Consider the following 69,450-nt stretch of genomic DNA (forward strand, 5'->3'; position numbering starts at 1 on the left):
CTTTTGGTTTAGGGTATTCTGTTGCTGTGTGCTGTCTTACATTTGTGCACTTATAAATAAAAAAGTGGCAATGAAATGGGCTCTAGAAAATAAGAGGCTGCATGGTGCGAGCTTTGACGGTTCATTTTCTGGTATTCGGTGCTTGTGTTTTTTCCGATGAGACATGAGGTTTCTTTTTCCTTTTACCGATGCATTCAAGAGTTCCAGGAAACATTGCTCTGATACAATTTTTTTTTCGCTTGGTGAGGTTTTAGGCTGAAAAGTACAAATATACATGTTCCTTGAGTTGAGATGATCCATGATCTACATATTTTGAACAAAGTGCACAGGAGATGCACCATTACACTTGGATAAAACTCGAGAATGAAGCAGCTTTGTCAAAGGACCTCTTCCAGCCAATGGCATCGGTCGATTCTCATGACCCTGCTAGCGTGTCAATGAGGAGAGTGGCAGACGAAAGGGGATAGTTCCCTGCCTCCATAGTCGGGGATAGTCCCTTCCAGGATTGTCAGGGCGCTTTCTGCATTGTCACGCCAGCAGGGTCATGAGAGCCGGCCGACGCCATTGGCTGGAGGGGGGCCCTTTGATGGGGAAAACCGCTTCGTTCTTGGGGCCATCAGAATCAGCCAATGCCATGAGCCGGAAGGGGTCCTTTGATGGGGAAAAGCCGCTTCGTTCCAGGGGTCATGAGAAATGGCCGATGCCATTGGCTAGAACGGGTCCTTTGATGGGGAAAAGCTGCTTGTTTTTGGGGATCATGAGAATTGGCCGCTGATGCCATTGGCTGGAAAGGGGTCCTTTGATGAGGAAAAGCCCCTTCATTCTAGGGGTCATGAGAACTGGCCGATGCCATTGGCTAGAACGGGTCCTTTGATAGGGAAAAGCTGCTTCGTTTTTGAGGTCATGAGAATCAACAGATGCCATTGGCTGGTAGGGGTCTTTGATGAGAAAAATCCACCTGGTTCTAGCGGTCATGAGAATTGGCCGATGCCATTAGCTTGAAGGGGTATTTTGATGGGGAAAAGCCGCTTCGTTCTAGGGGTCATGAGAATTGGCCGATGCCATTTGCTGGAAGGGGTCTTTTGATGGGGAAAAGCCGCTTCGTTCTAGGGGTCATGAGAATTGGCCGATGCCAAAAAGCCGCTTCGTTCTAGGGGTCATGAGAATTGGCCGATGCCATTAGCTTGAAGGGGTCCTTTGATGGGGAAAAGCTGCTTCGTTTTTGGGGATCACGAGAATTGGCCGATGATGCCATTGGCTGGCAGGAGTCCTTTGATGGGGAAAAGCCGCTTCGTTCTTGAGGTCATGATAATCAACAGATGCCATTGGCTGGTAGGGGTCCTTTGATGGGAAAAAGCCGCTTTGTTCTAGGGGTCATGAGAATTGGCCGATGATGCCATTCGCTGGTAGGAGTCCTTTGATGGGGAAAAGCTGCTTCGTTCTTGAGGTCATGAGAACCAACAGATGCCATTGGCTGGTAGGGGTCCTTTGATGGGAAAAAGCCGCTTCGTTTTTGGGGATCACGAGAATTGGCCGATGATGCCATTGGCTGGTAGGAGTCCTTTGATGGGGAAAAGCCGCTTCGTTCTTGAGGTCATGAGAATCAACAGATGCCATTGGCTGGTAGGGGTCCTTTGATGGGAAAAAGCCGCTTCGTTCTAGGGGTCATGAGAATTGGCCGATGATGCCATTGGATGGTAGGAGTCCTTTGATGGGGAAAAGCCGCTTCGGTCTTGAGGTCATGAGAATCAACAGATGCCATTGGCTGGTAGGGGTCCTTTGATGGGAAAAAGCCGCTTCGTTCTAAGGGTCATGAGAATTGGCCGATGATGCCATTGGCTGGTAGGAGTCCTTTGATGGGGAAAAGCTGCTTCGTTCTTGAGGTCATGAGAATCAACAGATGCCATTGGCTGGTAGGGGTCCTTTGATTGGAAAAAGCCGCTTCGTTCTAGGGGTCATTAGAATTGGCCGATGATGCCATTGGCTGGTAGGAGTCCTTTGATGGGGAAAAGCTGCTTCGTTCTAGGGGTCATGAGAATTGGCCGATGATCCCATTGGCTGGTAGGAGTCCTTTGATGGGGAAAAGCCGCTTCGGTCTTGAGGTCATGAGAATCAACAGATGCCATTGGCTGGTAGGGGTCCTTTGATGGGAAAAAACCGCTTCGTTCTAAGGGTCATGACAATTGGCCGATGATGCCATTGGCTGGTAGGAGTCCTTTGATGGGGAAAAGCTGCTTCGTTCTTGAGGTCATGAGAATCAACAGATGCCATTGGCTGGTAGGGGTCCTTTGATGGGAAAAAGCCGCTTCGTTCTAGGCGTCATGAGAACTGGCCGATGCCGTTGGCTGGTAGGAGTCCTTTGATGGGGAAAAGCCACTTCATTATTCAGGTCATGAGAATCGGCCTACGCCATTGGCTGCAAAGGGGTCCTTTGATGAGGAAAAGCCGCTTCGTTCTAGGGGTCATGAGAACTGGCCGATGCCGTTGGCTGGAAGGGGTCCTTTGATAGGGAAAAGCTGCTTCGTTCTTGAGGTCATGAGAATCAACAGATGCCATTGGCTGGTAGGGGTCCTTTGATGGGAAAAAGCCGCTTCGTTCTAGGGGTCATGAGAATTGGCCGACGATGCCATTGGCTGGTAGGAGTCCTTTGATAGGGAAAAGCTGCTTCGTTCTTGAGGTCATGAGAACTGGCCGATGCCGTTGGCTGGAAGGGGTCCTTTTATAGGGAAAAGCTGCTTCGGTCTTGAGGTCATGAGAATCAACAGATGCCATTGGCTGGTAGGGGTCCTTTGATGGGAAAAAGCCGCTTCGTTCTAGGGTTCATGAGAATTGGCCGATGATGCCATTGGCTGGTAGGAGTCCTTTGATGGGGAAAAGCTGCTTCGTTCTTGAGGTCATGAGAATCAACAGATGCCATTGGCTGGTAGGGGTCCTTTGATGGGAAAAAGCCGCTTCGTTCTAGGCGTCATGAGAACTGGCCGATGCCGTTGGCTGGTAGGAGTCCTTTGATGGGGAAAAGCCACTTCATTATTCGGGTCATGAGAATCGGCCTACGCAATTGGCTGCAAAGGGGTCCTTTGATGAGGAAAAGCCGCTTCGTTCTAGGGGTCATGAGAACTGGCCGATGCCGTTGGCTGGAAGGGGTCCTTTGATAGGGAAAAGCTGCTTCGTTCTTGAGGTCATGAGAATCAATAGATGCCATTGGCTGGTAGGGGTCCTTTGATGGGAAAAAGCCGCTTCGTTCTAGGGGTCATGAGAACTGGCCGATGCCGTTGGCTGGAAGGGGTCCTTTGATAGGGAAAAGCTGCTTCGTTCTTGAGGTCATCAGAATCAACTGATGGCATTGGCTGGAAGGAGTCCTTTGATGGGGAAAAGCCGCTTCGTTCTAGGGGTCATGAGAATTGGCCGATGCCATTAGCTGGAAGGGGTCTTTTGATGGGGAAAAGACGCTTCCTTTTAGGCGTTATGAGAATTGGCCGATGCCATTAGCTGGAAGGGGTCTTTTGATGGGGAAAAGCCGCTTCCTTCTAGGGGTCATGAGAATTGCCGGATGCCATTAGCTCGAAGGGGTCCTTTGGTGGGGAAAAGCCACTTCGGTCTAGGGGTCATGAGAATGAGCCGATGCCATTGGCTGGAAGGGGTCCTTTGATGGGGAAAAGCCACCTGGTTCTAGTGGTCATGAGAATTGGCCGCCGATGCTATTGGCTGGAAGGGGTTCTTTGATGGGGAAAAGCCACCTGGTTCTAGCGGTCATGAGAATTGGCCGCCGATGCTATTGGCTGGAAGGGGTCCTTTGATGGGGAAAAGCCACCTGGTTCTAGCGGTCATGAGAATTGGCCGCCGATGCTATTGGCTGGAAGGGGTCCTTTGATGGGGAAAAGCCACCTGGTTCTAGCGGTCATGAGAATTGGCCGCCGATGCTATTGGCTGGAAGGGGTTCTTTGATGGGGAAAAGCCACCTGGTTCTAGCGGTCATGAGAATTGGCCGCCGATGCTATTGGCTGGAAGGGGTCCTTTGATGGGGAAAAGCCACCTGGTTCTAGCGGTCATGAGAATTGGCCGCCGATGCTATTGGCTGGAAGGGGTTCTTTGATGGGGAAAAGCCACCTGGTTCTAGCGGTCATGAGAATTGGCCGCCGATGCTATTGGCTGGAAGGGGTCCTTTGATGGGGAAAAGCCACCTGGTTCTAGCGGTCATGAGAATTGGCCGCCGATGCTATTGGCTGGAAGGGGTTCTTTGATGGGGAAAAGCCACCTGGTTCTAGCGGTCATGAGAATTGGCCGCCGATGCTATTGGCTGGAAGGGGTTCTTTGATGGGGAAAAGCCACCTGGTTCTAGCGGTCATGAGAATTGGCCGCCGATGCTATTGGCTGGAAGGGGTTCTTTGATGGGGAAAAGCCACCTGGTTCTAGCGGTCATGAGAATTGGCCGCCGATGCTATTGGCTGGAAGGGGTTCTTTGATGGGGAAAAGCCACCTGGTTCTAGCGGTCATGAGAATTGGCCGCCGATGCTATTGGCTGGAAGGGGTCCTTTGATGGGGAAAAGCCACCTGGTTCTAGCGGTCATGAGAATTGGCCGCCGATGCTATTGGCTGGAAGGGGTCCTTTGATGGGGAAAAGCCACCTGGTTCTAGCGGTCATGAGAATTGGCCGCCGATGCCATTGGCTGGAAGGGGTCCTTTGATGGGGAAAAGCCACCTGGTTCTAGTGGTCATGAGAATTGGCCGCCGATGCTATTGGCTGGAAGGGGTTCTTTGATGGGGAAAAGCCACCTGGTTCTAGTGGTCATGAGAATTGGCCGCCGATGCTATTGGCTGGAAGGGGTCCTTTGATGGGGAAAAGCCACCTGGTTCTAGCGGTCATGAGAATTGGCCGCCGATACCATTGGCTGGAAGGGGTTCTTTGATGGGGAAAAGCCGCTTCATTCTTCAGGTCATGAGAATCGGCCAATGGCATTGGCTGAAAGGGGGTCCTTTGATGGGGAAAAGCTGCTTCCTTCGAACCAAGCAGCTCTTCTCCATCAAAGGACCCCCTTCCAGCCCTGCTAGCATGACAACGCAGGGTTGTATCCTACTCATGGTGGGTGAACAGTGCAAAAAGACACCGTTTATAAAAACAAGGTAAGGCGCGAAAGCATGCAAGCGTATTACATCCATAGTCTTGGAGAAAAATGCATCAGCAGTTATTCCGTGACATTAAAGGGCAAGGAAATTGGATATTGTGCCTCGCACATTTCATAGGTTACCCAATGCACCCACAGACAAGGAAATTAAGTACCTAGGAAAGCATATTCCTCACCTTTATTCACAATTCTTGATGGAAGAAAATAAAAAATTGTAGCAATAGAGAAATAAAAGAAATGGTCCTTATTCATACTCCTCTGCTTAGCAATTGCAGTTGCCATATGTACTAAAGTTTTTGCGTCCCCTTTTTTGTTGCTGTCTCAACATGACCTCAGCATTCTTAATGTGCAGTACATCTAAACATGTAACACACTACAAGGTGCTAAACAATTCATTGCACAACTACCTCATGAAAACCACCTTACAAAAACTGTTCTGAAAGTTGGTTTGACATTTTTTACAATACGAAAAGGGGCAAATAGCAAAGCAGACAGATGCCCATAAGACACAGATATAGGTTGCTTCACATGTGCTGTTGGGTCAGTTGTACTTACATACTTTTACGAAAAGGCACATCAGGCAAAAAAGACGACGCGAGAGACACATTCCTGCATGCATTTCTCGTGTGGTCTGCTTTATCTTTACTTATGGTGCCTTTTCGTAAGAACTCCCAAAAATCAGTCATTTAAAACAGGCAGCAGAGAGAAAGTGTGCACTGAGTGGCCTCTGCAAACTGATACCCTGGCGGATATCCTAGAAGCACGAACATGACGCTCATGCAGCAGACGAGGAAGCGAATGTGGTTAGCGAGGATGGAGTCTGAAAAGTGACAATTCAGACAGGAGTGCCACACCTTGAATATGTTTCCGTCGAGTTTTGCTGTGCAAGTATTGCAAAATATCAGTGCATTTGCCACACAGCCTGGCAGAAAGTGTTTGGGACTTTGTGTGGTCACTCCTGAAGTTCACTGACCCAATGGCTTTTAGCTGGACACAGTAGCAGTCGTCCATTGAATGAAAAGGCCACTTCTACATTGTGCACGTTCGAGAGGTCAGCAGCCAACTTTAATAGACACACATTTTCAAGCCGTTGCTCCCAGCTGAGCAGTCATTCTCCCAGCTACATCACTCCAGATCAATTCCGGTTGTTCTTCCACTGTGCGAGTCCTGTTCTTCTGCCTGTCGAATATCCACAACAGTGTACGCCACATGAGACAGAAAGGTGACTGTGCTACAATGGGGATCCTGACTTTACTTTATTGTTCCAAAATAAATTAACACAAATGTAACTTCAAAGACTCTTGATGCTATGAAATCTTTATGATTGCACAACATTACTGTGTGCATTGTGAGAAAAGCCAACAACCAAGAGAACACGTCATCACTAAAACTGCGACTGCAAGATTTATTCTGAAATTTCTGCAAAAAGCTGCGCAACCACTTAGGTGCTGTAAATGTAGAATTTTGTCTGAATAAGACAAAATTCCCAATCAAACATAAGCGAACGAAAAAATACAAGATGAAATGGCAGAGAAAAACTCCTAAAAGAAGCATAAAAAAAAATGCGTCTGCAAGTGCTGCAGCTTTATTTCTGCCAGAAAAGTACAAGCAGCAGATGATAGGAAACATTGAAGCATGCCCACACTCCCGTGAGGGACAACTAAAAATGGCAAGGCACTGACCACCCTGAATTTCCACCAGGACGTCTACAAATAAACACAATGTATCATTTCAAAACAGAGATCATTTATCCAATTTATATAGCAGCAAAAAAAACAGTGCCAGAGCCATATTTCCTGGAAAACTTGCTGGATCCAACAGAAAATAAATAGGAACCTTTCTCCCGTCTGCTTTTAGAAATGGAAGCATTTTGAACCAGGTAAGCATTCCAAAAACATACTGTGCACAGTCTGCCAAACTTCTCGGAAATAGTTTGTTAACTATTATTTCTCTTACAAGCAAAAGAGGCAAAAAGCATGCGGCTTCAGAAATTTGCAACCGAAAGAAAACATTAATATTCTGCAAACACATCTAGTAGATTTGCTCTCATTTCAGGTCCAGAATAGCAGGATACTTTACAACCAGTCACCTTAAAATTTTGCTGCTGCTCATGTTACAAATATTACAACTTGCATCAGATAGTGTCAACATGATTAATGTTAAAATATCCTTCAAGATGATTTCAATCAAGACATCAAAACAAGATTAACAGATTCTTACAATGCAATGGCTGACAATAAATGGTCGCAGAACACCCCCTGTAACATAATTCAATAGCAAATGCCATTAGATGCATAAACTGCGCTCCAAGAGAACTTTAGACACAGCCTGTGCGAAAATCTACTTGTGCAAAAAAAAAAATCTACTACAGAGTTGCCTTCTTGTGACATCGCAGATGGTGACGCAGGCCCGCCCTCTGCGCGAAGACCTCGGGGCACAGATGGCACCGGAATGGCTTCTCGCCTGTGTGGATGCGAACATGCTCTGTCAGGTTGCCCTTCTCTGTGAAGCTCTTGCCACAGTGATCGCAGTGGTACGGCTTCTCGCCTGTGTGGATGCGAACATGCTGTGCCAGGTTGCCCCTCTCTGTGAAGCTCTTACCACAGTGATCGCAGTGGTACGGCTTCTCACCTGTGTGGATGCGAACATGCTGTGCCAAGTTGCCCCTGTCTGTGAAGCTCTTACCACAGTGATCGCAGTGGTACGGCTTCTCACCTGTGTGGATGCGAACATGCTGTGCCAGGTTGCCCCTCTCTGCGAAGCTCTTGCCACAGTGATCGCAGTGGTACGGCTTCTCGCCCGTATGGATACGGATGTGCCTCACAAGGTGGTCTGAAGTAGTGAACGCCTTCCTGCAATGGCTGCACTGGTAAGGACGCTCTCCAGTGTGGCTTCTCTGGTGTCTCTTGAAAGCATGGTTATGCACTGTAGCATAGCCACACTGGGGGCATAAAAAGCACTTTCCACATCCTTGCGAATTTTGTTGCGGAGACGAGGTGCAGCTACTCTTAGCCGTGACCAAACCTGCGCAAAAAAACAATGCATGGATTTTTTTAGATATGAAGGGTATGCCTCAATGCATTGATAACAGCTAGTGTATGTCTCTAGGATAGTTAATGAAAGGTGAGGATGCTCAAACTTAAGCAGGTCACATTTTGTCATGATCTAAGAACCGAGCCTTGCGATGCAGACTTAAATTAAAAGCTGTTCTCTTTTAGACTAGGCACATATTTCATATCACGAGGACAGCAAATCATAGCACATGACTCGAAAAACTCTGTTGCTTTTGTAGCTGAGCAGAGCAGAGCATAAATTACAAACATTACATGCCCTCGCAGGACTTTCACAGTGTAAAGCACGACTTCCTGCAAAACGAGAAGCATACATTTAGTACTTCCCTGTTCACAGGCACTGACTGACGCATAGCACCAGGTTGCATCACAGGCACACAATTTTTTAGCACCATTTCCCCTTCCCTTTTTTAGCACAACAAAGAAATTGCAAAACAAGACTGAAATTTCAGCTGCTGCTGTCATTCATGCACTCTGAAGCGCAGCCATTCCAGCCATGTCAACACCGTACATGGAAAACAACAAACAGAAAAGGTGTGAGGCATAAATTAAAGTGAGAACTATAACAAAGCAGAAATGTGAGACCTTGCAGATACGGAATAGTTTTAGCAGTCATAGCAACTAAAAAAAATGCATCGATGCCAACCATGTCAGCGACAAGGGTATTTCTATATCGTTACTCTTACATAAGGTTTCATACACAATAATATGGTATAACTGCGGGGGAAGCGAATGTGGTTAGTGAGGATGGAGTCTGAAAAGTGACAACTCAGTCAGGAGTGCCGCACCTTGAATATGCTTCCGTCGCGTTTTGCTAAGCAAGTTCTGCAAAATTTCAGTGCATTTGCCACACAGCCTGGCAGGAAGTATTTGGGCCTTCACGTGGTCACTCTTGCCATTCACTGACCCAATGGCTTCTAGTTGGACGCAGTAGGAGTCGTCGATTGAATGAAAAGGCCACTTCAGCACTGTGCATGCTGGAGAGGTCAGCAGCCAACTTTAATAGATATACATTTTCAAGGCGTTGGTCCCAGATGAGCAGTCACCGTCCCAACTCTATTCTTCCAGATCATTTCGGGTTCTTCTTCCACTGTGCGAATCCTGTTTTTCAGCTTCCGCAATATCCACAGCAGTGTGCTCCACATCACAAAGAAAGGTGGCAGCGCTAAACTTACGTTTCCAACCATACTTTATTTTTCCACAGTAAATAAACACAAACATTACTTCCAACACTCTTTATGGTATCTAATCTCTACGGTTGCACAATATTACTGCGTGCAATGTAGGAAAGCCGACAACCAAGAGAACCCGCCATCACTAAAAGCTGCGACTGTAAGACTTATTCTGAAATTTCCGCAAAAAAGCTGCACAACCACTCAGGTGCTGTAAATGTGGGATTTTGCATGAAACAAAGGCTCACAGATGCAAATAACACAAAACTGCCCATCAGTTATCACCAAGGAAGAAATAAAATGTAAAATGGTGAAGCAAAAACTCTTCAAAGACGCATAAAGAAAAATCTGTCAGCAAGTGCTGCAGCTTCATTTTCACCAGCAAAGTACAAGCAGCAGATGATAGGAAACATTGAAGCATTCCCTCATTCCCATGAGATGCAATGTATAGAGCGCAGTGTACAATTAATAATGACAAGGCAGCGACCATCATGAATTTCCACCAAAACACCTACAAATAAATACAATGTGTCATTTCAAGACAAGGATCCCCTATCCAATTTATAAAACAGCCAAAAGAAATGTGCCAGAGCCACATTTCCTGCAAAAATTGTTGTATGCTACATAAAACAAAGATGAACCTTCCTCCCATCTGATTTTAGAAAGGGAGCCATTTTAAATGAAGCAAGCATTCCAAGAACACACTGTGCACAGTCTGCCCAATTATTCAGAATTGGTTTGATAACTATTCTTTCTCTAACATGCAAACAAGAGGCAAAAAAACATGCTGCTTCAGAAATTTGAAACCAAAACAAAACATTAATACGCTGCAAACACATCTAATAGTGTTCTCATTTCAGGTGCAGAATAGCAAATTACTTTGGAGTCAGTTACGTTAAGATTTTGTAACCGCTCATACTTTCCTACAAATATTGCAACTCGTATCAGAGAGTGTCAACATGACTAATGTCAAAATATCCTTCGGAATCATTTCAGTCAAAACATCAGGACGAAATTGGCAGACTCCTACAACGCACAAAGGCTCACAATAACTTCTCCAATAAATGCTCGCAGAACACCCTGGAACATATTTCAATAGCAGATGCCTTTAGATGAATAAACTGCGCACCAAGAGAACTTCAGACACAGCCTCCGCAAAAACTTACTTGCTAAAAAAAAAAAACCTAAACATTTGCCCTTTTGTGAGATCGCACATGGTGATGTAGGCTCGCTTCACACGGAAAGACCAGGGGACATAGGTGGCATTGGAACGGCTTCTCGCCTGTGTGGATGCGGAGGTGTTTTTTCAGGGTGCCCCTCTGTGTGAAGCGCTTGCCACAGTGATTACACTGGTACGGCTTCTCGCCCATATGGATACGGATGTGCTGCAGAAGGTTGTCTGACGTCGTGAACGCCTTGCTGCAATGGCTGCACTGGAAAGGACGCTCTCCAGTGTGGGTTCTCTGGTGTCTCTTGAAAGCATGCTTATGCACTGTAGCATAGCCACACTCAGGGCATGAAAAGCGCTTTTTGCATCCTGGCGAATTTTGTTGCGGAGACGAGGTGCAGCTACTCTCAGCTGCGACCAAACCTGCGCAAAGAAACAATGCATGTATCTCCTTAGACATAAAGGGTACACCTCAATGCATTGATTACAGCTGGCCTATGTCTCCAGGTTAGTTAACAAATGGTGAGCATGCTCAAACTCAAGCTGATCAGATCTTGTCATGATCGAAGAACTGAGCCTTGATTAAGACCACGCAGACCTAAAATAAAAGCTGTTCTCTCTTAAACTAGGCCCCTATATCATATCACGAGGGCAGCCAATCACGAGCACATGACTGAAAAAACACTGTTGCTTTTGCAGCTGAGCTGAGCAGAGCAGAAATTACAAACATTACATCCCATTGCATGACTTTCACAGTGTAAAGCACGACTTCCTACAAAAAGAGAAGCACACATTTAGTACTTCCTAGTTCACAGGCACTGACAGGTTGCATCGGAGGCGTACAATTTTTTTAGCACCCTTTCCCCTTCCCTTTTTTAGCACAAAAAACAAGAACCTGCAGAAAACAATTGAACTCTCAGCTGCTGCTGTCATTCATGCACTCTGTGACGCAGTTTTTCTAGCCATGTCAACACCTTACATGAAAAAATAAAATAAAATAAAAAGGTGTAAGGCGTACATTAAAGTGAGAATTATTATAAACCATAGATGTGAGCCCTTGCAGATGTGGAATAGTTTTGAACAGTCATAGCAATTGAAAACATGCATAGATGCCAACCACGTCAGCAACAAGAGTATTTCTCTATAATTATTTTTATATAAGGTTTCATACACAATACTGTATAACAGCGGGAGTTTCAGTGGCAGAGTTTCATCTTCCGAACGAATGCCTAAAATAACGCAATGTCACGGCATACACCAAGATACTAAATAGTGCAAGCCACATGGAGATCGACAAGGGCCTTTACAGAGATCAGACACAGCGGTACCAACTATTAACTACAATGCCAAGACGCCAAGCGCAGTAAATAAAGAAAACACACATAAAGAGCACGAACTGAGCAATTACTGCCATGGGGGAGCCGTGAAATAAAACATCACTGCTTCACTGTGAAGAATTTAAAACCACTGCAATACTCGTTGTAATAAACACATCTTCCCCCACCTTTTCCAACAGATTTAAAGCCCAGAAATCTGGTTTATTTAGCCACTTGGGAAGAACGTAGTGCAAGCTTGGGAGGCACCGAGCACAATGGTGGGTATGCTGTGTAAACTCCATCAAGTACCAAACTATCCGCTGCCAGCATCATTTGGACAAAGCATCATTATGTAAGGCATGTTACCTTTTTGCGCAGATTTACACCTAAGAGGGCATACTTTCTGGCTGGAAAAAGTGGAACTTCGATCAGACCATCAAAGTCCTCATAAAAGTTTCATCAAAATAAATGACTTTTAATTTGGGATCGCCATTTCAATAACAAGAAATTGTGTTTATTATGGTTCCAACTACCATTGTGGATAGTCATTCTTGTGTGATATAATAAAAAGTGCTTGTCACTTTTTTCTTTGTGCATTCAGTACATTATGAAAAATGGCAACCACAAGTAAAACCATCATATAATGATTCAAAGTGGACCATGCATAACACAAGCCCGTAGATGCATTTACAGAATCTCCGTTATGGCCTCCAACTTGAGTTAGAATCATGAAGTAATGAATGCTGTCACTGTTTGAAACAATGCTATTTACTGTAACACCATACTCGCTAGTTCCAGGACCATGACTATCACGTGTTATCTAATCTATTCTGGACTTAAGCTAACTATGCACTGCCAACGCCAGGCCAACCATGCCTTGTCTGAGCATAAAAATTCATCTCGTGCATCTAGATAACTATGGCAAGCGGAAATATCTCAATGAGTCTAGATTATAAAACACTCAAGAAACAGCTGCATAAAAATCTTTTGCAGATATTCAATCAAAAAGAGTACAAACTATAATTAACAAAATTAACCTCATCTACAGGCACTATGCAGGATAAAAAAATGCAAAACTGCACTGCTGCTTTGCCCAACAGCCTGGCAGACAGCCACACAGTCTTGACTGAATTATGATCACCATGACTCGCACAAGACGAATAAAATCTAGAGTCAAAATGTTGCACTGTTGGACAAGTGCCCCTACAAAGATGAAATGGGCAGGCCAGCAGCCGTGTACGAATAGTGCATTGCTGGACCATGAGATGATGCAATGATGCAGTCAAACTTGCTCTCATGCATTCCACAGTTGTGATTCCCCTGATGTGTTACCTGTTAACCTGACCTCACTTGTCATCTCATTAGAGTACCCTTGGCATATACAAACACCTCCATGACAATGTGTGAAGCTGCACTTCAGCAAGGCTCAGGGACACTTTAAGGAGCAGTTCGAATGTTCCAAGGACAGAAGAACCAAGATATGCCTGCAGAGGGACCTCTGTGAACAAAAAAGTAAAAGTATGTATGCGCTTGTTCAAGAGAAAACAAGCACAATTTTGTGGCAACTGCCTGCAGACATGCAGAACATGTTACAGTGAATGCACGCACAGCCTTTGATACAATATGTTGCAGCACTGCCAGAAGGCAGGCAACAATGTGCTGGTAACTGTTGCAGAATTGATTTGCATCTCATCAGAAATGTCAGAAGGGGCGTTTCACCTGAAAAACAACCAGAATGATAAGAAAAAATGCGTCAACTCTAGGCAGAGCTCCTCAACATCTCTTTTCGAAATGGTGTTTGTTTAGGCTTTTTGCAACACATACACAAGAGTGTGTGAGAAGCCTAGGCTGCTTGGTACAATTAGCGAATACAGCTGCAAAAAAAAAAGGAAGGGACACCTAGAGTGTTCGCTGAAGAACTTAGATTCGCTTTGATTCAGGAAAGGCACTCGAAACACAGGCAAGAATAACAAATGTTATGCATGGCGCAAGAAAGCCAGAAAACCACTGAAAAAGAATGCACATCAACCACCTTCCCACAGCAAATTAATATAAATATACGTATCACAAAGAGAGGCACCTTTCATACTGCCTATCATTAAACACGATTAAGACTGCACACTGCTCGCATATGGAAAACAGCCTTTCACTTTGCTCTGTATACTATGAAGAGTTACAAAAGTATTGAAGAACGAGAAATCACTGGCTTCCCAAATTCAACGTAATCATTGATGAAGGTAATCATAAATGGTTACGTCATCTTGCTGCTGTTATCACCCAGTTGTAATAACAAGTCCTAACTCCTGCTCTCATTGCTTTGAGAAGAAATCAATGATTCCAAGCAAAGGAACTGTCTTCGTGTTCAAATATTAACGTAACTGAGTTCTGAAAACAATGACATTTACTGCAGAAGTGCTACCTGGAAAGTGTCCCAGCAGTTTCCAATCAGCTTTGTTTCAAGCTGGCTCAATAAAGTGGGCAATTTGAGGCGAGTCGCAGTACGAGTACACTGAGCGGCATCTCTCCAGCAAAGCAATACACTGCACATGAGTAAGTATGAGAATTGTGCTCTGAAGAGCTGACTACAACCTCATCTATAAACACAGCAATAAAACAGCTACTCCAAACTCTCTTTTAAATTAGAAATAACTGCAGATGCACAAAATTACAGCATGCAAGTGAGACAGCACGGAACCAAATGAGCTGGTCAACACAAAGTGCTGAGGCTGCAAGTATTTGGTGGAAGCTTGCGCAATAAAGTTGCCAACTCAATGTCACTGAGAGGCTAGTCAGAGGATAAATTGTGTGATGAAATGAAAATAACTGCCATTATGGTCATTAAGAGAGATTCAGTAAAACTACAGCTTCATTGTAATTAAAGATAAAGGCGAACACAACAACAGACATTGAAGTAATCATTCGCTGTACTGAAGGCATCAAGGATAGCAAGGCAACCAGGATAGGCACAGAAAAAGATAAATATTGCATTCCGTTAAACTATTCAACAAATACGATATGGGTGAGTAACAATAGCTTGGCTGGAAATTATTCAAAAACTGCTGGAGAGGAGACTTGAATTCTGTTGGAAATATGAGATCGGCTTTCAACCTGAAAAACAGACAAACAGAAAATAAATCACCTCTTCCCATGACTTCATTGCATGCCTTCTTGTCACGTTAAACCCCATAAACCAAACCAAACCATTTTTTTTTCACACTTCATCGCACAGATAGAGAAGAGAAAGACACTTTATTTCCTTCTTTTTGTTTCTAATTATGCAGCTCATTGTAAATCTGAGGAGTTACCAAAGTCTGCCATTTCTTCTATGCTTCTTGTGTTTGGTTGTGCAATACTTGGTTTGCAAATTTAAGCAAGTTTCAAGTGAACGTAGCCTTTGCAGAGAGCATAGATTTCTGAGGCTTTCATCAAGTGCTGGATTGATCCTCTATTTTCGTAAGTTTCGACTAGTGTCAGCACACTTTACAAGGCTATGGGGTTATCTCCTCACTTTTGTGCTGTGGCAATATACATTTGTACTGAGCAATCTCATCTTACTGGTAAATTGGTCAATTGGTTTTTGAGGGAAGGAAATGGCGCAGTATCTATCTCACATATCTCGGCGGACACCTGAACCGCGCCGTAAGGAAAGGGAGGAAGATGGGAGTGAAAGAAGAAGTAGAGAAAGAGGTGCCAGAATCACACAGCACATGGGTGCCTTTAGCATTTTGCCTTCATCGAAACGCAATGAAGTGTTCTTTATAAACTTATAAGGTGTTCCGACACTAGTTCAAACATACGAAAATAGAGGTTCAATCTAGCACTTGTTGAAAGTCTTAGAAACCTGTGCTCTCAGCAAAGACTGCATTCACTTGAAAATTGCCTAAATTTGCAAAAAAATTTCATAACCAAACACAAGGAGCACAGAAGAGCTTCGAAACCTTGGTAACTTTTCAGATTTACAATGAGCTGCATAATTAAAAAAAGAAAAGAAAATAAAGTGTCTCCTCCCACTCGCAAATGCAGTAGACAAGCTACTGCAAATGACTTGCTCTCATTAGTCGCGCTTATGAATGCTACACAAGATGAGTAACAAACAGAAGCATGGCATATGAAGAGATTAAACGTGTCAGAAAATACCAGGAAAGCTCTATGAGGAAATATATAGTTGCGGAATGCAAAAATCATGATGATAATTACAAGGAACCAGCAAGGCAGCCATATATGATAATGAGCCTTAGATGCTTATGCGCCACTAAACCAACATGACATAACACATTTATTAAAATGGACATGGCTACAAAACAAACAAGATCAAAAAGGACCACAAATGCAGGTCCATTCCAAGGAATCTCCTGCACTGTAAACTCTGAAGAGAAATCTACATCATTATCAAAAGTTAGAAAAAACTTAACTGTTCTGTATTCTGTGCCTGGAAAGGCAACCTTGTACATATGCTCGTACATACAGTCCAACAGAGATACGAGTCCGAAGCCTAGCTACCTGTCGCAGTCCAATGCACACCTGTATTATTATCCTTGTCATAAAAGGATGACGCTGGACTGCGCACTCTGACCCCACACCGGATGCTAAGATCACCAGACACACCCCTTTATTGATTCTGGCTTCCAACCTATAACTGGCTGGTGAAGATGCACCGGAGTTGGTGTAAAGCACTGCAACTTTTTATCCTTGGCATCTTCGTGTGAGCTCCATTGCCTGAAAAAGAAAAAAAATGAGCGCAAAGACAGGAGCAGCTGACCGTAATCGTTCTAAGGGTTATGTAAGTTTGTTAACTGAAGGAAGGAGATTCTAGCTATGACTATTAGAACTATTAGCTTGGTTAATATCTAGCATAACTGTATAGAACCTCTTTTAGATGCATGTTTTGACAGGGATGCTTTTTGTACAATAGCAAACATCAGGCCCCTGTTTGAACTGAGTCAGCATTAAGATGTAGCATGTGCTTAGTGGCATGAAGTGATACCAACACAGTTCTTTCTACCACCTCCCTCAAAGGGGCATTGTGAAAAAATTAAAGTTAGCCTCCATCATCAAATAACTGCACTGTAACGAGGAGAGCGCTACTTTCACAGGAAATGAAGCTTTCATAAGCTAGGAAAGGAGATGTCAGCATCACTGGCTCATTTTGGAAATAAACTATAATGCACCGCCAGAAATTTTTGGCCGCTGATTTGAAACCCTAAACTACACTGCCATGTACTTCAAAACAGCGGTAGAAGAGTGCTTTTCAATGCAGACTTCGCTTGTTTTAATTGGGTGGAGGGATAAATTTTTAGCACACTTAATTCAGCAATCAACGCATCTTTCGGTGCCAGAAAAACATTAGCACAGGCAGAAGAATCCGTACAATCAAGTTTTATATGGAACAGAAACCAAATGGAGTCACCTTCAGTGCCCATTCACAGGTCACGCTCTGCCAGAGCAAAGTTTGAATGCGCGAAGAAGCAGGTGACCACACTAAGAACCGCTTAGCCATTTTTTAAACCACTGAAAGCACCTTTTACTGGCCATTGCAAGCAACTTCTTTTATTTGCCTTTATATTTTATTTGTCTTCTATTTTGCCTGGTTCGTGTTTGGCACGCGGCCGACGTGAGTTCGCGACACCCAGGCGAGCGCATGATAGCTTTCCATGGCGTCAATGACGGCAGAGTTTGTATACGTCATCCACCTTTTCTTCGTTCATGCCACCTAGGATGACGTCATGGAAAATTCCACCGCCACTGCTTCCCCTTGCCACACACACACGATGTTCACCTCTATCCACCAGGTAACACGGCACTTGTCATGGCTGTGAGGTTTCACACTCGCTTCTCACAAAAAATTCCTGGGTTCGAATCCGACTCGTCTAACCTTTTTCTCTGATTTTTTATGTTGATGCGATGCAGAAGAACCACACACACATTGCTGAAATCGTTCACCACGGCCAGTAATGCTAGCATATTAATTGAAACACATCATTAAATCAGCTCGTGCTGATCAAAGCCACAGTTGCCTGCCTTGGCAGCATCAAGTGTGTATGATGCACACATGGTTTCTGAGATGACCTTAACGCACATGAAATTTCTGAACACAAAGCATACACAGAATCCTTAGTAATGCAGTGGTGATGTGTACAAGTAGATGAAAAAAAAAAAACTGGAGCGGACCCTTGAGCTCTGCCGTTAGAGTATGATGTCATAGCATTAGTGGGTTCATATCCAGACACGTGGTCATCTTCTTTTCAATTCACAGATCGCCGGGAGTCCTCACAGCACCTCTGACGCAGTGGTGCAGGTTACGTTTCCCGAGCAACCTCTTGCAGCCATTCGAACTGCCACCTGTCGCAGTGGGAAGTTCGCAAAAAATCCAGTAGTCAGGTTGTAGGCAGGTGTAGGCAGCAGTGAATGAGTGTACTCCACTCATTCACTGCTTTCTCGAGAGTCATAGAAGGCGCCCAATCTTCACTGTTCACCAGATGCAATTCGATATTCGTTAGGCCCCTACCAAAGTGCATGCAAAGAAAACTGTGGGAATACTGATGATAGCCTATACAGCAGATTATTTCAGTATAATGACCAAGAGTCTACTTTCACTGAAAATACACCTTCACGGGGTATTACAGCCCTGGCTATTCTCATGAGCAAACTGCGATAAGATCAATTATTTTTCATCCCGAACTTCTCAGGCTAGTCTACAATGCAGCTCACTTCGAGACAGCGATCACAGTGTCCTTTTCGATCTTGATGCTACGAGCCAGAATTGACCAACAGACAAAAATATGCCTCTTATCTTAATTCAATATTATAAGCAATAAATGCATCTTTGGCAGTCAAACAAGCATCAGCATATATCCACAAAGAGCCAGGCAACCGCTTTCTACTCAGAAAAAAAAAAAAAAAACTTATCTCAGTACCCCTTAAAACTCCACACAAAGCTCTGATTATGTTTGTATCATGCCATGGTACATAAGATTTATCGTTCCGGGGCGGCACGTGGGCTATAAGAAATGCAGCAGTGGAGGGCTCCGGATTGGGCTCTTCATGTCCATTTACGAAGCACACGACATGAATGTCTTTGCATTTCAAGCACAACACAATGTCGTTGCCATAGTCCGCATTTAAACCTTAAATAAATACCTCAGCAATCGACATCACTGCCAATACACCACATCGTTGGATTGCACTTGTGTAAGGAATTTTGCACTGAGCTAAATGCCTTGAGTCACATACCTCTCAAAACAGCCTCTAAACTGGCAGCCTAAACAGCACTGAACCTAACTTTCTTTGTATGACCCACCACCAGGACAGCCTTCAACTTTAGCTTTAGGTGGGAGAGTTTAAAAGACTGAAGATCTGTCAATGAGCACTGATGCTTTCGAATGGGAAGCGAACATAGTATCTGGAAGCTTTGCATCCGTTAGGGTGCTAGATTAGCTAAAATGTTCTTCTGAATGAGAACTGGCTTGAGCGAAACATTTAAACAAGTATGCTTTTCTTAAAATATACACAAAAAGAAAAAAAAACTATATATTTTTTTTATGGGTGAAACCAGTGAAAATGGACATAACACAGAAGAAAGTGTAGATGGGAGGGTGTTGAGCGTACAACTCGTGCACTTGTTGCAAAACCAGGTCCATCGTGCCTGCATTCCTCTTTTCTCTCTGTTTTCACTAGTTCCATTCGTTAAACGATATTTACCAGCTCACGCTTCTAAGAGTTCTGTTGCTTTTATCAGCTGACAAGAACCTCCGTGGATATAAATTAATATAAAAAATTAGTGAACTGAAAAAAAATTTAACATCTAGAGAAAAAATGTGAACAGAGCAGAATACAGGTAATGAGAGGCTCATAAGGATATATATGAATGACCTCCTCCATGTGATGTGTCACACTCTAGAAACTGAGCAAAGAAAACAGTAGGCGTCTCTTCTATTTTTATACATACCGATTCTGTCAAGTGTAGCCAAACGTTCAAGACATGGGTTCGGCTTTCAAGGGAGGCATATATAGTCTTTTTTTTTTCTACTGTGTTGTGTTCCCTCCTAGCTAACAACATTCTAAATTTATTTTGCTCTGACTCTAACCATTGCAACAACCAAATCAATGAAAGCAACATTGTTGAGTTCTATGAAGTACACATACAGTACATATAAAGCTTTCTGACTTCCTGCACAAGAGCAACACAAACAGCATTTTGATTTACCGGCAACTCTTGAAGTTGACCGCAGTACCGCTCCTGGCACAGTGGTGCAACGGTGCGCTACTGCCGTGCGATGGCAGAATCACACACAGAAGAAAACGTACCGTAAGTTGCACAGTCCGTGGCGTATACGTGCTTCGAAGTTCTTGCGCGTTTCTCTCCTTTACGGGGATTGGTCAAACTTGTGGCGCGCTCGTGACGTTGAATGTGCAAGCTTCGCAAAGCGCTACCAGCAGCGATACCGCCGACAGCCGACGAGAAAGAGCGGCACCAGGGGTGTGAGCGGAAAGAGCAGCTGACCATGCTTACTGGACATGCACCTTTGCCGCCGATCTCACCGCATATCGGCGACAGCAGACCGCGCAGTGCGGCGGCCACGCGCTCCTGTTTACATTGCGTGCCTGACATGTTATTTTTTAAAGGCATACCCTTGGCATACCTGCCGGCTCTTCGCTGCCTCGCTCTTCAGCGTGGTGTCAGCGCGTTCCTGAATCACAGAGCTGTTCGGCGGCTGCTGCGACTGACCGAACACCAAGAGGTAGCGTTCAAATGAGGAAAGGAAATGACGCACAAACTGTCTCACTTGTCTCGGTGGACACACGAACATGCCCGAGCCGCGCTGGAAAGGATAGAGAAGGATGTGAAAAAGAGCGATGAGATGACGGGAATCGGTCCGTGGATGATGGCAACGACGATGTGAAGTGTAGCCTCAGGGATTCGCATCTACAACTCCTATCTCAGGATCAAAGGCTGCAACTTGTAACTGCCACCACCCGTTTCAAAGGATATGCTCCTATCTTCCATCCATCCATCCATTATAAGGGAGAAAGGAGGAAAGTGCACTGAGGTATGCATGCAGGTATTGCCCAAGAAAACTCGGGCAAGTGCACAGAAAACGTCACGAGCGGCGCAAACTTCAAAGCGCGTACGCGGCGGACTCCGCAGCCTAAGGTGCGTTTTCGTGACATCCGACTAGGCGTGCAACTGTTGTCGTTTCCCGAGGGTGTTTGTGCGAATGAATCTGTGTTTCCAAAATGTTGCAGGATGGCAGAATAGCTGGCCGCATATCAATCTTTCTGGCTGACCTTATTGCCTTCGTTTCATTAAATTTATCATCAGTGTATCTTATCCCTGAAATGTTTGACGGCCTCACGCTTCAAAACGAGTCAGGTTACGAGAGGCCACTTGTCCCTGTTTCACCTCATTTTAGTGCATTCAATCGGCGTTCAAACCAAGAGCAAGTGCTGCATGCTCGCAGAAAGCTTTAACTCTGATGACGCGAACGACGTGCCAATATTTTTCATTGGAGGATGATAACTTGAACCAAGCGCGCAGCAAACCCGAAAATGGGTATGCGTTTCGGTCTTCTTTTGCCGAAGTGTAATTAGTGCATAAAGTCAGCTTTGATTTTAATCAATCGAAACGCGTTAATGAGCACTTATGGCGAACATATTTTAAATTATATGAATTTTAATATACGTTATAGCAAAGAATATTCACTACAGCTGAAATCTTTCTTCATGGCCATATTGTCATCTTTGCCTCAGTTGAAGTGTGGCTGTCGCGGCAAAATGTCAAACTTTCAAACTTAGAAAAACCACCTCAGCACAGCTGAGGTGGTTTTTCTAAGAATATGAATAGATGATGATGAAAAAAATTGTTCGTACAGTGCATAAAGTGGACTCCCGTCAGTTCAAACTAAAGCATTTGATCCTGTCAACATCATTTTTACCAAATTAAAAAGGCTCTCGTTGTTGTAACCCCACATAGTTTGCACCAATATTTTCTCTTTTGTGCACAGACATCAAGAGTTGACTGCAAATTAAAATGCTGTTTGTGTTGCTGTGCTGCAGGAACTCAAGAAGCTTTATATTTAGTGTGTACATATATATGCAAAGTCACTGAACAGCCCTCTTAGAACTGGACAGTATTGCTACTATTGAGTTCCTTGTTGGAATGGTTAGCCTCGGAGAGCAAAAGAAATATAGAATCTTTTTCGCCAGGACGCAACATAACACCATAGAAAAAAAAGAGCATATATGCCTTTCTTGAAAGCCAAACCCATGTCCTGAATGTTTGGCTGCACTTGATGGAATCGGTACATATTGTCACAGATGGGTCCTTAATCACACAGGCTAGGCACAGGCCGCAAACAGAGAAAACAGAGTCCCAGCTCCGAGAGCACGCGAGTTCCTCACTTCTTCGTCCTTTCGGCGCCGCACGGGGACACCTGGCGGCATTATTCCCCCTCCCCCAAAAAAGAAAGCAAAAACGTGGGCGCACATTGAGTGAACGGGAGGAAGTAACGAAGTGAACAAACGGTCACATGCCGCTCAACGGCTGCAGGTACAAATAAAAACACACGGAAGAGGCTACGTCCCTTACTGTGTACAGTAAGGCTTCATGCGCAGTACGTGCACGACCTCAGGCTGAGGTCGACGGCGCGAACTCGGTAGAGTGCCATCGGGAAGGACTTCATACGTCACATCCGTGATACGGCGCAACACAGTGTACGGTCCAAAGTAGCGGCTCAGGAGCTTCTCCGACAGTCCTGGGCGACGTACTGGGGTCCATACCCACACTTTGTCATCGGGGTGGTATTCTACGTGTCGATGTCGTTGGTTGTAGCGTTGTGCATCCGTGGCCTGCTGCCGTCGGATGTGCATACGGGCCAGTTGCCGGGCTTCCTCTGCGTGCCGGGTAAACTCCTCGGCGTCTGACGTGAGCTCCTGGTCGTCAGGGGCGCACGGAAGCATGGCGTCGAGCATTGTCTGTACGTCACGCCCGTAGACGAGGCGAAACGGCGTAAAGCGAGTCGTTTCCTGAAGCGCCGTGTTATAGGCAAACGTCACGTATGGGAGGATCTCGTCCCAGGTCTTGTGCTGTACATCGACGTACATGGCGAGCATGTCCTCTAAGGTTTTGTTGAGGCGCTCCGTGAGCCCGTTTGACTGCGGGTGGTATGCAGTAGTCTTGCGGTGGGTCGTGTGACTCAGCTGGAACACCTCGTGCATGAGCTGTGCAGTAATCGCAGTGCCTCTGTCGGTGATTACGGAAGACGGGGCCCCGTGTCGTAAAACGATGTGGTGTATGAAGAAATGCGCGATTTCCGAGGATGTACCGCACGGCACCGCCTTGGTTTCCGCATAGCGCGTCAAATAATCAGTCGCAACTATAATCCACTTATTGCCAGATGCTGATACAGGAAATGGGCCCAGAAGATCAATGCCGACTTGGTCAAAAGGTGTGCGGGGTGGTTCAATTGGATGGAGCAAACCTGCAGGCTTTAGCGGTGGCGACTTACGACGCTGGCACTCACGGCAACCTCTTACGTAGCGATGGATGGTCGCTGCAAGTTTAGGCCAATAATAGGCCTGACGCACTCGGGCGAGCGTGCGTGCAAATCCCAAGTGGCCAGATGTGGGCTCATCATGACACGCTGAAAGGATGTCGTCGCGGAGGTCTGATGGCACGACTAGGAGGTAGGTCCGGTCACCGTTACGTGAGTTTTTCTTGTAGAGTACGCCATTGCGAATACAAAAAGAGGACAGGTGGCGGGAAAAGGGTCGAGGTACGTTGGAAGCATGGCCCTCTAGGTGATCCATGACAGACCGCAGGTCAGCGTCAGCACGCTGCCTTGCCACCAAGTCCGAACTGCTGACCACACCTAGGAAACGATGGTCGTCCTCTGTGCTGTCATCAGCTTGCTCGACGGGTGTGCGCGAGAGCGTGTCTGCATCTTCGTGTTTACGTCCGGACTTATAGACAATTGTATAATCAAATTCCTGAAGGTGAAGGCTCCAGCGTGCCAGGCGGCCTGATGGGTCCCGGAGATTGGTCAGCCAGCACAAGGAATGGTGGTCTGTGACGACTTTGAAAGGGCGACCGTAGATATAAGGCCGAAATTTCATCGTGGCCCAGATGACGGCGAGGCACTCCTTTTCTGAGGTAGAATAGTTGATTTCGGTGCGCGAGAGTGTGCGACTCGCATATGCGATCACACGTTCCACGCCTTCTTGATGCTGAACGAGGACGGCACCAAGCCCAATATTGCTAGCGTCGGTGTGTATCTCGGTAGCAGCCTCCTCATCAAAGTGAGCAAGCACAGGGGTAGTGTGCAGCCGTCGTCGCAGCTCTGTGAAAGCAGCCTCTTGCGCGGCAGTCCAGACGAACGGTGTATCTTCACGCGTTAAGCGGGTCAAGGGTTCAGCGATGTTGGAGAAGTCTGCGATAAAACGGCGGTAGTAGGCGCACAAACCCAAGAAGCGCTTGAGCGCTTTCTTTGTAGTAGGACGGGGAAACTCGGCTACGGCGGCAGTTTTCTCGGGGTCGGGTTTTACACCGTCGGCGCTCACAACATGGCCAAGAAACTTAAGCTCTTTGTAGCCAAAGTGGCACTTCTCGGGTTTAAGTGTCAAGTCGGCCAACCGCAGAGCATCCAGCACGGTCCGCAGTCGTTCAAGGTGTTGGTCGAAGGTTTCTGAAAACACCACCACGTCATCTAGATAAACTAAACAGGTTTGCCATTTGAGGCCAGCCAGGACAGTGTCCATCATGCGCTGAAATGTCGCAGGCGCTGAACAAAGGCCGAAGGGCAACACCTTAAATTCATATAGGCCGTCGGGTGTGATGAAGGCAGTTTTTTCACGGTCACGTTCATCAACCTCAATCTGCCAATATCCGCTCTTTAGGTCGATCGATGAAAAATACTTGGCGCGGCGAAGTCTGTCGAGTGAGTCGTCGATGCGAGGCAGCGGGTAGACGTCCTTTTTCGTTATGGCGTTCAGCTTACGGTAATCAACGCAAAAGCGCAAAGTCCCATCCTTCTTCTTTACCAGAACAACAGGCGACGACCACGGGCTCTTAGAAGGCTGAATTATGCCGTCTGTAAGCATCTCCTTCACCTGCGTTTGGATGGCGTCGCGTTCCTTCAGGGAAATGCGGTACGGCTGCTGTCGTATGGGGCGAGCATCATCGGAAGTGATGATTCGATGCTTTGTGACCGCCGTTTGCCGCACTTTGGAGGAGGATGCGAAGCAGGTTTGGTATTGAAGCAGTAGGGCGCGTAGGTCGCGCTGTTGAGTCGCTGATAGCCCGGAGCTAATATCGATGCGATCCAGGGACGTGTCCGGTTGTACCATGCCCTCGGACGCAAAACACTCAGTAACATCTGCCAATTGGTCGGCCCACGTGATGGCAGTAGCTCGGAAAAGGCGACGAGGTTCGTTGGTAAAATTAGTAATCAGGAGCTCCGACCGACCGTTATGGAGGTGGACAAGGCTTCGGGCCGAGCAAATGCCGTGTGTCAGTAGCAAGGAAAGGTTGCCCTCGGCGACTGCAGGTCCATCACGTAGCCTATCATCGCATTCAACTCTTGCAAAAACACTGGCGCGCGGTGGGATCAAAACACTCTCAGTGGAAATACGAAGGGCGGAGCTGCGTTGACGAACATCGGAGGTGTCGTCGGCTTTCGCTCTAGAAAACGTAACGGTTCTGTTCCGCAGGTCGATAACGGCACCATTCTCACGGAGAAAATCTACGCCCAAAATCAGGTCACGAGAACAGTCGCGGAGCACCAGGCAGCTCACTACGAACGTCGAATCGATGATCTGGACCCTAGCCGTGCACTGCCCAAGCGGAGTAATGATATGGCCCCCCGCCGTCCGGATCTGCATGCCAGAGCAGGGAGTCGTGACTTTCTTCAGAAGCGCTGCCAATTTGCCACTAATAATTGAAAACTCTGCTCCTGTGTCCACCAACGCGCTAATGCTGTGACCGTCGAGAAGCACGGGTATGTCGAGTGAGAATCGCTCCTTTAGATCACCTGCTGTCGTCGACGTCGACAAAGCTCTATCATCGGATGTCGGCGTCGTCAGGGGGTCCTTACAGCATCGATATCCAGCGACCACGCCCCCGGAGGTCGCTGTCTTCAGTTTTCCCGGCGAGGACTGGGCGAGCGGTCCGCTGTCGCTTGCGAAAAGTTCTGCGGATTCGGTGAAAATGATGACCGGCGAGGGGACGGTGATCGGGACTGACGGCGCGCCATGGACCACATAGGTTGCTGCGTCATGTACTCTTCAATCGCAGGGGGCCGTTGACCAAATCGGGGTCTTGGCGCATCGGGGGAAAAACCCTGCAGGCCAAGTTCACGATATGGGCACCGCCGGAACAGGTGACCGGGCTCCCCACAATGGAAACACAAACGTCGTCGGTCTGGGCCACGCCAGACGTCCGCTCTGCGCAGGGATCGTCGGTCACTCTGGATGTGCTGCACTGGCTGCACGGAGGGTAGCGGGACGTCGTGATGGGCTTGAACAAACGCTGTTTCATTTGGGGCAGGGCGTCGTAAAGCGTCAGCATACGTCGGGCGGCAGTAGTCCGTCTGGATAGTCTGTGTAAATGCCGCTGGATTCGGGGCAGGGCGTCGCAGAGCTTCAGCGTACGTCGGGCGGTAGTAATCTGGCTGTACTGGCTGTGGTTCGCCGCGTAGTAACTGTGGCCTGACAGCCTGCTGCACCTCGTCGCGGATAACGCCCATAAAGGAGCTGGCCGTGGTCTGCGACGTACCACAGATCTTCTGCAGTTCCTCACGGACGACAGTGCGGATCATGTCACGGAGGAAGTCGGTATTGGTGTTGAACGCCGGGAGAGGCTCCGTGACAGCCTCTGCTATAAACTCGGCAACAGTGCTTGGGGGGCTGCGCACGAGGCCGGCGAAAAGCTGTTCTTTCACACCACGCATTAGGTGGCGCAGCTTTTTGGCTTCCGACATGGCTGGGTCAGCCCGCCGGAAGAGACGCGTCATGTCTTCGACGTACATGGTAACTGTTTCATTGGGCATCTGCATGCGGGACTGCAGGGCGCGTTCAGCTCGCTCCCGACGATCAGCGCTGACATACGCGGCGAGCAATTGACGTCGGAACTCATGCCATGACAAAAGAGCGTCCTCACGGTTTTCGTACCACGTCCGAGCACCGTCCTCCAAGCTGAAGAAAACGTTCCTCAGTTTGGCGGCGTCATCCCACTGGTTAAATGCGGCGACACGTTCAAACTGGAGGAGCCAATCTTCCACGTCCTCCAGCTGAGTCCCGTGAAAGGATTTTGGTAGCCGTGGGTTTTGGAGGGTGTAGTACGCGGCGCCTTGCATGACTGGTTGAGGGGCAGGCGCCGAGGTAGTGTCAAATGGCCTGAGCTCAGGAGGCAGCCGGCCAGGTGCCGAGGTAGTCTCCAACAGCCCATGCTCAGGGGACAGTCCTAGATTGCCGCGACTGACCCGATGCACTGGCGTGTCGATAGGTAGAGGTCTGGGGTCCTCGGTGTTAGGAGGGGTGTGCGACATATTCCAGGGCGATGTGCCCAGCGCACTCCACCACAAATGTCACAGATGGGTCCTTAATCACACAGGCTAGGCACAGGCCGCAAACAGAGAAAACAGAGTCCCAGCTCCGAGAGCACGCGAGTTCCTCACTTCTTCGTCCTTTCGGCGCCGCACGGGGACACCTGGCGGCAATATGTACATATAAAAATAGAAGGGGAGGCAACTGCTGCTTCAGCCCACTTTGTAGAGTACTACACATCACATGGAGGCTGTGAATTTGGCTTCCACCATCAGCACGTTGTCTGTCACATTATCTTGAATATAAAATGATTGCTTGACAGCTTTCCTTCTCTCAATGCAACAGTAACATTAAGCAATAAAAATAATACCTTGCTATGGTTTCCTTGGTTTGACTGACTTGGCTTCATTCATATATAACATTGAGCCTCTTATACCTGTATTCTGCTGTGTTAATTTTCTCTCTAGATGTTTCATTTTTTTTTTCAGTTGGCTAATTTTTTACATGAAATAATGTATACCCGCAGACGTTCTTGTCAGCTGATAAAATCTACAGAACTCTTAGAAGTGTGGCCGGTGAATTGTGTTTAGTGAATGAAACCAGCGAAAATAGACACAAAACAGGAGAAGATGCAGGCACAACAGGGCTGGTTTTACAACTACTGTAAGCGCTTAACACCTTCCTGTCTACCCATCGTGTGCTGCGTCAATTTTCACTGGTTTCACCTGTCAGAAAACCTTCAGGTGGTTTTTTTTCTTCTTTTGTATATCTTAAGAAAAGCTTTGTTTGTTTAAATGTTTCGCTTAAGCCAGTTGTCATTCAGAAGAACATTTTAGCTAATTTAGCACCCTAATGCATGCAAAGCTTCCAGATGCTATGTTCGCTTCCCATTCGATATCAGTGATCATTGACAGATGTCTTTTAAACACCCCCCCACCCCCCAATGCTAAGGTTCAGGTCTGTGCTGGAGGTTGGCCATAAAAAAGAAAGTTAGATTCAGCGCTGTTTAGGCAGCCAGTTTAGAGGCTGCTTTGAGAGGTATTGTGACTCGAGGCATTTAGCTGAGTGCAAAATTCCTTACACAAGTGCAAGCCAACAGTGTGGTGCATTGGCGATGATGTCGATTGCTGAGGTATAGATTTAAGGTTTAAATGCGACCTATGGCAAAGTCACTATGTTGTGGTTGAAATGCAAAGACGTCCATGTCATGTGTATTGTAAATGGACATGAAGAGCCCAATCCGGAGCCCTCCACTGCTGTGTTTTTTATAGCTCATGTGAGGCTCCGAGATATTAAATTTTATGTACCATGCCATGAGAAAATCATAACAGTAGCTTTTCGTGGAGTTTTAAGAGGTACTGAGGGAATTTTTTTTTTTCTGAGTCGAAACCGGTTGCCTGGCTCTTTGTCCATATGTGCTGATGCTTGTCTGACAGCCAAAGATGCATTTATTACTTACAAAGTCGAATTAAGATATGAGGCATATTTTTGTCTGTTGCTCTTGGTCATTATACTGTAATAATCTGCTGTATAGGTTATCATCAGTTTCTCCACATTTGTCTTTATATGTACTTTCGTGGGGGCCTTCGAATATTTTATTCCATCTGGTGGACAGTGAACAGTGCATGCCTTCTCTAGAAAGCAGTGAATGAGTGGCGTGCACTCCTTGTGCATTCTAACAAAGGTGTACAGCAGTTGACAGTGCTGATTTGATATTTCCTTATCTGCACTGCATTCATATGACCTGGCAACTACTGACCCCTCAACACCACGGGTTTGAGCAGCAGTATTAACACAATAGATTTAGGGTCCCCGCGTTGCAGAAAATCCGGAGTCAGCTTTGTTGGCTGCGAGGGGGAAATCCGTGAAAAGATCCCCACAGAAGCAGCCTAGGTGAGTCACCTCGGTCACATGACATTGTGACATCATCACAACCTGCCTACTGGATTGTTTGTAAACTGCCCACTGCGACAGGTGGCAGTTAAATTAATGATTGGCTGCAAGCGGTTGCTCGGGAAATGCAACCTGCATCACTGCGGCAGAGGTGCCGTGAGGACTCCCGGCGATCTGTGAATTGAAAGAAGATGACCACGTCTCCGGTTATGAACCCACTAATGCTATGATGTCATACCCTTAAGGCAGAGCTCAAGTGTCCGCTCCAGTTTTTTTTTTCATCTACTTGTACACATCACCACTGCATTACTAAGGATTCAGTGTATGCTTTGTGTTCAGAAATTTCATGTGCTGTAAGGTCATCTCAGAAACGCTGTGCGCATCATACACACTTGATGCTGCCAAGGCAGGCAGTTGTGGCTTTGATCAGCACGAGCTGACGTGTCATGCCCTTAATGATGTGTTTCAATTAATGTGCTAGCATTACTGGCCGTGGTGAGTGATTTCAGCAATGTGTGTGTGGCTCTTCTCTATTGCATAAACAGAAAAAATCACAGAAAATGGTGAGATGAGTCGGATTCGAACCCAGGAATTTCTCGTGAGAAGCGAGTGTGAAACCTCATAGCCATGACAAGTGCCGTGTTACTTGGTGGTTAGAGGTGAGCATCGTGTACATGGCAAGGAGCAGCAGTGGTGGTGGAATTTTCCATGACGTCATCCTAGGTGGCATGAGCGAAGAAAAGGTGGATGACGTATACAAACTCTGCCGTCATTGACGCCATGGAAAGCTACCATGTGCTTGCCTAAAACAACCTCTGGGTGTTGACAACTCACATTGGCCTCGTGCCAAACATGATAGTAAAATAAAAAAATTCAAAATTATAAAATAAAAGAAGGTGCTTGCAATGGCCAATAAGAGTGGTTTGAAAAATAGGCAAGCGGTTGTTAGTGTGGTCACCTGCTTCCTAGCGCATTCAAACTTTGCTCTGGCAGAGCATGACCTGTCAGTCAGGCACTGAGGGCAGCTCCATTCTATTTTTGTTCCTTGTAAAACGCCTTCTTCCTGTGTTGATGTTTTTCTGGCACCAAAAGGTGCATTGATTGCTGGAAAAAATGCGCTAAAAATTTACCCCTCCACCCAATTAAAACTTGTGAAGCCTGCGTGAAAAGTACTCTTCTACCGCTGTTTTGAAGTACATGGCAGTGTAGCTTATGGTTCCAAATCTGCACCCAAAAATTTGTGGCAGTGCATCTTAGTTTACTTCGGTAACGAGCCAGTGATGCTGACATCTCCTTTCCTTGCTTACAAAAGCTTCATTTCCTGCGCAAGTAGTGCTCTCCTCATTACAGTGCGGTTATTTGTTGATGGAGGCTAACTTTAATTTGTTCACAATGCCCCTTTGAGTGAGGTGGTAGAAAGAACAGTGTTGATAACACTTCATGCCTCTAAGCGTGGGTTACGTTCAAATGATGACTCAGGTAAAGAAGGGGCCTGATGTTTGCTATTGTGCAAAAAGCACTGTTGTCAAAACATGCATCTGAAAGCTGTCCCATACACTCATGCTAGACATTAACCAAGCTAATAGTTCTAATAGTCATAGCTAGAATCTCCTTCGTTCAGTTAACAAACCTACATCACGTCCATGTGAAACCCTTGGAACGATTACGGTCAGCTGCTCCTGTCATTCCGCTCATTTTTTTCTTTTTCAGGCATTGGAGCTCACATGAAGATGCCAAGGATAAAAAGTGGCAGTGTTCTAGAACAACTCCGGTACATCTTCAGTGGCCAGTTATAGGTTGGAAGCCAGAGTTGATAAAGGAGTGTGTCTGGTGATCTTAGCATCCGGTGTGTGGTCAGAGTAACACAGTTCAGCTGTCATCCTTTTATGCCAAGGGTAATAATACAGCTATGTATTGGACTGCGACAGGTAGCTGGGCTTCGTACTCTTATTTCTGTTGGGCCATATGTACAAGCACGCTTAGAACAGTAGGTTGCCTTTACAGGCGTAGAATACATGATGGAGATTTCTCTTCTTGAAATTTTACAATGCAGGAGATTCCTTGGAATGGGCCCGCATTTGTGGTCCTTTTTGATCTTGTTTGTTTTGTAGCCACAAACATTTTAATAAATGTGTTATGTCATGTTGGTTTAGTGGCACATAAGCATCTAAGGCTTATTTTCATAAATGCCTGCCTTGGTGGCTCATTGTAATTGCCATCATCATTTTTGCATTCTGCAACTATATATTTCATCATAGAGCTTTCCTGATATTTTCTGACATGTTTCATCTCTTCATGTTTCATCCTTGTGTTTGTTATTCATCTCATGTAGCATGCATAAGCGTGACTCATCAGAGCAAGTGGTTTGCAGTAGCTTGTCCACTACATTTGCGAGTGGGAGGAGACACTTTATTTCCTTCCTTTTTTTTTCTAATTATGCAGCTCATTGTTAATGTGGAGAGTTACCAAGGTTTGCCATCTCTTCTGTGCTTCTTGTGTTTGGTTACGAAATATTTGTTTTGCAAATTTAGGGTATTTTCAAGTGAGTGTAGTCTTTGCAGAGAACATAGGTTTCCGAGTCTTTCAACAAATTCTAGATTGATCCTTTATTTTTGTATGTTTGATTTAGTGTCAGAATAATTGATACGGCTATGGGGTTATCTCTTTACTTTTTTGCTGTGGCATTATGCATTTGTACTGAACAATCTCGTCTTACTGGTAAATTGTTAAATTGTTTTTTGGGGAAAGGAAATGGCGCAGTATCTGTCTGGCATATCTTGGTGGACACCTGAACCGTGTTGTAAGGGAAGGGAGGAAGGTGTTAGTGAAAGAAGAAAGAGAGATAGGGGTGCCAGAGTAATTTCTACCACCTGGGGATCTTTAACGTGCATTGACATTGCACAAGGCGCCTTTCGCATTTTGTGTAAGCACGCTAAAGATCCACAGGTGGTCGAAATTATTCCGGATCTCTTTCTCTCTTTCTTCTTTCGCTCCCACCTTCCTCCCTTTCCTTACGGCGCGGTTAAGGTGTCCACAGAGATATGCCAGACAAATGCTGCGTCGTTTACTTTCCCCAAAAACGAATTGACCCATTTACCAATAAGATGAGATTGCTCAGTACAAATGCATTATTCCACAGCAAAAAAGTGAGGAGATAACCCCATAGTCTTATAAAGTGTTCTGACACTAGTTCAAACATACGAAAATAGAGGATCAATCCAGTACTTGTTGAAGGCCTCACGAATCTATGCTCTCTGCAAAGACAACATTCACATGAAAATTGACTAAATTTGCAAAACAAATATTGCATAACCAAACACAAGGAGCATAGAAGAAATGGCAAACCTTGGTAACTCTGCAGATTTACAATGAGCTGCATAACTAGAAACAAAAAGAAGGAAATAAAGTGTCTCTCTTCTCTATTTGCGCCATGAAATATGAAAAAAAAGAAACGCACAAGAGCGGGATGCAATGAAGTCATTTGAAGAGGTGATTTATTTTCTGTTTGTCTGTTTTTCAGGTTGAAAGTGGATCTCATATTTCAGGCAGAGTTCAAGTCTCCTCTCCGGCAGTTTTTGAATAATTTCCAGCCAAGCTATTGTTACTCACCTATACCATATTTGTTGAATAGTTTAACGGAATGCAATGTCTATGTTGGCTGTGCCTATCCTGGTTGCCTTGCTTTCCTTGATGCCTTCAGTACAGAGAATGATTACTTCAATGTCTGTTGTTGTGATCACTTCTCTGACTAATTACGATGAAGCTGTAGTTTTACTGAAACTCTCTTAATGGGCATAACAGGAGTTATTTCGATTTCATCGTACAATTTGTCCTCTGACTAGCTTCTCAGTGACATTGAGTTTGCAGCTTTATTGCGCAAGCTTCCACCAAATACTTCCACAAAATTCTCACACTTACTCATGTGCTGTGTATTGCTTTGCTGGGGAAAAGCCACTCAATGTACTCGTACTGCGACTCGCCTCGAATGGCCCACTTTATTGAACCAGCTTGAAACAAAGCTGTTTGGAAACTGCTGCGACACTTTCCAGGTAGCACTTCTGCAGTAAATGTCATTGTTTTCAGAACTCAGTTACGTTAATATTTGAACACGGAGACAGTTCCTTTGCTTGGAATCATTGATTTCTTCTCAAAGCAATGAGAGCAGGAGTTAAGAGTTGTCATTACACCTGGGTGATAATAACAGCAAGATGACGTAACCATTTTTGATTACCTGCATCGTAGATGACGTTGGATTTCGGAAGCCAGTTATCTCTCATTCTTTGATATTTTGTAACCCTTCACAGTATACAGAGCAGAGTAAAATGAAAGGCTGTTTTTCATATGCGAGCAGTGTGCAGTCTTAATCATGTTTAATGATAGGCACTATGAAAGATGCCTTTCTTTGTGATACATATATTCATATTAATTTGCTGTGGGAAGGTGGTTGATATGCATTCTTTTTCAGTGGTTTTCTGGCTTTCTTGCGCCATGCATAACATTATTATTCTTGCCTGCATTTCAAGCGCCTTTCCTGAATCAAAGCAAATCTAAATTCTTCAGTGAACACTCTCGGTGTCCCTTCCTTTTTTTTTTGCATCTGTATTCTCTAATTGTACCAAGTGCCTAGGCTTCTCACAGGCTCTTGTGTGTGTTGCAAAAGCCTAAAGAAAAACTATTTCAACAAAAAATATTGAGGAGCTCTCCCTAGAGTTGATGCATTTTTTTCTTATCATTCTGTTTGTTTTTCAGGTGAAAAGCCCCTCCTGACATTTCTGATGATGTGCAAGACTGTTGTGCGACAGTTACCAACACATTGTTGCCTGCCTTCTGGCCATGCTGCAACATATTGTATCAAAGGCTGTGCGAGCATTCAATGTAACATACCCTGCATGTCTGCAGGCAGTTGCCACAAAATTGTGCTTGTTTTGTCTTGAACAAGTGCATACATACTTTTACTTTTTTGTTCACAGAGGTCCCTCTGCAGGCATATCTTGGTTCTTCTGTCCTTGCAACATTCGAACTACACCTTAAAGTATCCCTGATCTTCGCTGAAGTGCAGCTTCACACATTGTCATGGAGGTGTTTGTATATGCCAAAAACAGATTGTGTAACGAGATGACCAGTGAGGTCAGGTTAACAGGTAATATAAGGCAAATAAGCATTGTGGAATGCATTTAGAGCAAGTTTGACTGCGTAATTGCATCGTCTCATGGCCCAGCACTCCACCATTGATACACTGCTGTTGGTATACCCGTTTCATCCTTGTGGGGGCACTTGTCGAACAGTGTCATCATGATCGCTCTGGATTTTATTTAGGTAATGTGAGTTGTGGTGCTCATGATTGAGTCAAGACTGTGTGGCTGTGTGCCAAGCTGTGGGGAAAGCACCAGTGCAGTTTCACTTTCTTTTATCCTCCGTAGTGCCTGTACAAGAGATTAATTTTGTTAATGATGGTTTGTACTTTTATTATTCAATACCTGAAAATGTTGTTTAAAGGGACACTGAGGAGAAATTGAAGTTGGCTTGTATCGACAGAATACCAGCTCCTGATTACAAAAACGCCACTCATACTGACAACAAAGCTCTTGTAACGTAGAAAAGAGCAAGAACCAAAATACAGGTATCGCCGCCACAGGCCAAACTCGCAAGTACAAGCGTGATGAGATCATAGAACAAAACAGTGTTGCTAGAACGAATGGTTCTAGCAACACCAGGAACCGAGAAACCATGCATCACTGAGGCGCAGCCAATGCATGCGCAAATCTCCTTGACGTCGCCAGATGGCGCCACGTGCCCGGCTGCTACGCGCGCTCCTGAAGCATCGGGACAAATCAGCGCCTGTTTTCCGGCGGTAGGCGGGCTCCCGGTATTCCGCTAGTGGTAACAAGGTACACGGTATGCTAAAGGTGTCTATTTGCGAGAACTTCGTTGACGACTTCGAGAAAGAGATCCATCGTAACGCTGGCAAAACGCCAGTGCAAACGTAATCGAAGCGACTTAGCGACGGCCGCAATAGCCGATAGATGCCTTCAACGTGCGGCCGGCGGTAGCTTTCTTTTCGGCTGCTGCTAGGCCGCACTGCTGGCAGCCAGAAATCACGGAGTCTGCGTTACGTCATGTGTACGTCATGTTTCACGTCTCTTAGTCCTCTGTCGTCATAGACGAATCCCAAGTTTGAATCAGAGCGGCGGGAAAAACTTTTTCAACTTCGAATCCAAATTTCTTAGAAATAAATGCATCTTTCGCTGCCGGCCAAGTGGCAACAAAGCCATGACATGCCGAACTATCGGATTTTACTATAAAAAAAATATTAATAGTGCTCTCCTCAGTGTCCCTTTAAGCAGCTGTTTCTTGAGTGCTCTGATAACCTAGTTTCACTGAGCTGGTTTCGAGTGCTATATTTATTTGAATGCACGAGATGAATTTTTGATGCTCAGGCGAGACATGGTTGGCCTGGCGGGAGCAGTTCGTAGTTGGCTTAAGTGCAGACTAGGTTAGGTAACACCTGGTAGTCATGGCCCTGGAACTAGTGAATGTGGTGTTATATAATAATTAACATTGTTTCAAACAGCGACAGCATTCATTATTTCATGATTCTAACACAGATTGGAGGCCACAACGGAGATTCTATAAATGCATCTAAAAGCTTGTGTTATGCATGATCGTAGTTTGAAGTTGTCATTGTATGATGCTTCTGCACGTGCTTTCTGTTTTTCGTAATGTGCGGAATGCGCAAGGAAAAAAGTCCCAAGCGCATTTTGTTATATTATGCAACAATGATTATTCACAATTGTGTTTACAAACATGATAAACACAACTTCTTATTTTTGAAATGGCGATGCCAAATTACGACATCATTTATTTTGATGATAATTTTATGACGACTTAGCTGGTTTCATCAAAGTTCTACTTTTCCAAGCCAGGAAGTATGCCCTCTTAGGTGTAAATCTACTAAGAAAGGTAACATGCCTGAGATGATGTCTTGTGGAAATGATGCTGGCAGCATTTGGTTTGGTACCTGGTGGAGTTTACACAGCATACACACCACTGTGCTCGGTGCCTCCCAAGCGCTTATCAAGCTTGCACAACATAGATGCTCACATATTCTTCCCAGGTGGCTAAATAACCAGGTTTCTGGGTTTTAAATCTGTTGCAAAAGGCGGGAGAAGGTGTGTTTATTTTAACGAGTATTGCATTGGTTTTAGATTGCTGACAGTGAAATAGTGATGTTCAGTTCCTGCTCTTCTTATGTCTGTTTTTTTTTTATTTGCTGTGCTTGGGGTCTTATACTGTAGATAATAGTTGGTATCATTGTGTCTTATCTCTCTAAAGACCCTTGTCAATCTCTGTGTGGCTTGCACTGTTTAGTATCTTCGTGTATGACTGCGTTATTTTAGGTATTTGTTTGGAAGATGAAACTCTGCCACTGAAACTCCTGCTGTTATATATTATTGTGTATGAAACCTTATGTAACTATATTAATATGGTAATACCCTTGTTACTGATGTGGTTGGCATCTATGCATGTTTTCAGTTGCTATGACCGTTAAAACTATTCCATATTTACAATGTCTCACATTTCTGCTTTGTTCTAGTTCTCACTTTAATTTATGCCTCACACCTTTTTTGTTTGTTGTTTTTCATGTGCGGTGTTGACATGGATGGAAAAGCTGCGTCACAGAGTGCATGAACGACAGCAGCAGCTGAGAGTTCAGTTGTGTTCTGCGGATTCTTGTTTGTTGTGGTGTGATTCAGGGGAAGTGCTGCCCTGCAACCCTGCACTGTGAGCAGGTCAATGCCTGTGAGCTAGCAAGTGGTAAACGTGTGCTTCTCTCTTTGTAACAAGTCATGACATACACAGATAAAGTCATGCAATGGGATGTAATGCTTGTAGTTTATGCTCTGCTCAGCTCAGCTACAAAAGCAACAGTGTTTTTTGAGTCATGTGCTCGTGATTAGCTGTCCTCATGATATGAAATATGGGTCTAGTCTAAAAGAGAACAGCTTTTATTTTAGGTCTGCATGGTCGAAGCATGGCTCGGTTCTTAGGTCATGACAAGCTCTGATCAGCCTGAGTTTGAGCAACCTCACAATTTGTCAACTAACCTAGAGACGTAGGCCAGCTGTAATCAATCCACTGAGGCATACCCTTCATATCTAAGGAGATCCATGCATTGTTTCTTTGCGCAGGTTTGGCCACAGCTAAGAGTAGCTGCACCTCGTCTCCACAACAAAATACGGAACGATGCGGAACGTGCTTTCTGTGCCCTGATTGTGGCTATGCTACAGCGAATGTCACTCACTTCAAGAGGCATCAGAGAACCCACACTGGAGAGCGTCCTTTCCAATGCAGCCATTGCAGCAAGGCGTTCACTACTTCAGACCACCTTGTGAGGCACATCCGTATCCATATGGGCGAGAAGCCACACCAGTGTAATCACTGTGGCAAGAGCTTCTCAGACAAGAGCAACCTGACAGAGCATGTTCGTATCCACACAGGCGATAAGCCGTACCACTGTGATCACTGTGGCAAGCGCTTCACACAGAGCGGACCCCTGAGGGAACACCTCCGCGTCCACACAGGCGAGAAGCCATTCCGATGCCATCTATGCCCCGAGGTCTTTGCGCGCAAAAGGAGCCTACGTCACCATGTGCAATCTCACAAGAGGGCAAATGTGTAGCATGTTTTTTTTTTTAGCAAGTAAGTTTTCGTGGAGGCTGTGTCTGAAGTCCTCTTGGTGCACAGAGTATTCATTCAAAGGCATTTGCTATTGAATTACGTTACAGGGTGTTGTGTGAGAATTTATTGGAGAAGTTATTGTGAGCCATTGTGCGATGTAAGAGTCTGCCAATTTCGTCCTGATGTTTTGATTGAAATGATCCAGAAGAATATATAATCATTAGTCATGCTGACACTCTGATACGAGTTGCAATATTTCTAGGAAAGTATGAGCGGTAACAAAATCTTAACGTAACTGACTCCAAAGTAATTTGCTATTCTGCACCTGAAATGAGAACAACACTATTAGATGTGTTTGCAGCGTATTAATGTTTTATTTTGGTTTCAAATATCTCAAGCAGCATCTTTTTTGTCTCTTGTTTGCTTGTAAGAGAAAGAATAGTTAACAAACCATTTCTGAAAAATTGGGCAGACTGTGCACAGTATGTTCTTGGAATGCTTGCTTCATTTAAAATGGTTCCATTTCTAAAATCAGATGGGAGAAAGATTCATCTTTGTTTTCTGTAGCATACAACAATTTTTGCAGGAAATGTGGCTCTGGCACATTTCTTTTGGCTGTTTTATAAATTGGATAGGTGATCCTTTTCTTGAAATGACACATTGTATCTTTATGTAGGTGTTTTGGTGGAAATTCATGATGGTCGCTGCCTTGTCATCATTAATTGTACACTGCACTCTATACATCGCATCTCATGGGAATGAGGGAATGCTTCAATGTTTCCTATCATCTGCTGCTTGTACTTTGCTGGTGAAAATGAAGCTGCAGCACTTGTTGACAGATTTTTCTTTATGCGTCTTTGAAGAGTTTTTGCTTAGCCATTTAGCATTTTATTTCTTCCTTGGTGATAATTGATGAGCAGTTTTGTGTTATTTGCATCTGTGAGCCTTTGTGTCATGCAAAATCCCACATTTACAGCACCTGAGTGGTTGTGCAGCTTTTTTGCGCAAATTTCAGAATAAGTCTTACAGTCGCAGCTTTTACTGATGGCGTGTTCTCTTGGTTGTTGGCTTTCCTACATTGCACGCAGTAATGTTGTGCAACCATAGAGATTAGATACCATAAAGAGTGTTGTAAGTAATGTTTGTGTTAATTTACTGTGGAAAAATAAAGTATGGTTGGAAACGTAAGTTTAGCACTGCCACCTTTCTTTGTGATGTGGAGCACACTGCTGTGGATATTGCAGAGGCTGAAAAACAGGATTCGCACAGGGGAAGAAGAACCCGCAATGATCTGGAAGAATAGAGTTGGGACGGTGACTGCTCATCTGGGACCGACGCCTTAGAAATATGTGTCTATTAAAGTTGGCTGCTGACCTCTCCAACACGCACAGTGCTGAAGTGGCCTTTTCATTCAATCGACGACTCCTACTGCATCCAACTAGAAGCCATTGGGTCAATGAATGGCAGGAGTGACCACACAAAGGACCAAATACTTCCTGCCGGGCTATGTGACAAATGCACTGAAATTTTGCAAAACTTGCTGAGCAAAATGCGACGGAAACATATTCAAGGCGCGGCACTCCTGACTAAGTTGTCACTTTTCAGACTCCATCCTCACCAATCACTTTCGCTTCCCCTGCAGTTATACCATATTATTGTATATGAAACCTTATGTAAGAGTAACGATACAGAAATACCCTTGCCGCTGACATGGTTGGCATCGATGCGTTTTCAGTTGCTATGACTGCTAAACTATTCCATATCTGCAAGGCCTCACATTTCTACTTTGTTATAGTTCTCACTTTACTTTACGCCTCACACCTTTTCTGTTTGTTGTTTTTGATGTACGGTGTTGACATGGCTCGAATAGCTGCGTTACAGAGTGCATGAATGACAGCAGCAGCTGAAATTTCACTCGTGCTTTGCAGATTTTTCTTTGTTGTGCTAAAAAAGGGAAGGGGAAATGGTGCTAAAAAATTGTGTGCCTGTGATGAAACCTGGTGCTATGCATCAGTCAGTGCCTGTGAACAAGGAAGTACTAAATGTATGCTTCTCTTTTTGCACCAAGTCGTGCTTTACACTCATAAAGTCCTGCGAGGGCATGTAATGTTCGTAATTTATGCTCTGCTCTGCTCAGCTACAGAAGCAACAGTGTTTTTCGAGTCATGTGCTATGATTTGCTGTCCTCGTGATATGAAATATGGGCCTAGTTTAAAAGAGAATAGCTTTTAATTTAGGTCTGCATCACCAGGCTTGGTTCTTCGACCATGACAAGGCCTGACCAGCTTGAGTTTGAGCATCCTCGCCATTCAATAACTATCCTTGAGACATACACTAGCTGTTATCAATGCATTGAGGCATACCCTTTATGTCTAAAGAAATCCATGCATTGTTTCTTTGCGCAGGTTTGGCCACAGCTAAGAATGGCTGCACCTCGTCTCCGCAACAAAATTCGCCAGGATGCGAAAAGCGCTTTTCGTGCCACGAGTGTGGCTATGCTACAGTGCATAACCATGTTTTCAAGAGACACCAGAGAAGCCACACTGGAGAGCGTCCTTTCCTATGCAGCCATTGCAGCAAGGCATTCACTACTTCAGACAACCTTGTGAGGCACATCCGTATCCATACGGGCGAGAAGCCATACCAGTGTATTATTTGTGGCAAGAGCTTCACACAGAAGACCATCCTGGAGGACCATGTTCGCGTCCACACAGGCCATAAGCCGTACCGCTGCGATCACTGTGGCAAATGCTTCACACAGAGGGGACACCTGAGGGAACACCTCCACCTCCACACAGGCGAGAAGCCGTACCAATGCCATCTATGTCCCCTGGCCTTTGCGCAGAAGGCAAGCCTGCGTTACCATCTGCAATCTCACAAGAAGGCAACTCTGTAGTAGATATTTTTTTGCACAAGTAGATTTGCACAGTTGTTTTGTACGGGGAGTGACGAGTACTTTTGACATGCATATAAAGGATATATCCATCTCTTGTACCATGATTTTTCACTTTTTTTTTGTTTTAAGTGTCCTCCAATGATTGCATACTGAACAAAATCTCTCTATAATATCCTTGCATATTATAGTACATGTTTATATCATTCCGTATACTGTCTTAATGTTGTGATTATATTCATAGTTTATCCCCACTTGTTTTAATTTTGTGACTTACCTTCTTGTTATGCACAAATTGTATTGCACTTCCGTCGACTGCAGAGGGTCAGAGGCCTCGTCAGGCACCATAGCCTTTAGCCTCTGCCCCTGCGGCAGATGCTGTAACTGCTCTGCTCAAATAAATCTTTTCATTTCATTTCTTTCAATTTCATTTCATATGTGTTGATTTTTATGTTGCCTGCCTGAAGTATTTTTCGTTTGCTAGTTTTCATGTGTTATGCTACTGGCATGTCCTCCAATGGTCAGTCCATTTTTATTGTTCTTCCAGTCGAGAGTTTTCATTTTTATTTCTTCAATTCATCATATAGGCATCACCCTCCCTGGACTGTGTTCAATCACCTTGTATGCAACCATTTTTTTTATTACAAGTTGGTGTGTCTGGGGTTATTGTAATGGTGCGCTTTAATGATAGCACCAAGCATTGCTTGGGACACAAATTAAGGTTGGTGGCCGGTCATATCGAGGCTAGTTTGACCTCCATTGGAGAACTCCGCAGCCATGTGCACCACGAGAGAAATTCGAGGATCAGGGTAGTGCGGGGAATGTATGGCGGCATGGCAATGCCATTGATTTCATAACGCTAGTTCCGGTTTTATGTAGAGGTACTGGAATGGGTTACAAATTGGTGATAACTAATAATTTAGGATCTGTACTAATTTGAGGAGGTCAAGTGCATGAGTGGTTCATTATGAATACATTCTTCTCAGTAAGTATCTATAGCTTCTGCTGAAAGCAGTATGTGCAGTCTTTGTCAAAAGTATACAGCCCAAGGAGTCTGCTTCTGAGCCCTGCAGTGTGGCTCCTCTTTCATAGTCGGGGACCCTAATCACAAAAAGGCTGGAGGAACTTGCGTCCTCAACCATCCCAAGCTTAGGACTACCATATGCGCTTAAGAGCCCCGCTACACGTCTTGAAAGCAAACCCCTTGGGCTGTATATTTTTGACAAAGACTGTACATAAACTCTCAGTTATTTCCCATGCATGCCAGGAAGAGAACAAAAATGTAGCAGATTTCAAAGGCCTTGGTCATGGACAATGTTGGCTTTGGGAGGCTAGTGCTTTCTTCTTCTATGATTAATGTCCACTTAAAATCTGCACAACAACCGCAGTGAAGTTAAAATCAAGGTTGTTCTAAACAAACGGTTCCCGGTCTTAGTCACATATTGAACTGCAAGGCATGGATCTCTTTCCGCATTCCCTGTCGTTGCATTGTTAACAATGAGAAGAATTCCATGGAAAAGCAACCTCTTCCTTTAATTCAACATACTTGCTTTTTTCTAGTTGCATGCTTGTGTTTTCTGCATATTTTGAGCAGAGGAATGCAAGAGCCCTAACTTTTATTTTTCCTCCCTCACCCTCACTTTTGAATCCATGGCCCTCCCTCACCCTCACTCTGATTTTGAAAAATTATGCGGCCCTCCCTCACCCTTACTTCATCATCGTCATTATCATCATCATCAGCCTGACTATGCCCACTGCAGGGCAAAGGCCTCTCCCATGTCTCTCCAATTAACCCTGTCCTTTGTCAGTTGCCGCCACTGTATCCCCGCAAACTTCTTAATCTCATCCGCCCACCTAAGTTTCTGGTGCCCGCTGCTACGTTTGCCTTCTCTTGGAATAAACTCCGTTACCGTTAGGGACCAGCGGTTACCTTGCCTTCGCATTACATGCCCTGCCCAAGCCCACTTCTTCCTCTTGATTTCGACTAGGATGTCAATAACCCTCGTTTATTCTCTCACCCACTCCGCCCGCTTCTGATCTCTAAACATTACACCTATCATTTTTCTTTCCATAGCTCGCTGCATTGTCCTTAAGTTAAGCTGAACCCTCTTTGTTAGCCTCCACATTTCTGCCCCATAGGTGAGTACCGGTAAGACACACCCGTTGTATAATTTTCTCTTGAGAGATATTGGTAAACAGCCATTCATGATCTGAGAGAACCTGCCATACGCGCTCCACCCCATCCTTATTCTTCTAGTTATTTCCCTCTCTTGATCCGGATCAGCTGTCACTACTGAACCTAGCAACGTTTAACGCAAGAACCTTATCCAGTGGGGCTAGTTCCGGAGTCTCTTTAAGTTCTGGTGGTATTACTGAGTAATAAACATATAAGGGAAGCCCTCAAAGCACTGTTGGATGAGAGGATAGATGCATATACTTATACTGGTATGATGCTTATACTCGTATGGTATGTATCCACCGTGGTGGCTCAGTGGTTAGGGCACTCGGCTGCTGACCCAAAACACGCGGGTTCGATCCCGGCTACTGCGGTTGAATTTCGATATAGGCAGAATTCTAGAGGCCCGTGTACTGTGCGATGTCAATGCATGCTGTATCTTGCCGGTACTCACCTATTTGGCAGAAACGTGGAGGCTAACAAAGAGGGTTCAGCTTAAGTTAAGGACAACGCAGCGAGCTATGGAAAGAAAAATGATAGGTGTAACGTTTAGAGATCAGAAGCAAGCGGAGTGGGTGACAGAACAAACGCGGGTTAATGACATCCTAGTCGAAATAAAGAGGAAGAAGTGGGCTTGGGCAGGGCATGTAATGCGAAGGCAAGGTAACCGCTCGTCCCTAAGGGTAATGGAGTGGATTCCAAGAGAAGGCAAGCAGAAACTTAGGTGGGCGGATGAGATTAAGAAGTTTGCGGGGATACAGTGGCGGCAACTGACAAAGGACAGGGTTAATTGGAGAGACATGGGAGAGGCCTTTGCCCTGCAGTGGGCATAGTCAGGCTGATGATGATGATAATGACGATGATGAAGTAAGGGTGAGGGAGGGCCGCATAATTTTTCAAAATCAGAGTGAGGGTGAGGGAGGGCCATGGATTCAAAAGTGAGGGTGAGGGAGGAAAAATAAAAGTTAGGGCTCTTGCATTCCTCTGCTCAAAATATGCAGAAAACACAAGCATGCAACTAGAAAAAAGCAAGTATGTTGAATTAAAGGAAGAGGTTGCTTTTCCATGGAATTCTTCTCATTGTTAACAATGCAACGACAGGGAATGCGGAAAGAGATCCATGCCTTGCAGTTCAATATGTGACTAAGACCGGGAACCGTTTGTTTAGAACAACCTTGATTTTAACTTCACTGCGGTTGTTGTGCAGATTTTAAGTGGACATTAATCATAGAAGAAGAAACCACTAGCCTCCCAAAGCCAACATTGTCCATGACCAAGGCCTTTGAAATCTGCTACATTTTTGTTCTCTTCCTGGCATGCATGGGAAATAACTGAGAGTTTATGTACAGTCTTTGTCAAAAATATACAGCCCAAGGGGTTTGCTTTCAAGACGTGTAGCGGGGCTCTTAAGCGCATATGGTAGTCCTAAGCTTGGGATGGTTGAGGACGCAAGTTCCTCCAGCCTTTTTGTGATTAGGGTCCCCGACTATGAAAGAGGAGCCACACTGCAGGGCTCAGAAGCAGACTCCTTGGGCTGTATACTTTTGACAAAGACTGCACATACTGCTTTCAGCAGAAGCTATAGATACTAACTGAGAAGAATGTATTCATAATGAACCACTCATGCACTTGACCTCCTCAAATTAGTACAGATCCTAAATTATTAGTTATCACCAATTTGTAACCCATTCCAGTACCTCTACATAAAACCGGAACTAGCGTTATGAAATCAATGGCATTGCCATGCCGCCATACATTCCCCGCACTACCCTGATCCTCGAATTTCTCTCGTGGTGCACATGGCTGCGGAGTTCTCCAATGGAGGTCAAACTAGCCTCGATATGACCGGCCACCAACCTTAATTTGTGTCCCAAGCAATGCTTGGTGCTATCATTAAAGCGCACCATTACAATAACCCCAGACACACCAACTTGTAATAAAAAAAATGGTTGCATACAAGGTGATTGAACACAGTCCAGGGAGGGTGATGCCTATATGATGAATTGAAGAAATAAAAATGAAAACTCTCGACTGGAAGAACAATAAAAATGGACTGACCATTGGAGGACATGCCAGTAGCATAACACATGAAAACTAGCAAACGAAAAATACTTCAGGCAGGCAACATAAAAATCAACACATATGAAATGAAATTGAAAGAAATGAAATGAAAAGATTTATTTGAGCAGAGCAGTTACAGCATCTGCCGCAGGGGCAGAGGCTAAAGGCTATGGTGCCTGACGAGGCCTCTGACCCTCTGCAGTCGACGGAAGTGCAATACAATTTGTGCATAACAAGAAGGTAAGTCACAAAATTAAAACAAGTGGGGATAAACTATGAATATAATCACAACATTAAGACAGTATACGGAATGATATAAACATGTACTATAATATGCAAGGATATTATAGAGAGATTTTGTTCAGTATGCAATCATTGGAGGACACTTATAACAAAAAAAAAGTGAAAAATCATGGTACAAGAGATGGATATATCCTTTATATGCATGTCAAAAGTACTCGTCACTCCCCGTACAAAACAACTGTGCAAATCTACTTGTGCAAAAAAATATCTACTACAGAGTTGCCTTCTTGTGAGATTGCAGATGGTAACGCAGGCTTGCCTTCTGCGCAAAGGCCAGGGGACATAGATAGCATTGGTACGGCTTCTCGCCTGTGTGGAGGTGGAGGTGTTCCCTCAGGTGTCCCCTCTGTGTGAAGCATTTGCCACAGTGATCGCAGCGGTACGGCTTATGGCCTGTGTGGACGCGAACATGGTCCTCCAGGATGGTCTTCTGTGTGAAGCTCTTGCCACAAATAATACACTGGTATGGCTTCTCGCCCGTATGGATACGGATGTGCCTCACAAGGTTGTCTGAAGTAGTGAATGCCTTGCTGCAATGGCTGCATAGGAAAGGACGCTCTCCAGTGTGGCTTCTCTGGTGTCTCTTGAAAACATGGTTATGCACTGTAGCATAGCCACACTCGTGGCACGAAAAGCGCTTTTCGCATCCTGGCGAATTTTGTTGCGGAGACGAGGTGCAGCCATTCTTAGCTGTGGCCAAACCTGCGCAAAGAAACAATGCATGGATTTCTTTAGACATAAAGGGTATGCCTCAATGCATTGATAACAGCTAGTGTATGTCTCAAGGATAGTTATTGAATGGCGAGGATGCTCAAACTCAAGCTGGTCAGGCCTTGTCATGGTCGAAGAACCAAGCCTGGTGATGCAGACCTAAATTAAAAGCTATTCTCTTTTAAACTAGGCCCATATTTCATATCACGAGGACAGCAAATCATAGCACATGACTCGAAAAACACTGTTGCTTCTGTAGCTGAGCAGAGCAGAGCATAAATTACGAACATTACATGCCCTCGCAGGACTTTATGAGTGTAAAGCACGACTTGGTGCAAAAAGAGAAGCATACATTTAGTACTTCCTTGTTCACAGGCACTGACTGATGCATAGCACCAGGTTTCATCACAGGCACACAATTTTTTAGCACCATTTCCCCTTCCCTTTTTTAGCACAACAAAGAAAAATCTGCAAAGCACGAGTGAAATTTCAGCTGCTGCTGTCATTCATGCACTCTGTAACGCAGCTATTCGAGCCATGTCAACACCGTACATCAAAAACAACAAACAGAAAAGGTGTGAGGCGTAAAGTAAAGTGAGAACTATAACAAAGTAGAAATGTGAGGCCTTGCAGATATGGAATAGTTTAGCAGTCATAGCAACTGAAAACGCATCGATGCCAACCATGTCAGCGGCAAGGGTATTTCTGTATCGTTACTCTTACATAAGGTTTCATATACAATAATATGGTATAACTGCAGGGGAAGCGAAAGTGATTGGTGAGGATGGAGTCTGAAAAGTGACAACTTAGTCAGGAGTGCCGCGCCTTGAATATGTTTCCGTCGCATTTTGCTCAGCAAGTTTTGCAAAATTTCAGTGCATTTGTCACATAGCCCGGCAGGAAGTATTTGGTCCTTTGTGTGGTCACTCCTGCCATTCATTGACCCAATGGCTTCTAGTTGGATGCAGTAGGAGTCGTCGATTGAATGAAAAGGCCACTTCAGCACTGTGCGTGTTGGAGAGGTCAGCAGCCAACTTTAATAGACACATATTTCTAAGGCGTCGGTCCCAGATGAGCAGTCACCGTCCCAACTCTATTCTTCCAGATCATTGCGGGTTCTTCTTCCCCTGTGCGAATCCTGTTTTTCAGCCTCTGCAATATCCACAGCAGTGTGCTCCACATCACAAAGAAAGGTGGCAGTGCTAAACTTACGTTTCCAACCATACTTTATTTTTCCACAGTAAATTAACACAAACATTACTTACAACACTCTTTATGGTATCTAATCTCTATGGTTGCACAACATTACTGCGTGCAATGTAGGAAAGCCAACAACCAAGAGAACACGCCATCAGTAAAAGCTGCGACTGTAAGACTTATTCTGAAATTTGCGCAAAAAAGCTGCACAACCACTCAGGTGCTGTAAATGTGGGATTTTGCATGACACAAAGGCTCACAGATGCAAATAACACAAAACTGCTCATCAATTATCACCAAGGAAGAAATAAAATGCTAAATGGCTAAGCAAAAACTCTTCAAAGACGCATAAAGAAAAATCTGTCAACAAGTGCTGCAGCTTCATTTTCACCAGCAAAGTACAAGCAGCAGATGATAGGAAACATTGAAGCATTCCCTCATTCCCATGAGATGCGATGTATAGAGTGCAGTGTACAATTAATGATGACAAGGCAGCGACCATCATGAATTTCCACCAAAACACCTACATAAAGATACAATGTGTCATTTCAAGAAAAGGATCACCTATCCAATTTATAAAACAGCCAAAAGAAATGTGCCAGAGCCACATTTCCTGCAAAAATTGTTGTATGCTACAGAAAACAAAGATGAATCTTTCTCCCATCTGATTTTAGAAATGGAACCATTTTAAATGAAGCAAGCATTCCAAGAACATACTGTGCACAGTCTGCCCAATTTTTCAGAAATGGTTTGTTAACTATTCTTTCTCTTACAAGCAAACAAGAGACAAAAAAGATGCTGCTTGAGATATTTGAAACCAAAATAAAACATTAATACGCTGCAAACACATCTAATAGTGTTGTTCTCATTTCAGGTGCAGAATAGCAAATTACTTTGGAGTCAGTTACGTTAAGATTTTGTTACCGCTCATACTTTCCTAGAAATATTGCAACTCGTATCAGAGTGTCAGCATGACTAATGATTATATATTCTTCTGGATCATTTCAATCAAAACATCAGGACGAAATTGGCAGACTCTTACATCGCACAATGGCTCACAATAACTTCTCCAATAAATTCTCACACAACACCCTGTAACGTAATTCAATAGCAAATGCCTTTGAATGAATACTCTGTGCACCAAGAGGACTTCAGACACAGCCTCCACGAAAACTTACTTGCTAAAAAAAAAAACATGCTACACATTTGCCCTCTTGTGAGATTGCACATGGTGACGTAGGCTCCTTTTGCGCGCAAAGACCTCGGGGCATAGATGGCATCGGAATGGCTTCTCGCCTGTGTGGACGCGGAGGTGTTCCCTCAGGGGTCCGCTCTGTGTGAAGCGCTTGCCACAGTGATCACAGTGGTACGGCTTATCGCCTGTGTGGATACGAACATGCTCTGTCAGGTTGCTCTTGTCTGAGAAGCTCTTGCCACAGTGATTACACTGGTGTGGCTTCTCGCCCATATGGATACGGATGTGCCTCACAAGGTGGTCTGAAGTAGTGAACGCCTTGCTGCAATGGCTGCATTGGAAAGGACGCTCTCCAGTGTGGGTTCTCTGATGCCTCTTGAAGTGAGTGACATTCGCTGTAGCATAGCCACAATCAGGGCACAGAAAGCACGTTCCGCATCGTTCCGTATTTTGTTGTGGAGACGAGGTGCAGCTACTCTTAGCTGTGGCCAAACCTGCGCAAAGAAACAATGCATGGATCTCCTTAGATATGAAGGGTATGCCTCAGTGGATTGATTACAGCTGGCCTACGTCTCTAGGTTAGTTGACAAATTGTGAGGTTGCTCAAACTCAGGCTGATCAGAGCTTGTCATGACCTAAGAACCGAGCCATGCTTCGACCATGCAGACCTAAAATAAAAGCTGTTCTCTTTTAGACTAGACCCATATTTCATATCATGAGGACAGCTAATCACGAGCACATGACTCAAAAAACACTGTTGCTTTTGTAGCTGAGCTGAGCAGAGCATAAACTACAAGCATTACATCCCATTGCATGACTTTATCTGTGTATGTCATGACTTGTTACAAAGAGAGAAGCACACGTTTACCACTTGCTAGCTCACAGGCATTGACCTGCTCACAGTGCAGGGTTGCAGGGCAGCACTTCCCCTGAATCACACCACAACAAACAAGAATCCGCAGAACACAACTGAACTCTCAGCTGCTGCTGTCGTTCATGCACTCTGTGACGCAGCTTTTCCATCCATGTCAACACCGCACATGAAAAACAACAAACAAAAAAGGTGTGAGGCATAAATTAAAGTGAGAACTAGAACAAAGCAGAAATGTGAGACATTGTAAATATGGAATAGTTTTAACGGTCATAGCAACTGAAAACATGCATAGATGCCAACCACATCAGTAACAAGGGTATTACCATATTAATATAGTTACATAAGGTTTCATACACAATAATATATAACAGCAGGAGTTTCAGTGGCAGAGTTTCATCTTCCAAACAAATACCTAAAATAACGCAGTCATACACGAAGATACTAAACAGTGCAAGCCACACAGAGATTGACAAGGGCCTTTAGAGAGATAAGACACAATGATACCAACTATTATCTACAGTATAAGACCCCAAGCACAGCAAATAAAAAAAAACAGACATAAGAAGAGCAGGAACTGAACATCACTATTTCACTGTCAGCAATCTAAAACCAATGCAATACTCGTTAAAATAAACACACCTTCTCCCGCCTTTTGCAACAGATTTAAAACCCAGAAACCTGGTTATTTAGCCACCTGGGAAGAATATGTGAGCATCTATGTTGTGCAAGCTTGATAAGCGCTTGGGAGGCACCGAGCACAGTGGTGTGTATGCTGTGTAAACTCCACCAGGTACCAAACCAAATGCTGCCAGCATCATTTCCACAAGACATCATCTCAGGCATGTTACCTTTCTTAGTAGATTTACACCTAAGAGGGCATACTTCCTGGCTTGGAAAAGTAGAACTTTGATGAAACCAGCTAAGTCGTCATAAAATTATCATCAAAATAAATGATGTCGTAATTTGGCATCGCCATTTCAAAAATAAGTTGTGTTTATCATGTTTGTAAACACAATTGTGAATAATCATTGTTGCATAATATAACAAAATGCGCTTGGGACTTTTTTCCTTGCGCATTCCGCACATTACGAAAAACAGAAAGCACGTGCAGAAGCATCATACAATGACAACTTCAAACTACGATCATGCATAACACAAGCTTTTAGATGCATTTATAGAATCTCCGTTGTGGCCTCCAATCTGTGTTAGAATCATGAAATAATGAATGCTGTCGCTGTTTGAAACAATGTTAATTATTATATAACACCACATTCACTAGTTCCAGGGCCATGACTACCAGGTGTTACCTAACCTAGTCTGCACTTAAGCCAACTACGAACTGCTCCCGCCAGGCCAACCATGTCTCGCCTGAGCATCAAAAATTCATCTCGTGCATTCAAATAAATATAGCACTCGAAACCAGCTCAGTGAAACTAGGTTATCAGAGCACTCAAGAAACAGCTGCTTAAAGGGACACTGAGGAGAGCACTATTAATATTTTTTTTATAGTAAAATCCGATAGTTCGGCATGTCATGGCTTTGTTGCCACTTGGCCGGCAGCGAAAGATGCATTTATTTCTAAGAAATTTGGATTCGAAGTTGAAAAAGTTTTCCCCGCCGCTCTGATTCAAACTTGGGATTCGTCTATGACGACAGAGGACTAAGAGACGTGAAACATGACGTACACATGACGTAACGCAGACTCCGTGATTTCTGGCTGCCAGCAGTGTGGCCTAGCAGCAGCCGAAAAGAAAGCTACCGCCGGCCGCACGTTGAAGGCATCTATCGGCTATTGCGGCCGTCGCTAAGTCGCTTCGATTACGTTTGCACTGGCGTTTTGCCAGCGTTACGATGGATCTCGTTCTCGAAGTCGTCAACGAAGTTCTCGCAAATAGACACCTTTAGCATACCGTGTACCTTGTTACCACTAGCGGAATACCGGGAGCCCGCCTACCGCCGGAAAACAGGCGCTGATTTGTCCCGATGCTTCAGGAGCGCGCGTAGCAGCCGGGCACGTGGCGCCATCTGGCGACGTCAAGGAGATTTGCGCATGCATTGGCTGCGCCTCAGTGATGCATGGTTTCTCGGTTCCTGGTGTTGCTAGAACCATTCGTTCTAGCAACACTGTTTTGTTCTATGATCTCATCACGCTTGTACTTGCGAGTTTGGCCTGTGGCGGCGATACCTGTATTTTGGTTCTTGCTCTTTTCTACGTTACAAGAGCTTTGTTGTCAGTATGAGTGGCGTTTTTGTAATCAGGAGCTGGTATTCTGTCGATACAAGCCAACTTCAATTTCTCCTCAGTGTCCCTTTAAACAACATTTTCAGGTATTGAATAATAAAAGTACAAACCATCATTAACAAAATTAATCTCTTGTACAGGCACTACGGAGGATAAAAGAAAGTGAAACTGCACTGGTGCTTTCCCCACAGCTTGGCACACAGCCACACAGTCTTGACTCAATCATGAGCACCACAACTCACATTACCTAAATAAAATCCAGAGCGATCATGATGACACTGTTCGACAAGTGCCCCCACAAGGATGAAACGGGTATACCAACAGCAGTGTATCAATGGTGGAGTGCTGGGCCATGAGACGATGCAATTACGCAGTCAAACTTGCTCTAAATGCATTCCACAATGCTTATTTGCCTTATATTACCTGTTAACCTGACCTCACTGGTCATCTCGTTACACAATCTGTTTTTGGCATATACAAACACCTCCATGACAATGTGTGAAGCTGCACTTCAGCGAAGATCAGGGATACTTTAAGGTGTAGTTCGAATGTTGCAAGGACAGAAGAACCAAGATATGCCTGCAGAGGGACCTCTGTGAACAAAAAAGTAAAAGTATGTATGCACTTGTTCAAGACAAAACAAGCACAATTTTGTGGCAACTGCCTGCAGACATGCAGGGTATGTTACATTGAATGCTCGCACAGCCTTTGATACAATATGTTGCAGCATGGCCAGAAGGCAGGCAACAATGTGTTGGTAACTGTCGCACAACAGTCTTGCACATCATCAGAAATGTCAGGAGGGGCTTTTCACCTGAAAAACAAACAGAATGATAAGAAAAAAATGCATCAACTCTAGGGAGAGCTCCTCAATATTTTTTGTTGAAATAGTTTTTCTTTAGGCTTTTGCAACACACACAAGAGCCTGTGAGAAGCCTAGGCACTTGGTACAATTAGAGAATACAGATGCAAAAAAAAAAAGGAAGGGACACCGAGAGTGTTCACTGAAGAATTTAGATTTGCTTTGATTCAGGAAAGGCGCTTGAAATGCAGGCAAGAATAATAATGTTATGCATGGCGCAAGAAAGCCAGAAAACCACTGAAAAAGAATGCATATCAACCACCTTCCCACAGCAAATTAATATGAATATATGTATCACAAAGAAAGGCATCTTTCATAGTGCCTATCATTAAACATGATTAAGACTGCACACTGCTCGCATATGAAAAACAGCCTTTCATTTTACTCTGCTCTGTATACTGTGAAGGGTTACAAAATATCAAAGAATGAGAGATAACTGGCTTCCGAAATCCAACGTCATCTACGATGCAGGTAATCAAAAATGGTTACGTCATCTTGCTGTTATTATCACCCAGGTGTAATGACAACTCTTAACTCCTGCTCTCATTGCTTTGAGAAGAAATCAATGATTCCAAGCAAAGGAACTGTCTCCGTGTTCAAATATTAACGTAACTGAGTTCTGAAAACAATGACATTTACTGCAGAAGTGCTACCTGGAAAGTGTCGCAGCAGTTTCCAAACAGCTTTGTTTCAAGCTGGTTCAATAAAGTGGGCCATTCGAGGCGAGTCGCAGTACGAGTACATTGAGTGGCTTTTCCCCAGCAAAGCAATACACAGCACATGAGTAAGTGTGAGAATTTTGTGGAAGTATTTGGTGGAAGCTTGCGCAATAAAGCTGCAAACTCAATGTCACTGAGAAGCTAGTCAGAGGACAAATTGTACGATGAAATCGAAATAACTCCTGTTATGCCCATTAAGAGAGTTTCAGTAAAACTACAGCTTCATCGTAATTAGTCAGAGAAGTGATCACAACAACAGACATTGAAGTAATCATTCTCTGTACTGAAGGCATCAAGGAAAGCAAGGCAACCAGGATAGGCACAGCCAACATAGACATTGCATTCCGTTAAACTATTCAACAAATATGGTATAGGTGAGTAACAATAGCTTGGCTGGAAATTATTCAAAAACTGCCGGAGAGGAGACTTGAACTCTGCCTGAAATATGAGATCCGCTTTCAACCTGAAAAACAGACAAACAGAAAATAAATCACCTCTTCAAATGACTTCATTGCATCCCGCTCTTGTGCGTTTCTTTTTTTTCATATTTCATGACGCAAATAGAGAAGAGAGACACTTTATTTCCTTCTTTTTGTTTCTAGTTATGCAGCTCATTGTAAATCTGCAGAGTTACCAAGGTTTGCCATTTCTTCTATGCTCCTTGTGTTTGGTTATGCAATATTTTGTTTTGCAAATTTAGTCAATTTTCATGTGAATGTTGTCTTTGCAGAGAGCATAGATTCGTGAGGCCTTCAACAAGTACTGGATTGATCCTCTATTTTCGTATGTTTGAACTAGTGTCAGAACACTTTATAAGACTATGGGGTTATCTCCTCACTTTTTTGCTGTGGAATAATGCATTTGTACTGAGCAATCTCATCTTATTGGTAAATGGGTCAATTCGTTTTTGGGGAAAGTAAACGACGCAGCATTTGTCTGGCATATCTCTGTGGACACCTTAACCGCGCCGTAAGGAAAGGGAGGAAGGTGGGAGCGAAAGAAAGAGAGAAAGAGATCCGGAATAATTTCGACCACCTGTGGATCTTTAGCGTGCTTACGCAAAATGCGAAAGGCGCCTTGTGCAATGTCAATGCACGTTAAAGATCCCCAGGTGGTAGAAATTACTCTGGCACCCCTATCTCTCTTTCTTCTTTCACTAACACCTTCCTCCCTTCCCTTACAACACGGTTCAGGTGTCCACCAAGATATGCCAGACAGATACTGCGCCATTTCCTTTCCCCAAAAAACAATTTAACAATTTACCAGTAAGACGAGATTGTTCAGTACAAATGCATAATGCCACAGCAAAAAAGTAAAGAGATAACCCCATAGCCGTATCAATTATTCTGACACTAAATCAAACATACAAAAATAAAGGATCAATCTAGAATTTGTTGAAAGACTCGGAAACCTATGTTCTCTGCAAAGACTACACTCACTTGAAAATACCCTAAATTTGCAAAACAAATATTTCGTAACCAAACACAAGAAGCACAGAAGAGATGGCAAACCTTGGTAACTCTCCACATTAACAATGAGCTGCATAATTAGAAAAAAAAGGAAGGAAATAAAGTGTCTCCTCCCACTCGCAAATGTAGTGGACAAGCTACTGCAAACCACTTGCTCTGATGAGTCACGCTTATGCATGCTACATGAGATGAATAACAAACACAAGGATGAAACATGAAGAGATTAAACATGTCAGAAAATATCAGGAAAGCTCTATGATGAAATATATAGTTGCAGAATGCAAAAATGATGATGGCAATTACAATGAGCCACCAAGGCAGGCATTTATGAAAATAAGCCTTAGATGCTTATGTGCCACTAAACCAACATGACATAACACATTTATTAAAATGTTTGTGGCTACAAAACAAACAAGATCAAAAAGGACCACAAATGCGGGCCCATTCCAAGGAATCTCCTGCAGGCACTGAGCACAGTGGTGTGTATGCTGTGTAAACTCCATCAAGTACCAAACTATCCGCTGCCAGCATCATTTGGACAAAGCATCATCACGTCAGGCACGTTACCTTTTTGCGCAGATTTACACTTAAGAGGGCATACTTTCTGGCTTAAAAAAGTGGAACTTCGATCAGACCAGCAAAGTCCTCATAAAAGTTTCATCAAAATAAATGACTTTTAATTTGGGATCGCCATTTCAAAAACAAGAAATTGTATTTGTTATGGTTTGAAGTACTATTGTGGATAGTCATTCTTGTGCGATATAACAAGAAGTGCTTGTCACTTTTTTCTTTGTGCATTCAGTACATTATGATAAATAGCAACCACAAGTAAAACCATCATATAGTGATCCAAAGTGGACCATGCATAACACAAGCCTGTAGATCCATTTACAGAATCTCTGTTATGGCCTCCAACTTGAGTTAGAATCATGAAGTAATGAATGCTGTAACTGTTTGAAACAATGCTATTTACTGTAACACCATACTCGCTAGTTCCAGGACCATGACTATCACGTGTTATCTAATCTATTCTGGACTTAAGCTAACCATGCACTGCCAACGCCAGGCCAACCATGCCTTGTCCGAGCATAAAAATTCATCTCGTGCATCTAGATAACTATGGCAAGCGGAACCATCTCAATGAATCTAGATTATTAAAACACTCAAGAAACAGCTCCATAAAAAACTATTGCAGATATTCAATCAAAAAGAGTACAAACTGTAATTAATAAAATTAACCTCATGTACAGGCACTATGCAGGATAAAAAAATGCAAAACTGCACTGCTGCTTTGCCCAACAGCCTGGCAGAGAGCCACACAGTCTTGACTGAATTATGATCACCATGACTTACACAAGACGAATAAAATCTAGAGTCAAAATGTTGCACTGTTGGACAAGTGCCCCTACAAATACGAAATGGGCAGGCCAGCAGCCATGTCCGAATAGTGCATTGCTGGACCATGAGATGATGCAATTACACAGTCAAACTTGCTCTAATGCATTCCACAGTTCTGATTCCCCTGATGTGTTACCTGTTAACCTGACCTCACTTGTCATCTCGTTACAGAGTACTGTTGGCATATATAAACACCTCCATGACAATGTGTGAAGCTCCACTTCAGCGAACCTGAGGGCACTTTAAAGAGCAGTTCGAATGTTGCAAGGACAGAAGAACCAAGATATGCCTGCAGAGGGAACTCTGTGAACAAAAAAGTAAAAGTATGTATGCGCTTGTTCAAGAGAAAACAATCACAATTTTGTGGCAACTGCCTGCAGACATGCAGGGAATGTTACAGTGAATGCTCGCACAGTCTTTGATACAATATGTTGCAGCATGGCCACAAGGCAGGCAACAATGTGTTGGTAACTGTCGCACAACTGACTTGCATGTCATCAGAAATGTCAGGAGGGGCGTTTCACCTGAAAAACAAACAGAATGAGAAGAAAAAATGCATCACCTCTAGGTAGAGCTCCTCAACATCTTTTTTCGAAATGGTGCTTGTTTAGGCTTTTGCAACACACACACAAGAGTGTGTGAGAAGCCTAGGCTACATGGTACAATTAGCGAATACAGCTGCAAAAAAAAGGAAGGGACACCTAGAGTGTTCACTGAAGAATTTAGATTCGCTTTGATTCAGGAAAGGCACTCGAAACACAGGCTAGAATAACAAATGTTATGCATGGCGCAAGAAAGCCACAAAACCACTGAAAAAGAATGCATATCAACCACCTTCCCATTGCAAATTAATATATATATATGTATCACAAAGAGAGGCAGCTTTCATACTGCCTATCATTAAACATGATTAAGACTGCACACTGCTCGCATATGGAAAACAGCCTTTCATTTTACTCTGCTCTGTATACTATGAAGAGTTACAAAAGTATTGAAGAACGAGAAATCACTGGATTCCCAAATTGAACGTAATCTTTGATTCAGATAATCAAAAATGGTTACGTCATCTTGCTGCTGTTATCATTCTGGTGTAATAACAAGTCTTAACTTCTGCTGTGATTGCTTTGAGCACAAATCAGTGGTTCCATCAAAAGGAACTGTCTTCGTGTTCAAATATTAACGTAACGGCGTTATGAAAACAGTGGCATTTACTGCAGAAGTGCTACCTGGAAAGTGTCCCAGCAGTTCCCAAACAGCTTTGTTTCAAGCTGGCTCAAAAAAGTGGGCCATTCGAGGTGAGTTGCAGTACGAGTACACTGAGTGGCTTCTGCCCAGCAAAGCAATACACAGCACTTGAGTAAGTAAGAGAATTGTGCTCTGAAGAGCTGACTGTAACCTCATCTATAAACACAGCAATAAAACAGCTGCTCCAAACTGTCTTTTAAATTAGAAATAATTGGAGATGCACAAAATTACAGCATGCAAGTGAGACAGCACAGAACCAAATGAGCTGGTGAGCACAAAGTGCTGAGGCCGCAAGTATTTGGTGGAAGCTTGCGCAATAAAGCTCCAGACTCAATGTCACTGAGAAGCTAGACGTAGAACAAATTGTGCGATGTTATGGAAATAACACCCGTTATGGACTAAGAGAGTTTCAGTAAAACTACAGCTTCATTGTAATTAGTGAGAGAAGTGAACGCAACAACAGACATTGAAGTAATCATTTGCTATACTGAAGCCATCAAGGAAAGCAAGGCAGTCAGGATGGACACAGCAAAGATAAACATTGCATTCCTTTAAACTATTCAACAAATACGATATGGGTGAGTAACAATGGCTTGGCTAGAAATTATTCATAAACTGCCGGAGAGGAGACTTGAACTCTGTTGGAAATATGAGGTCTGCTTTCAACCTGAAAAACAAAGAGAAAATAAATCACCTCTTCCCATGACTTCATTGCATGCCTTCTTGTCACTTTAAACCCCATAAACCAAACCAAACCAAACCATTTTCTTTTCACACTTCATCGCACAGATAGAGAAGAGGAAGACACCTTATTTCCTTCTTTTTGTTTCTAATTATGCAGCTCATTGTAAATCTGAGGAGTTACCAAACTCTGCCATTTCTTCTATGCTCCTTGTGTTTGGTTGTGCAATACTTGGTTTGCAAATTTAGGCAATTTTCGAGTGAATGTAATCTTTGCAGACAGCACAGATTTGTGAGGCTTTCATCAAGTGCTGGATTGATCCTCTATTTTCGTAAGTTTGAACTAGTGTCAGCACACTTTATAAGGCTATGGGGTTATCTCCTCACTTTTGTGCTGTAGCAATATGCATTTGTACTGAGCAATCTCATCTTACTGGTAAATTGGTCAATTGGTTTTTGAGGGAAGGAAATGGCGCAGTATCTGTCTCACATATCTCGGCGGACACCTGAACCGCGCCGTAAGGAAAGGGAGGAAGGTGGGAGTGAAAGAAGAAATAGAGAAAGAGGTGCCGGAATCACACAGCACATGGGTGCCTTTAGCATTTTGCCTTCATCGAAACACAATGAAGTGTTCTTTATAAACTTATAAGGTGTTCCGACACTAGTTCAAACATACGAAAATAGAGGATCAATCTAGCACTTGTTGAAAGTCTTAGAAACCTGTGCTCTCAGCAAAGACTGCATTCACTTGAAAATTGCCTAAATTTGCAAAAAAATTTCATAACCAAAAACAAGGAGCACAGAAGAGCTTCGAAACGTTGGTAACTTTTCAGATTTACAATGAGCTGCATAATTAGAAAAAGAAAAGAAATAATGTGTCTCCTCCCACTCGCAAATGCAGTGGACAAGCTACTGCAAACGACTTGCTCTCATTAGTCACGCTTATGAATGCTACACGAGATGAGTAACAAACACAGGGATGACACATGAAGAGATTAAACGTGTCAGAAAATATCAGGAAAGTTCTTAGAGGAAATATATAGTTGCAGAGTGCAAAAATCATGATGAAAATTACCATGAACCACCAAGGCACCCATTTATGATAATGAGCCTTAGATGCTTATACGCCACTAAACCAACATGACCCAGCACATTAAAATGGACATGGCCACAAAACAAACAAGACAAAAAGGACCACAAATGCGGGCCCATTCCAAGGAATCTCCTGCATTGTAAAATTTCAAGAAGAGAAATCTCCATCATGTATTCTACGCCTGGAAAGCCAACTTACTGTTCTAAGCGTGCTCGTACATATGGCCCAACAGAAATATGAGTCCAAAGCCTAGCTACCTGTCGTAGCTCAACACACAGCTGTATTATTACCCTTGGCATAAAAGGATGACAGCTGAACTGCGGTACTCTGACCACACACTGGATGCTGAGATCACCAGACACACTCCTTTATTCACTCTGGCTTCCAGCCTATAACAGGCTGGTGAAGATGCAACGGAGTTGTTCTAAAACACTGCAACTTTTTATCCTTGGCATCTTCATGTGAGCTCCAATGCCTGAAAAAGAAAAAAAATGAGCGCAATGACAGGAGCAGCTGACTGTAATCGTTCCAAGGGTTTCACATGGACGTGATGTAGGTTTGTTAACTGAACGAAGGAGATTCTAGCTATGACTATTAGAACTATTAGCTTGGTTAATGTCTAGCATAAGTGTATGGAACCTCTTTTAGATGCATGTTTTGACAGGGATGCTTTTTGCACAATAGCAAACATCAGGCCCCTTTTTGAACTGAGTCAGCATTAAGATGTAGCCCATGCTTAGTGGCATGAAGCGTTATCAACCTTGTTCTTTCTACCATCTCCCTCAAGGGGGCATTGTGAACAAATTAAAGTTAGCCTCCATCAACAAATAACCGCACTGTAATGAGGAGAGGACTACTTTCACAGGAAATAAAGCTTTTATAAGCTAGAAAGGGAGGTGTCAGCATCACTGGCTCATTACGGAAGTAAACTATGATGCACCGCCAGAAATTTTTGGGCGCTGATTTCAAACCTTAAGCTACACTGCCATGTACTTTTTTTGAGCAATCAATGCATCTCTAGGTGCCAGAAAAATATCAGCACAGGCAGAAGAATCCATAGAATCAAGTTTCACAAGGAACACAAACGAAATGGAGTCGCCCTCACTCCTAATTGACAGGTCATGCTCAGCCACAGCAAAGTATGAATGCGCAAAGAAGCAGCTGACCACACTAACAACCGCTTGGCTATTTTTCAAACCACTGAAAGCACCTTTTACTGGCCATTGCAAAAACCTTCGTTTATTTTCTAATTTAAAAAAAAAATTTTCTTTTATTTTGCCTGGTTCATGTTTGGCGTGAGGCCGATGTGAGCTGGCGAAACCCAGAGGTTGTTTTAGGCGAGCGCATGGTAGCTTTCCATGGCGTCAATGACGGCACAGTTTGTGTACGGCATCCACCTTTTCTTCGTTCATGCCACCTAGGATGATGTCATGGAAAATTTCATCGCCACTGCTGCTCCGTGCCACACACACGATGTTCACCTCTATCCACCAGGTAACACGGCACTTGTCATGGCTATGAGGTTTCACACTCGCTTCTCATGAAAAATTCCTGGGTTCGAATCCAACTCGTCCATCCTTTTTCTGTGATTTTTTCTGTTTATGCGATGCAAAAGAGCCACACACACATTGCTGAAATCGTTCACCACGGGCAGTAATGCTACCATATTAATTGAAACACATCATTAAGGGCATGACACGTGAGCTCGTGCTGATCAAAGCCACAACTGCCTGCCTTGGTAGCATCAAGTGTGTATGATGCACACATGGCTTCTGAGATGACCTCACAGCCCACGAAATTTCTGAACACGAAGCACACTGAATCCATAGTAATGCAGTGGTGATGTGTACAAGTAGACAAAAAAAACTGGAGCAGACACTTGAGCTCTGCCTTAAGGGTATGACGTCATAGCGTCAATGGGTTCATATCCAGATACGTGGTCATCTTTTCAATTCACACATCGCCGGGAGTCCTCAGAGCACCTCTGACGCAGTGGTGGAGGTTACGTATCCCGAGCAACCTCTTGCTGCCAATCGTTAATTCAACTGCCACCTGTCGCAGTGGGCAGTTTGCAAACAATCCAGTAGGCAGGTTGTGATGATGTCACAATGTCATGTGACCGAGGTGCCTCACCTGCCCCCTAGGTTGCTTCTCTGGGTATTTTTTCACGGATTTTCCCATCGCAGCCAACAAAGCTGACTCCAGATTTTCTGCAACAAAGGGACCCTGCATCTATTGTGTTAATACTGCTCCTCAACCCCGTCGTGTTGAGGGGGCAGTAGTTGCCTAGTCATATGAATGCAGTGCAGAAAAAAGAAATGACGAAACGGCACTGCCAACTGCTCTGCACCTTTGGAAGATTGCACACGGAGTGCACTCCACTCTTTCATTGCTTTCTAGAGAGTCATAGAAGGCACCCAATCTTCACTGTTCACCAGATGCAATTTGATATTCGTTACGCCCCTAGGAAAGTGCATGTAAAGAAAACTGTGGGAAAACTGAAGATAGCCTATACAGCAGATTATTTCAGTATAATGACCAAGAGTCTACTTTCACCGAAAACGCACCCTTCATGGGATATTGCCAGCCCTGGCTATTCTCACGAGCAAACTGCGATAAGATTAATTATTTTTCATCCTGAATTTCTCAGGCTAGTCTACAATGCAGCTCACTTCGAGACAGCGATCACGGTGTCCTTTTCAGTCTTGATGCCACGAGCCAGAATTGAGCAACAGACAAAAATATGCCTCATATCTTGATTAAGCAATAAATGCATCTTTGGTAGTCAAACAAGCATCAGCATATATCCACAAAGAGCCAGGCAATCGCTTTCTACTCAGAAAAGAAAAAAAAAACTTATCTGAGTACCCCTTAAAACTCCACACAAAGCTCTGATTATGTTTGTATCATGGCATGGTACATAAGATTTAACGTTCCGGGGCGGCACATGGGCTATAAAAAACGCAGCAGTGGAGGTCCCAGGTTGGGCTCTTCATGTCCATTTCCAATACACACGACATGGATGTCTTTGCATTTCAACCACAACACAATGCCGTTGCCATAGTCCGCATTTAAACCTTAAATCCACACCTCAGCAATCGACATCATCGCCAATGCGCCTCACTGTTGGGTTGCACTTGTGTAAGGAATTTTGCACGAGCTAAATTCCTCGAGTCACATACCTCTCAAAACAGCCTCTAAACTGGCAGCCTAAACAGCACTGAATCTAACTTTCTTTGTATGACCCACCACCAGGACAGCCTTCAACTTTAGCTTTAGGTGGGAGAGTTTAAAAGACTAAAGATCTGTCAGTGAGCACTGATGCTGTTATTGGGAAGCGAACATAGTATCTGGAAGCTTTGCATCCATTAGGGTGCTAGATTAGCTAAAATGTTCTTCTGAATGACAACTGGCTTGAGCGAAACATTTAAACAAGTACGCTTTTCTTAAAATATACAAAAAAAGAAAAAAACTATATATTTTTTTTTTATGGGTGAAACCAGTGAAAATGGACATAACAGAGAACAAAGTGTAGATGGGAGGGTGTTGAGCGTACAACTCGTGCACTTGTTGCAAAACCCTCTCCATCGTGCTGCACTCCTCTTTTCTCTCTGTTTTCACTAGTTCCATTCGTTAAACGATATTTACCAGCTCACCCAGGAAGCCACGCTTCTAAGAGTTCTGTTGCTTTTATGAGCTAACAAGAACCTCCACGGATATAAATTATTTAATATATAAAATTAGTGAACTGAAAAAAAAATTTAACATCTAGAGAAAAAATGTGAACAGAGCAGAATACAGGTAATGAAAGGCTCATAAGGATATATATGAATGAACTCCTCCATGTGATGTGTCACACTCTAGAAACTGAGCAAAGAAAACAGTAGGCGTTTCTTCTATTTTTATACATACCGATTCTGTCAAGTGTAGCCAAACGTTCAAGACATGGGTTCGGCTTTCAAGGGAGGCATATATAGTCTTTTTTTTTTTTCTACAGTGTTGTGTTCCCTCCTAGCAAACAACATTCTAAATTTATTTTGCTCTGACTCTAACCATTGCAACAACCAAATCAATGAAAGCAACATAGTTGAGTTCTATGAAGTACACATACAGTACTGACTTCCTGCACAAGAGCAACACAAACAGCATTTTGATTTACCGGCAACTCTAGAAGTTGACCCGCAGTACCACTCCTGGCACAGTGGTGCAACGGTGCGCTACTGCCGTGCGATGGCAGAATCACACACAGAAGAAAACGTACCGTAAGTTGCTTAGTCCGTCGCGTATACGTGCTTCGAAGTTCTTGCGCGTTCTTCTCCTTTACGGGGATTGGTCAAACTTGTGGCGCGCTCGTGACGTTGAATGTCCAAGCTTCGCAAAGCGCTACCAGCAGCGGTACCGCCGACAGTCGACGAGAAAGAGCGGCACCAGAGGTGTGAGCGGAAACAGCAGCTGACCATGCTTACTGCAGAAGAACTGAGGATTGGGCGAGTTGGTGGTGATCCATTGGACAAAAAACCAGCGCTAACGAACACGGACAGAGGACAAGGGAAACAGACTGACGGCGCTGATTTCAGCGCCGTCAGTTTGTTTCCCTTGTCCTCTGTCCGTGTTCGTTAGCGCTGGTTTTTTCTACAATGGATGCTTACTGGACATGCACCTTTGCCGCCGATCTCACCGCATATCGGCGACAGCAGTCCGCGCAGTGCGGCGGCCACGCGCTCCTGTTTCCATTGCGTGCCTGACATGTTAATTTTTAAAGGCATACCTGCCGGCTCTTCGCTGCCTCGCTCTTCAGCGTGGTGTCAGCGCGTTCCTGAATCACAGAGCTGTTCGGCGGCAGCTGCGATTGACCGAACACCAAGAGGTAGCGTTCAAATGAGGAAAGGAAATGACGCACAAACTGTCTCACTTGTCTCGGTGGACACCTGAACATGCCCGAGCCGCGCTGGAAGGGATAAAGATGGACGTGAAAGTATGGAAGAGAGCGATGAGATGAGGCAGAGCATAAGCTATGGGCAGAGCCTCCTCTGGATGAGGGAATGCATGGAGGGTATGGTTGAGGGAATGGATGGATGGATGGATGGATGGATGGATGATGGATGGATGATAATGGCTTTACCCTTTGTACCGGGCGGTAGCTTTCGCCACCTAGCCTATACTTCCCCCATTGTTAATTTAATTTTCTTTTCCCTTTCGCTCTTACAATATCTAATCTGTCTATCCTTTTACCCTCGAAATTCACGCCTCCCTTGATTTCCGCCACCAATCCTCCAACCTCCCCTTCGTCAATGTCACGCTTTTCCCATCCACTCGCCCGTCCTCCCCAGTAAATCCCAGCGCTATCTCTATGGTCGTTGCTGTCCCCTCTGGGAGGGCTGGGCGGAGTTCTGCGCACCTCAGAACCAAGTGTTCTATGGTCTCCGTTTCCGTTTTACATGCGGAGCACAAAATATCCACTTCTTCAAATTTGGACCTATACGTTTTTGTTCTCAGAGTCCCTGTCCTAGCCTCAAAAAGCAGTGAACTGCCCCGCGAATTATCGAATAATCGCTCTTTTTTGATGTCCTGTTTTCGTGTCCTATATATGCCTAGCGCCGATTTTTCCTGCATTCTTTCTTTCCACATCTTTCTTTCCGACTCCTTTACCTCCACTTTCACGTTAGTCTTTTGTTGCGTCCCATCCCTCACCCGTAAATACTTCGTTCTTAGCTTTCGGGTTCTATTAGTCCATTTTGTGTTAATACTTTTCACGTACAGATACTTGTACACCTTTTTTGCCCACCTTGTTTCCTCCATTTGAGTTAGTCTCTGATCATATTTCAGTTTGCTGATGGCCTCCCGAACCTCGAACGACGCCCAACCCATATCTCCCTGGACTCCCTCATTCGGAGTGTTCCCATGGGCTCCCAAGGCTAGCCTTCCTACACTTCTTTGTCTGACCTCTAGCCCTGACTGTACCTCTGATTTCATGCACAGGACTGCATTTCCAAATGTGAGGCCCGGTACCATGATTTCCTTCCATACCCCTCTAACCACCTCATACCTATTATAGTTCCATAGTGCTCTATGCTTCATAATGTCTGAATTCCTTTTTCCCTTGTCCTTCAGAATCCTCTCATGCTCTTCCAGATATTTTTTTCCTTCACTTAGCCATACCCCTAGATACTTATACGTACTCACATGGTCTATCATAGTGTCTTGTATTTCTAGTGGGTCCCCCTTCTCATCATTATAGACCATTATCCCTGACTTCTCTCTACTGAACTGGAGTCCTAGCTTGTTGCCCTCCTCACCACAGATTTTAACCAGTTCCTGCAGCTTATCTCGCTTGTCTGCTAGTAGAACAATGTCATCCGCATACATTAGTCCAGCAACACTTGGCTTACCCTCTGACCATCCTGCATATAACTCACGTCAACTCCTACCCTACACTCTTCCAACCTCTTTTCCATTTGGCTCACATATACCATGAAAAGCAGAGGTGACAGTGGGCAGCCCTGCCTTAACCCTCTCTTAATTTTAGCTGGTTTTGTAGTTTCTCCCTCCCAGGTTACCACGACCTCATTGTCTGAATATATACGTTGTAGATATTCAACCAGATCTTATCAGCGCCATATCCCTTCAATTGGTCCCAAAGTTTTTCCTGATCACATTGTCATATGCCCCCTTAATGTCTAAAAATGCCATCCATAGAGGCCTCCGACTTGCCTCAGCTATCTCTATACACTGCGTTATGACAAATAGATTGTCCTCCAACCGTCTGTCCCTTCGGAAACCGTTCTGCAACTCTCCCAAGATCTCCTCACGCTCTGCCCATTCTTCCATTCTCATTTTCACCATCTGCATTGCTAGCCTGTAAATAACTGATGTGACCGTAATTGGTCGGTAGGATTTAATGTTGTCCCTGTTTCCCTTGCCTTTGTATATTAGTCTCATCCTGCTCACTTTCCAGTCTTTTGGAACGTCTCCTCCCTCTACCACTCTTTCAATGATCTGTCGTAATTTCAGTTTGCTTTTTTTGCCTAGTATGGTAATTAATCTCATAGGTATGCCGTCTGGTCCTGTCGGTCCGTGGATGATGGCAATGACGATGTGAAGTGTAGCCTCAGGGATTCGCGTTCAGAACTCAGATTTCGGGATCAAAGGCTGCAACTTGCCACCACCATGGCCACCACCCTGTTTCAAAGGAGATGCTCTTACCTTCCATCCATCCATTCATATTAAGAGCGAAAGGAGGAAAATACTTTCCACTCGTAGAAAGAAAAATTTCAGGCAAGTGCACAGAGAACGTCACGAGCGGCGCAAACTTCAAAGCTCGTACGCGGCGGACTCCGCAGCCTAAGGTGCGTTTTCGTGACATTCGATTAGACGCGCAACTGTTCTCGTTTCCCCTGGGTGTTTGTTCGAATTAATCTGTGTCTCCAAAATGTTGCAGAGTGGCAGAGTAGCTGGCCACATATTACTCTTTCTGGCTGACCTTTTTGCCTTCGTTTCATTAAATTTATCACCAGTCTATCTTATCCCTGAAATGTTTGACGGTGTCACGCTTCAAAACGAGTCAGGTAGGCCGCTACCAATTGCTCCACTGGCATTACGGGAGGCCACTTGTCCCTGTTTCACCTCATTTTAGTGCATTAAATCGGCGTTCAAACCAAGAGCAAGTGCTGCATGCTCGCAGAAAGCTTTAACTCTGATGACGCGAACGACGTGCCAATATTTTTCATTGGAGGATGATAACTTGAACCAGAGGTCGATAAAGCGTGCTGCAAACCCGGAAATGGGTATGCGTTTCGTTCTTCTTTTGCCGAAGTGTAATTAGTGCATGAAGTCAGCATTGTTTTTAATCAATCGAAATGCGTTAATGAGCACTTATGGCGAACATATATAACTCTTTAAATTATATGAATTGTAATATACATTATAGCAAAGAATATTCACAACAGCTGAAGTGATGAAACACTCAGAGATGCAGAGAAGAAAGCACAAAGGCTGCCTACGTCTTCAGTGTGCACTGAAATCTTTCTTCATGGCCATATTGTCATCTTTGCCTCAATTGAAGTGTGGCTGTCGCGGCAAAATGTCAAACTTTCAAACTTATGCTCAGCAGCAGAATGCAAGTGCAGCGGACCGGCTCTGCAGCTAAGGAGGCATATATTAGCACAGCTGTGGTGTGGTTTTTCTAAGAATATGAATAGATGATGATGAAAAAAATTGTTCGTACAGTGCATAAAGTGGACTCCCGCAGTTCGAACTAAAGCATTTGATCCTGTCAACATGATTTGTACCAAATTAAAAAGCCTCTCGTTGTTTTAACCCCACATAGTTTGCACCAATATTTTCTCTTTTGTGCACAGACATCAAGAGTTGACTGCAAATTAAAATGCTGTTTGTGTTGCTGTGCTGCAGGAACTCAAGAAGCTTTATATTTAGTGTGTACGTATGCAAAGGCATTGAACAGCCGTCTTAGAACTGGACAGTATTGCTAATATATTGAGTTCCTTGTTGTAATGGTTATCCTCGGAGAGCAAAAGAAATATGGAATCTTTTTCGCTGGGACGGATCATAACACCATAGAAAAAAAAAGAGTATATATGCCTTTCTTGAAAGCCAAACCCATGTCCTGAATGTTTGGCTACACTTGACGGAATCGGTACATATGTACATACAAAAATAGAAGGGGAGGCACCTGCTGCTTTAGCCCACTTTGTAGAGTACCACACATCACATGGAGGTTGTGAATTTGGCTTCCATCATCAGCACGTTGTCTGTCACATTATCTTGAATATAAAATGATTGCTTGACAGCTTTCCTTCTCTCAATGCAACAGTAACATTAAGCAATAAAAGTAATACCTTGCTATGCTTTCCTTGGTTTGACAGGCTTGGCTTCATTCATATATAACATTGTGAGCCTCTCATTACCTGTATTCTGCTGTGGCAATTTTCTCTCTAGATGTTTCATTCTTTTTTTCAGTTGGCTAATTTTTTACATGAAATAATGTATACCCTCAGACGTTCTTGTCAGCTGATAAAAGCTACAGAACTCTTAGAAGTGTGGCCGGTGAATGTGCTTAGTGAATGAAACCGACGAAAATAGACACAAAACAGGAGAAGATGCCGGCCTGACAGGGCTGGTTTTACAACTACTGTAAGCGCTCAACACCTTCCTGTCTACCCCTCGTGTGTGTTGCGTCAAATTTCACTGGTTTCACCCGTCAGAAAACCTTCAGGTGGTTTTTCTTTCTTCTTTTGTATATCATTAAGAAAAGCTCTGTTTGTTTAAATGTTTTGCTTAGGCCAATTGTGATTCAGAAGAGAATTTTAGCTAATTTAGCACCTTAATGCATGCAAAGCTTCCAGATGCTATGTTCTCTTCCCATTCGATATCAGTGCTCATTGACAGATCTGTCTTTTAAACCCCCCCCCCCCCCCCCAACGCTAAGGTTGAGGTCTTTCCTGGAGGTTGGCCATAAAAAAGAAAGTTAGGGTCAGTGCTGTTTAGGCTGCCAGTTTAGAGGATGCTTTGAGAGGCATGTGACTCGAGGCATTTAGCTCAGTGCAAAATTCCTCACACAAGTGCAACCCAACAGTGTGGCGCATTGGCGATGATGTCGATTGCTGAGGTATGGATTTAAGGTTTAAATGCGGACTATGGCAAAGGCATTATGTTGTGATTGAAATGCAAAGGCATCCATGTCGTGTGCATCGTAAATGGACATGAAGAGCCCGATCCGTAGCCCTCTACTGCTGCATTTCTTATAGCCCACGTGCCGCCCCAGAACGTTAAATCTCATGTACCATGCCATGATACAAACATAATCAGAGCTGTGTGTGGAGTTTGAAGCTCAGATAAGCTTTTTTTGTTTTTTCTGAGTAGAAAGCGGTTGCCTGGCTCTTTGTGGATATATGCTGATGCTTGTTTGACTGCCAAAGATGCATTTATTGCTTACATTATTGAATTAAGATATGAGGCATATTTTTGTCTATGCTCAATTCTGGCTTGTGGCATCAAAACTGGAAAGGACACTGTGATCGCTGCCTCGAAGTGAGTGGCATTGTAGACTAGCCTGAGAAATTCGTGGTGAAAAATGATTGACCTTATCCCAATTTGCTCTTGAGAATAGCCAGGGCTCTCAATACCCCATGAGGGCTATGTTTTCAGTGAACGTAGACTCTTGGTCATTATACTGCAATAATCTGCTGTATATGCTATCTTCAGTTTTCCCACAGTTTTATTTACATGCACTTTGGTAGGGGCCTCACAAATATCGAATTCATCTGGTGAACACTGAAGATTGCATGCTTTCTGTGACTGTCGAGAAAGCTGTGTATGAGTGGAGTGGCACTCCGTGTGCATCCCTCCAAAGGTG

General features: G+C 44.2%; 1 protein-coding gene and 1 long non-coding RNA gene across 2 annotated transcripts; both read right to left on the minus strand.

Annotated features, from left to right (window-relative positions):
• Nucleotides 1-6,645: 6,645 nt before the first annotated feature.
• Nucleotides 6,646-53,766, minus strand: LOC149336836 (uncharacterized). Its single transcript, XM_089554250.1, has 5 exons — nucleotides 48,511-53,766; nucleotides 47,514-47,523; nucleotides 45,636-46,121; nucleotides 10,557-10,834; nucleotides 6,646-8,064 (listed from the first exon to the last, which is right to left on the minus strand). The coding sequence occupies exons 1-5, from the start codon at nucleotides 48,766-48,768 to the stop codon at nucleotides 7,489-7,491; spliced, it is 1,608 nt and encodes a 535-aa protein (XP_089410376.1). The 5' UTR covers nucleotides 48,769-53,766; the 3' UTR covers nucleotides 6,646-7,488.
• LOC149336837 (uncharacterized) lies at nucleotides 16,443-20,690 on the minus strand. The gene is made up of 2 exons (XR_016284337.1): nucleotides 20,155-20,690; nucleotides 16,443-16,566 (listed from the first exon to the last, which is right to left on the minus strand). It is a non-coding gene; the product is annotated as an uncharacterized LOC149336837 (long non-coding RNA).
• Nucleotides 53,767-69,450: the final 15,684 nt, after the last annotated feature.

This window comes from Amblyomma mixtum, chromosome 7 (assembly GCF_055824585.1).
Source record: "Amblyomma mixtum isolate Tamu chromosome 7, ASM5582458v1, whole genome shotgun sequence".
Lineage (NCBI taxonomy): Eukaryota > Metazoa > Arthropoda > Arachnida > Ixodida > Ixodidae > Amblyomma > Amblyomma mixtum.

Bases quoted from the DNA above. Each gene is read 5' to 3' on its own strand.
- LOC149336836 (XM_089554250.1), bottom strand. From the start codon at position 48,768: ATGGGCGAGAAGCCACACCAGTGTAATCACTGTGGCAAGAGCTTCTCA. The intron at 10,835-45,635 runs ATCTGCAATCTC...CTTTCAAGAGAC, and splicing joins GAAGGCAAGCCTGCGTTACC to ACCAGAGAACCCACACTGGA. The intron at 8,065-10,556 runs GTTTAGGTTTTT...TTATGCCCCCAG, and splicing joins GATCTCACAAAAGGGCAAAT to TGTGGCTATGCTACAGTGCA.